At 39.7% G+C, this 72,089-nt stretch overlaps 2 protein-coding genes and 1 long non-coding RNA gene across 5 annotated transcripts; 1 reads left to right on the plus strand and 2 right to left on the minus strand.

Moving 5' to 3' along the window:
• Nucleotides 1-4,203: 4,203 nt before the first annotated feature.
• On the minus strand, nt 4,204-37,340 carry LOC104605194 (Calcineurin-like metallo-phosphoesterase superfamily protein). Of its 3 annotated transcripts, none has more exons than XM_010269841.3 (5): nt 36,885-37,340; nt 21,006-21,247; nt 5,161-6,744; nt 4,899-5,040; nt 4,204-4,570 (listed from the first exon to the last, which is right to left on the minus strand). In XM_010269841.3, the coding sequence occupies exons 1-4, from the start codon at nt 37,177-37,179 to the stop codon at nt 4,924-4,926; spliced, it is 2,238 nt and encodes a 745-aa protein (XP_010268143.1). In that variant the 5' UTR covers nt 37,180-37,340; the 3' UTR covers nt 4,204-4,570; nt 4,899-4,923. The 3 variants fall into 3 exon arrangements, with proteins under 3 accessions (XP_010268143.1, XP_010268141.1, XP_010268142.1); XM_010269839.3 differs by having other exon boundaries at nt 4,204-4,646; XM_010269840.3 differs by having other exon boundaries at nt 4,204-4,654.
• Nucleotides 37,341-47,376: 10,036 nt separating this feature from the next.
• On the plus strand, nt 47,377-52,429 carry LOC104605193 (uncharacterized). Its single transcript, XR_016077247.1, has 7 exons — nt 47,377-48,333; nt 48,422-48,504; nt 48,632-48,668; nt 50,513-50,760; nt 51,624-51,693; nt 51,808-52,003; nt 52,086-52,429. It is a non-coding gene; the product is annotated as an uncharacterized LOC104605193 (long non-coding RNA).
• Nucleotides 52,430-55,528: 3,099 nt separating this feature from the next.
• On the minus strand, nt 55,529-56,489 carry LOC104605192 (Calcium-binding EF-hand family protein). Its single transcript, XM_010269838.3, has one exon. It carries the CDS (start codon nt 56,152-56,154, stop codon nt 55,702-55,704), a length of 453 nt encoding a protein of 150 aa, XP_010268140.2. The 5' UTR covers nt 56,155-56,489; the 3' UTR covers nt 55,529-55,701.
• Nucleotides 56,490-72,089: the final 15,600 nt, after the last annotated feature.

A 72,089-nucleotide genomic window follows, 5' to 3' on the forward strand; every position in this document is an offset into this window, starting at 1 on the left:
AATCACCTTGCTTCTATCTATGCTTTCTTTTGCCCTCATTCCAAAAAGGGCAAAATAGACTATTCAACTTTTCATTTTCTTCTACTAGATCTCATCAAATGGTAATCAAAGTTAAAATTGTCGAAGTGAACTTCCATTAAAAAGAAAGAGAAGTAAGTGAACCTAATGTAAACTATAAGGGATGATGTCTTAGTAATACACGAACTATATGGGGTGTTTTAGTTAATATAGAATAGTATAGGGGATGTCTCAACAAATGATCCTTTTACTTGTTACAGGATTTTTCATGGAAGCGTAAAATGACATTTTTTTACCCTAATGTCTTTTCATCCAAATTAATCAAAAAGAAAAGAAAGAACCAAAATGTCATTTTTTCTCATTATAAATCACCAAATTTAAAAATAAATTACAATTTATCAGAAACACTCATTGGTACGACTCTTCTTTGAGATGTGTTGGGCTGAAATGCTTTATATGTTCAACAACATCATTCAGGGCGAATGGTTGATGGACGAAGAAAACAAATTACTTGAGGGCCAAAATGCTCTTTTTGGTTTGCATTATCTAAAAAGTTTAGGGTTTCATCGCCAATTTCCCTTTTAGGGATTGTGTAATGAATCTATTAAGGATTTTGATTGTTCTAGCAATTCATTCCTGGATTTGAACTTTGGGCTTTTTGGAAATTTAATGGGTAATTTGGTTTAAGGAATGGAATTGACTTAATATCAAACATTGTAGAATTTCTAGCTCAAATCAAAGCTTTTATGGTTTATATTTAAGCTTTGTATTTATGAACTTTGAGGATTTTATTGGAATTCTTGAGGATCCATCTATTAGTATATACTAAATCAAAGATGACCATGTCTAGATGGTCTCTCCTTTCTCCCCTTAGCCCTTATCCAACTTACGCTTCTCCAGTTCTCCTTGGTTCCCCCTCCATCTCTCCCCCCAGCATGTTTTATTTACTTATATATTATGGAATAATTTCTTAATTAATAAATTAAAGAAATACATTTCAGTTTAAAAATATATAAAGTCCATTACAATATCTAATATACATATAATATGTAATTCATAAATTTCAATTAGTCACTAAATATTGTCATAATTATTTTAATTTTTATTATCTTATTTATATAAGTTACCAAAATTAAGAAAATAAAATCAATTTTGACATTATTTGTTGTTGGATTAATGGATTTGACATTTGCAAATCATTAACAGAAATAATGTAAGGCATATAAAGCATCTGTTTGGTATCGATGTCGTTGCTTTAGAAAATAGTGATACATTAGCATCATGCCGGAAAAAAAATGGTACTCTAGGAAATGCCTGTTTATTTAGAATTGTTTGTTCATAAAAAATGGTGCTCCAAGCCACACCATGGAAATCGAGAAGGCGTGGTTTGGAGCAACGCATAATTTGGTGTTTTCTCAAATTGCAACTTGTTACTGTCAATGAGGACATGATGTGGCAATGACGTGAACTTCCTATAATGGGTATCAGTGCTGAAAACAGACATGGAACACTGGTGCCAAACAGAAAGTATTGTTGTTGTTCTAGGAAACGCCCTATCTAGCAGCAACGTTTCCAAACAGAAGAAAAGACACCGTTTTTTCAGAAAACGGTGCTTCCAACCCACACATCAGCAGCACAGTTTTGTTTTTGACAGTGAGAAAACGGTGTTGTATCTGCAGCATTGATGCCAAACATATACAAAATAAATTGTTTCTATATTTTTCAGATTTTCCTTTTTTTGGGGGAAAATGGACAAATCTAATAAGTATCACAAAACTAACCACAATTTTACATATTTTTGCAATTGGAACCCAATAATACATGTATCAATTGAACATGAACGACAACGATTTTCTACCAAAAAATTGAACATGAATAATTAAATAAAAAAGCATCTCCTTTGATTCTTCTATGTTTATTTTTCCTGAGTTTTAAACAATCCCAACCGTGCTTAAGCTAGACAACATAATAATGATAAAGTTTTGAAAAAGTTGAAAAGTTGATCAATATATCCAAAAAGCAGGTTCACCAACTGGTGTAAACGTATGTTTCGTATCCATCTGTATCCACTGATATAATGAGATACATCACGGCACGGGAGTATCTAAAAGTATATCAAATTCATCAATGCCATGTGCTCATGTCTTTGGATACTTATGCAATACACCATGTATTGTGTAGAGATGAGCATAGGTCAATTCAGTTCTATGGCATAACCTGGAACCTCCTACCTTGTAGGAGTTGGTTCCAAGCTTTTGGAATTAGAACTTACTTTGTGAAGGTTGGTTCTAGGGTTGGTTTTGGCCTTAGTGGTTCCAAGGTCAACCCATGGAACATGCTCTTTCTTTACTCTCCCCCTTTAAAAAAAGAAACGCATTCTTTAAAAACTTGATTTTCAATAAATATACTTTACAGTTTAAAACTTACATTATTTTATGATTAAATTGAATAATTTAATATGTAAATCATCATAATATATTAATATATGGTTCAGAACTTATCATTATAATTTAAATTTTATAAATATTACCTTTATATTACTTGTTATACACATCCAAATATTAAAATGAAAACAAAATATTAAATCACTTAAGTAAACTCAATGGTCAAATGAGAACATGGCCTTTGTAACCATGAGTACTAGGGCTCAAATCTTTACATCCACAAAAGTATTTTGGGGTTTATTTCAATGCAAATTTGGTTCCAAAGTCAATTCCACCAAGGCCAACCAAGGCTGGTTTATCATGTAAGTTCAAGTAGGGTAAAGCCCTAAACCTTGGAACTGGCCTAGGTGGGGGTCAGTTCCAATAATTTGGAACCAAACCACACCCTATAAGAGATTGGATAGGGAAGTTCAGGCCGACTCAAGGTCGATTCCATTCGTTTCCAGGTAGAGCCTACCCATTTGCTCACCCCTAGTATTGTACATATCATATCGATGTTTTGAAACTTGGCCAGATGAAGGCATTGGCAAACCACGGCCTACCTAGACCAAAAAAAAGTTTGCATTTTGAAGACTAAGTGAATATGGCTTATGCATTTAAAGCCCAAAAGTACAAAGGTCCACTTCAGTTCCACATTCCAATGCTCAAAGGTAAAATCTATCCAAATTAAAATTAAAACCCTAAAACATCACCATTCTATTGGGAAGATAGGAACTCACGCATATATTCTGATAATGAGAGGAGCAAAGAGAACATCATTGACGCATTCAGCATTAGGGCGGTGCATTGACTGAAATGTCTGGAGTTATTTGAGGGTGTCACTACAGATATGTTGTTGAGGAGTTGGAAGGAAGTGGCTAACTCAACCCTATTTCAAATTAACATTAGCCCATTGTGGTCTTTGCCAGCTTCTGGTTTTATTAAGTGAACTTTGATGGAAAAAGTGATTGTAATCCGGCACCCTCAGGCATCGGAGGAATGTTTAGAGATGAGGAAGGTTATTGCTATATTTTTAAGTCCAATTGGTATAGGGGATTCACTTAGAGCTGAGGTTATGGTGGTAATGGAAGGGTTAAAGAAGGCTAAAGAATTGAATCTCGGAAAGTTAATTGTAGAAGGAGACTCAAAAGTGGTGATAGCCTTATAGGTTGGTTGAGATCCCCCCCTTTGAACTACTGTTATGCATCTTTATTCTTCTTAATATAAAAGATTTTTATTAAAAATAAAGAAAAAATGAGATCCCCCCTTCCTTTTCATCCTCCTCATAACCCCCCTCCTCTTAAGGAGGCTTACGCCTCTTGCGTTCTGATTTACGCCTCACGCCTCTAGGTAGTGGAACGCCTCGCATCACGCCTCTGCGTTTTAAAACACTGATCTCAAAATATTGAGATTCGGCTGCAATGAGTCAAGAGAAGTGCTAACTCCTTTGCAGATGGATGCTCCTGCTAAACAAGGGGTGTAAAGTTTATCAAAAAAAAAACAAGGGGGTGGAAAAGGATCAAATGTTCTGGCCTTTAGGCTGTATTATAATTCTGTTTGTTATTTTTCTAGGGGAGGGTTAAGAGATCCTACCCCTCCCCTTGCTTCTTCTGTACCTTTATATTGATTCTTTAATAACAGTTGCTGTTATTGATTAAAAAAAACATTACCGTTCTATTGTCCATATAACCATATTAATCCAAATTAATCAACCACCAGTGTCAGTGTCCTTGTTTTTGGGCAAAACAAAATGCACGGTGATAAACTAAAAAAGATTTTGTTTTTTATGTTTGTTTTGCAAACCTTCAAAAAAATACATAACATCCTTTTCTTTCAATGATGAAGCAATACATAATAATAACATTTCAATATAAAAATGTGTTGAAAGCTGAGTCAAATTGGCATACAGCATGAACAGTGTAACGAATTTAAGGGATGTTAACAGAGTTATTGTATGTCAATACCAAGAAAGAAAAGTCACATGCCTGAGTGGCACATGAGATGTGATTCCGGCTTCCCTTTTCTGCTACACTGACAACTCTTTGAAGATAAGGTTCCTCCACCAGTTACCAAAATTCTTCTATATCAGTTAGGACCTTAGTTGAAGACCTCAATATTCAGCTTGTAAGCTGAATGAAACACAGTAGTCTGCATCAGATCCTATCTGACCAAGCATGTGCCGGTTAACATACCACATAAAAGAACCTGAAAAACTGATGACCAATCAACCAGTACCATCCAGTTGGTAATTGAAAGTGGTATTCATTCAAACTGACATGGACTTTTTTATTGGTTAAAATTTTCCAGGTATCATATATTTCTGGTTTCATAGGAATTGCCCACACAAAAAAGTTCCTTTTATTCCTCTGTTCCATTAGTTCTTTTAATATTTTATCTGAGCTTCAAGACTACTTTGGAAGAACTGTATGTGAACTTGTGAACTGAGTTCGAACTTACCTCATAAGGAAATCAGCTACCATATCTAACTTTCCATGGTCTTGTAAATAGCATAACCCAATAAGAATGGAATTGAAAAGCAATATACTGGGAAATGAAGGAAAGGGTTCATTTCATAAGCCTTCATCAAAGCCTCACAATGCTGTTAACAAAAGCAAATAAATAAGAATCAGAATAAAGAAGAATTCAACCTTGTGAACCTCATCAGGGAAGGGGAGAAAAGGAGTAAAAAATAAAACCCAAGAAAATTCAAGAGAGTTACCCTCCAATGTTTCCAATAAATAATCAAGCACACCACCAAGAGAAGTTTTCTTATCCAACGCCCACCAAGGAACAACTTCAATCTTTTATTTTCCTTGTGAACATACATTGATGATTTCTTGTTCTTCTGATCATAGTCATCTTCTTTCTTCCCTGAAAGCAACAGATAGTGAACCCTGAAAGCCCCTCTTTCAGCAGCCAATACTCCTATAACCAATATAGCAGGCAAGACCACAAAAACGAGGTGGGGTAGGACAACCACCATTACATCTGGATACCCAACATAAACGCGTTTGTCACTCTCATTAGAGATATTCACCACCCAACCCTTGTAGGTCATGTATTCTCTAACCTGACCTTCAGTGAAAACTTTTCCGAAGCACCAAGGAAAGAATATCAGGTAGAACAAGTAAGCTAGCATGCCAAAACATACCTGTAAGACTTTATGTGACTCTGTTAAAAACAATAACATACAAGTTAAGAAGCCCTTGTTAAGACTCAAATTCTTATTTGTGTACTGATTCTTTGAACAGAAGAAAAGAACTGTCAGAATAAGTAGCATGGAGAAAATAAATAAGAAGGCAGACCAGAGAATTGGGTAATACAAGGCAGCCCATTGACAACCCATCACTAGAAATTCCTTCCACTTCCAATTGAGTTTTGCACTGAGACCATTAACTGAAAATGGTCTTAACTCACTTAAAGTTGATCTACCTGTGGCATCAGTTGCTTCTATTTGTAGCCAAAACCGATCAGGAGATAGGTCCTCAAATGCTCTCCAATTCCATGGGATGATATAAAGATCTCCCCTGGTGGAGTTCTCCTCATTCTTTCTCATAGATGCCTCCATGATCATTTGGAGATATCCAGGCTTTGAGTCATATATCCTTGCCACAACTGACACAATTGGAAGAACTGAGAACACCAGAGCTCTAATGGTTTCATAAGATGAGGGATCCATAGAGTGACAACCATATTCTTGATGATATGAAGCTGTGAGCATGAAGCGAGAATCTAGCGGAAATGTGGGCAGTATAATAGTTTTTTTAGCTCCTAACTTGAAGTCAATATCGATAAATGAAACATGACCTGCATCAATGGCCAACACTCTCATGGCCCTACTCTTTCTCCAATCACCCATCTCCCACTCCCAGAATTCTTCCACTGGTGGGGCTCCAATAGAACAATTCAGATGGTTCACATTAGTTCCTCTAGGTGTCTGGTGGATATTTAGCTGGAAATACTTCTCTGATGATAAGAAATGATCATCTGGCAAATGATGCCGCTTCAAATTCTTACCAAACCTTGTATGAAGATGCCCACATAGGTAGGCTGATAGAGAGTGCTTGAAAAAAACATCTTTCAGACTCTTGCTGGAATCTGTGGATGCTGAGAATGAAAGTGGAAAGTGCCCAAAGGATATCTTTGTTAACTGTTTTGTTAATTCAGAATTCCATTGTGAAAGCTCAATATCTATATCAGCAAGTAGTTGATCAGTAGGATGCCCAAAAAGGTTAGTTGGGCCCCTTAAACCAATGGACATTGTGTTATCAAACCCAACAAATAGATGCTTCCATTGACCATTCTGGTAGTTTCAGATCACCATATAAAAAATGAGGTTAATAACCAGTTTACAAGAAATAATATCTTTTTCTCATGGAAACTGCTGCAGAACTAAGGATTTAACTACAAGTAAATACATTTTCCAGAACTAAACATTTAAATGAGGTTTTTAAGAACTTAAAATTCAATGCCACAACTGGGTAAGTTCCATTAACATTTAAAAAGAAGATGGGAGTGCTTATTGGAGTTTCCACAACTGGTTAAATTCTTCAGGAATTGTAGAACAACCAAGTTCCATCCTTTTTTTTTTTTGATAAATGAGAGTAATTTTATTAAATCAAATAACAAAAATACAATCAGCCTAGGAGGAGGCACGAGATGTTACCCCCCTAGGACTGAACCATATACACCAAAACTGCCCAAGCCTGAGACACAATTACAAAGTAGCCCAAAACAGATCTCCCCTTGACACCCCCTGCTTGGCCAGAGAATCAGCCATTGCATTTGCTGCTCTTCTAACCCACTGAAACCTGACAGTCATATTCCTTGTCATGCATTTAACTTTCTTTAACAGATCCCTGTAGCCCCAACAAGCTGTTTCTGGCCTAATTAGCCAAACTACAACCACCTTGGAATCCCCTTCTACTAGCAGATTTGTCACACCACTTTGACTAGCCATCTGTATACCTTGTACCGCTGCTAGTAGCTCTGCCCTTATCGAATCACCTTCACCCACTGGTCCTGAAAATAGAGATAACATATTGCTGTCTGTCTCTCAGAATCTCACCAATTCCCAATGGCCCTGGATTGCCTTGGCAGCTTCCATCAAAATTCAATTTTACCACACCATCCAGTGGGGGAATCCATTCAGCTTGTGATTTGATCTTGGTAGAAACTGTAGCAGCCACTGCAGCCCAATTTCTCCTTAAGTCATCGAAGGAGTAATCTGCCAACAAGTGTGAAGATTTTAACCATGAAATAGTCCTTGTCAATATGCATTCCTTGATTTCAGCGAGACTTCTTTCATGTTCTTGAAATATTTAGCATCTCTCCTCCCATACAGTCCACAATGTAGAAGCTCTGATACATTTCCACATTAGCTTCCCTCTTTTTGTCAATCTCCCAAAAGCAGCCGGAGTGAACAGCAACTTTACTTCAAAGGGCAAATTCCACCTGCACCCAAATAATGAAACAACCCAGTTCCAAATATTGGTAGCAAAGGAGCATGATATCAGCAAATGGTTACAGTCCTCACCCTTCACTTTACACAGAGGGCACCAATTAGGGGACAAACACATAAAAGGTTTCTTCTTTTGCAAGTTTTCTGCAGTATTGATCTTACCATAATTGGCTTCCCAACAGACCACTGCAATTTTGGGGGGAATAGGTCTTGACCATACCTCTTTAACGGGGAAGACTTGAGAGGAGGGATTGGAGCAAAGGGCTTTAAAGAAAGAGGCGCAAGTGAATGAGCCAACCGGGGTTAGGGACCAGACTCTTGTGTCCGGGTTAGAGGGGTCCAAACACACCGAATCTAGAAGCAACAACAGCTCTGAAACGCAAAGGAATTCTTCATCCCTTAACCCTCTTCAAAACCCGAGATCCCAATTTAAGGCCAAAGGGCAAACCAGGGGGGGGGAAGGAACTAAGAAATGGGTTTCTTTTTAAAAAGGGAGATGGAATAGAGAGAAGGGAAACGGTCTTTTAGGGGTTGAGAGCTCACCCAAGTATCTTCCCAAAAAAGAATGGAGTTCCCAGAGCCAACATCATACCTTACAAAACTGAGGAACTTAGGGAGAATGCTAGAGATAGCCTTCCAAGGTGTTGTGAGCAAAGCCCTTCGGGATACTCCCACATCCCAACCTGATTCGGAACAGCCATGGATGCTTTTCACTACTTCATGTCACAACCTCTCCCTCTCCAGGGGCCACCTCCAAAGCCACTTACCTAAAAGAGCCTCATTCTTGCTCACCACGTTTCCTAATCCTAGGCCTCCTTCCTTACTCCGACACACCACCTCCCACCTAATCAAGTGATCTTTTTTCTCTTCACCAGGTTCCCATAAGAAATCCCTCATTAGTTTTTCCAACCTCGTTGCCTCTCTCTTAGGAATTCTAAAGACTGACAGGAAGTATAAAGGCAAGTTGGCTAAAGTTGCTTTAATCAAAGTAACTCTACCCCCCTTGGAAATAAGTTTCTCTTCCAAGCTACTAATCTTTTTTCAAATTTTTCCACCACCGGTTTCCAGAACCTATTTTCCTTTGGATTTGCACCTAATGGAAGTCCTAAGTAAGATAGAGGCCACTGAGAGCAAGTGCATTCTAGCAAGGCTGCTATCCTTGGCTCAAGAGAAAAGATAAATAAGCTCAATTTCTTAATGAAGAAGCATAACATACAGAATTTTTTTAGAATTTATCTGATTTGATGAAGGCCAACTCAGAGTTGTTCTTAAAAAATAACAATTGAGGAAAATCAGATATTGAGTACTAGACAACATTTAAAAAGAAGTAAATCAATAACACAGTGGAAAGAATGATAAACAATAAGGATGAAATATTTTCAGGATGTTAGGGTGTGATAAAGTCTTAATCAATCATCATCATAGAAGCTTTATCCCAACTAAATGGAGTTGGCCACATGAATTGATGTAGGACCAGCTCAGTTCTAGTCCTTGGAGAATGTTGAATGGTCTTGATCAGAGTTTTATGGCTGTTGATAGCTGTAATGGCTTCTTGAAGGAATAAGAGAGCAAATAGGGAGAGAAATAAAAGAGAAAATACTTGGAATCATTCACAGAGTGCCTAGCATCATTCTAGGGCATGGGAATCACTCACCATAGCTAGCATAAGCTGAAGAAAACTTAATAAACTTCATTGCTTTTGTGTAAAACGTCCATACATATTTATAGACTCTAAACTCATAAAAATCCTAGGAGTCAAACTGTTAGACTCAATAATCCTAGTAGGACTCAAACTAAGCTGTTATATCCTATTTCAATTCAAAGAAGACTCAATAATTCTAATCCTACTTAAGCAATGACTCTGAAATTTTAAATATAAACAAATAATAGCTAGACAATCAAACCCTATTATTGGACCCTACATAAAATTATAAAATGGAAAAAATACCCTTGGCGTTTAATTCAGTCCAAATCCCAAGTACCATCACTATGCCATATCAGGACCTGTTGTAAGGCCTTCTTCTTTCTAGAACAAGTCTTCAAGGGTGCTCATCAATTCCTATCATCTCTCCCCAACTCGAAAGAACTCGATCCCAATACCTTTCATAAAGATCTAGGTTAAGACGACGAAAGTCCTCAGCAGTGATCCAAGAACTCTCAGACATAGGCCTGCCTTTCCATTTGACAAGGAATTTCTGATACCCTCTTGTAGCAGTAGATATTATTTCCTCACCTAAAACATCTCCTGGAATGTCATTTGGAGCTGCAATAGTTGGCAATTTAGATATAGGAGTCTAAAAAGAACCCACATGTCCATGGTAAGGAGTCAAATCCTCAACAATGAAGATAGGACTAATTCCCATGTCATCTGGCAACTCTAGATCATAGGCATTAGAACTTATCTTCTTGATGATTTTGTAAGGACTAGCACTCTTTGAGTGGAGCATCTTGTACACACCTTTAGGAAGATGCTCTGGTGTATACGTACCATAACCATGTCTCCCTCTTGATAATTTGCCAATCATCGATGAATATCAGCTCTAGTCTTATATAAATCATTACTCAATGCAATTTTTCTCCTAAAATCATCATGTACCTCTCTTATGTGCCTATAAAATGTTTTTGCCCCAATGCTAGCATGTGTATCTAGTGGTAAAGTAACTAAGTCAATTGGCCACTTAGGCTGAATACCAATCACCACTTCAAATGGACTTCTTCCTGTGGATCTATTTACTGAGCTGCTATAAGCAAACTCAGCTATTGGAAGCACTAGATCCCATCTAGAAGTATAATCACCAACTAGAGACCGTAAAAGATCACCAACTAGCTGCTATAAGCAAACTCAGCTACCTCAGTCTAACCATTTGTTTGGGGGTGAAACGATGTAGAGAATTTCAGCTGAGTATTGAGTAGTTTCCAAAGTGTCTTCCAAAAATAACTCATAATCTGAAACAATAGTAGAAGGTATTCCATGAAGTCGAACAACTTCTTTGAAAAATATAGTAGCAATATGTGTTTTGTTGCAAGGTAAGAAATGAGCCATCTTGGAGAAACGATCCACCACAACATAGATTGTATCATGACCCCTAGCAATCTTGGGTAATCCAAGGACAAAATCCATGGATAGATCTTGCCATGGTTCATGAGGAATAGGTAGGGGTGTATATAGCCCAGTATTATGCTTTCGTCCTTTGGCAAGTTGGCATGTCCTACATTGCTTTATTATACGAGCAACATCATTCTTCAAATTAGGCCAATAAAACCTATCTTCCACCATAGCAATGGTCTTATCTCTACCAAAATGACTTGCTACACCTCTAGCATGTAACTCCCAAATAACAGTCCCGTAAAGAGGTATTTGGTAGACATAAGCGGGTTTCATAAAACAAATAACCATTATGTAGTGAAAAGGAAGGATACTCATCCTGCTTCCCAGCTTGTAAGGTATTTGGTAGACATAAGCGGGTTTCATAAAACAAATAACCATTATGTAGTGAAAAGGAAGGATACTCATCCTGCTTCCCAGCTTGTAAATCAGTATAGATGATGTTGAAATCCTTACAATCAGCATAGTCTTGCTTTGACTTGGACATTCATGGAATGAAGTATATAAGCCATTCGACTTAGCGCATCTGCCACTATATTCTCATTTCCAGCTTGGTGCTTAAGAACGAAGGTGTATTCTTGTAGGAATGGAACCCACTTCCCGTGCCTATAGTTTAGTTTCTTTTGGGAATTCAAGTGCTTTAAAGCTTCATGATCTGAATAGAGAACAAGCTCCTTGGATATTAAGTAGTGTTGCCAATGTCGTAGAACTTGCACTACTGCATATAACTCCTTGTTGTAAGTTGAATATTTCTGCTTGGCTTCATTTAGTTTCTCACTATGAAATGCAATGGGATGGCCTTCTTGCATGAGAACCCGTCCAATTCCTACACCGAATGCATCACATGCCACTTCAAAGACTTTAGAGAAGTTTGGAAGTTGTAAAATAGGTGCCTTTGACATTTTCTTCTTGATAGTCTCAAATGCATTTGTTGCTGCCTTAGTCCAATTAAATTCACCTCCTTTCATTGAATCAGTAATTGGAGCCATGATAGTGCTGAACCCCTTAATAAATCTTCTATAAAATGTTGCTAGGCCGTGGAAGTTTCTACTCTCTTAAAGATTGGTGGGGAGGGGCCATTCTAAGATAGACTTTACTTTCTCAGGATCAACACTAATGCCTTCAGCAGAAACAACAAACCCCAAAAATATAACTTTGGGTGACATGAAAGAATATTTCTTTAAGTTGATGTAGAGTTTCTCTTGGCGTAAAACTATCATCACTTGATGTAGATGATCAATATGCTCTTCTGGACTATGGCTATATATAAGGATATCATCAAAATAAACAACTAGGAAACAATCAATGAAGGATCGAAGTACTTGGGTCATCATCCTCATGAAAGTACTAGGGGCATTGGTTAGTCCAAATGACATAACTAACCACTCATATAAGCCATCTTTTGTCTTAAATGTTGTCTTCCACTCATCACCAAGCCTAATCCGTATTTGATGATAGCCACTCATATTGATCTTAGAAAAAATGGTCGCTCCAGTCATCATATCAAGCATGTCATCAAGCCTAGGAATTGGGAACCTATACTTGATAGTAATCTTGTTGATTGCTCTACTATCAATGCACATATGCCAAAAACCATCTTCCTTTGGAGCGAGAAGAGTTGGAACAGCACATGGACTAAGGCTTTCTCTAATAAAACCTTTCTTTAGGAGGTCATCAATTTGTTGTTTAAGTTCAGCCTGCTCTATAGGATTCATATGATAAGTTGGTAAGTTGGACAATTGTGACCCTGGCTGCAAGTCAATAGCATGTTGAATGTCTCTCATGGGAGGTAACTCATTAGGTAGATCTTCTGGTGCCAAATCTGAAAACTCATCCAACACTTGGACCACTTATTTAGGCATTTCAGTAGGTGGAACAACACCTGGTTGCTTTACCCCCTTGGATATTAAAATTACAACATATACAACTCTTGTCTCCTTGCTTTCTACTTCAAACTCTTTTTTTGGAGAGCAAATGCAACGGTTTTTCTGAGATTCAGCAATGGGCCCTTGGGTTGTAGTCTCCTTTTGAGGTGGCTTGGCATGCCTTTTAATAACTTCTGGTGACATTGGCTTCATGATAACTTGCTTCCCATTAAACAGGAAGTGATAGGTGTTCTCCCTTTCCACAATGGTAAATACCCCCATCATACAATTAAGGCTTTCCAAGCAATATTTGTGTAACATTCATAGCAATAATGTCACACCAAATAGAATCAGAAGAACTATCATAAGAAATAGTAACAAGGGCTCATTTAGTTATCAGAATTGTTGTTTTAACAACCCAAGCAATCTTATACGATTGTAGATGTGGTGTCAACTTTAGCCAATCCACAGTGCCTTCAAAAATCACATTCATACTACTGCCACCATCTATGATAAGCTTACAATACTTGTCTCCACTCTTTACCATGATTTGAAATATTGCTGTACAAAGCCAATCTTCCTTGATTTCTTCCTTTGGGGATGCAAAAATACACCAAACTACACCAATATAGTTGTTGTCTTCATCTAAAGAATCATCATCAGTGAAGGAATAATCCTCTTCTTCAGCTAAGTCATCACCTAAGTCACCTACTGCTTCAACGCCTTCTTCATAAATGATATTAAGGCTTTTGGTAGGGCATTGGTAAGCCATATAGCCCTTTCCTTCACATCTAAAGCAACTAGTATCAGGCTGTTTTTTCTGAGTTAACACCACTAGAAACTGATTTACTCTTATAGTCAGCCCCTTGATAAGGTCTAGACCCACTAGGCTTATTAGAGCTGGCATTAGAATATGCCGGCCTAGAAGTCTTTCCCCCATCAGCTTGCTTATGAGTTGCATACTCCCCTGCTTATGATACCAATTACCTTGTATTTGTTTGCTTTAAACTCTTCTCAATTCTGACAGCAACTTGGTAGGCATTCTCTAAATCAAAGACTCAAGCAGTTACCATCTCTTTTTTTATTTCAGACTTTAGTCCATTCTTGAATCGAGCTAACTTTTGCCTCTTACTTTCAGTAGCATTACATCTAATAGATAATTCATCAAATTTATGCTTGTATTCAACTACAGATAACGTACTTTGCTTGAGGTTAGTCAATTCCTCATATAACTCATCTTGGAAATCCATTGGGAGGTACTCATCCCTCAAATGTTTCTTCAATTCTAACCATGTAGAAATAGGACCATCACCTCTATTCTCCAGTTATCGCTCCATGCTTCTCCACCATACTTTAGCATGACCACCAAGCTTCATACGTGCAAATCTGATCCTCCGATCATCAGTCATGTCATACCAGTCAAAATATTCCTCTAGTGCAACCAGCCAATCTGAAAAAGATTGAAGATCTAAATCTCCATTGAAATCAGAAGCATCCACCTTTACCTTCTTGGTTATACCATCTACATAACCACCATGTTCAGTTTGTTCCATCATCTCATCAAATAGATTTGTGAGCGATGCTTCTTGATCAATCTCTTGATGGGTATTTCGGGCTCGATTAGCTTGTGTAGGTGGTACCCTTTTGCAGTTTGCAGCTCCTTGTCGTCCTCTAAGATTAACAAATCCTTCATCTTCACCATTATCATCTTCATGGACAGCTCCGTTGTTTCGTCCTCCATCCCTTTCATTGATTAGGGGTGCTTCTTGTTGGATTTGTTCTTCTTTAGCTTCTTGAAGTTCTTTGTGTATCAGTCAGACGACCCTTGTACTACTTGCCACTACGTGTAGCCATGATGATAACAGCCTATAACCTTGGCTCTGATATCAACTGATGTAGGACCAGCTCAGTTCTAGTCCTTAGAGAATGTTGAATGGTCTTCTTGATCAGAGTTTTATGGCTGTTGATATCTGTAATGGCTTCTTGAAAGAATAAGAGAGAAAATTGGAGAGAAAGAAAAGAGAAAATACCTAGAATCACTCACAGGGTGCCTAGAATCACTCTAGAGGATGGGAATCATTCACCATAGCTAGCATAAGCTGAAGAAAACTAAATAAACTTCATTGCCTTTGTGTAAAGCATCCATACATATTTATATACTCTAAACTCATAATAATCCTAGGAGTCAAACTGTTAAACTCATAATAGTCTTAGGAGTCAAACTGTTAGACTCAATAATCCTAGTAGGACTCAAACTAAGCTGTCATATCCTATTTCAATTCAAAGAAGACTCAATAACTGTAATCCTACTTATGCAATGACTGAAATTTTAAATATAAACAAACTATAGCTAGACAATCAAACCCTATTATTGGACCCTACAGAAAAATTATAAAATGGCAAAAATACCCTGGTGTTTAATTCAGTCCAAATCCCACGTACCATCACTATGCCATATCAGGACCTGTTGTAAGGCCTTCTTCTTTCTAGAATAAGTCTTCAAGGGTGTTGATCAATTCCTATCATGAATCCTGCTTTACCATTCCATTTTTTCAGTATGATATCCATTGTTAAATTATGAGTGCTTAAATAATTCGTTACTACTTTTCAATCCATGTCCTTTTTGGTCTGCCCCTAGTCCTTTTATCCCCTTCAACTTGCAACAGATCACTTCTCTCATTTATCACCTATTGGAGATACTCCTAGGTTCCTTCGAAAGATTTCATTTCTGACCCTATCCTTTTCTAATTTTCCACTCATCCTTCTCAGCATACACATTTCTGCCATGGTTATTTTTTAGACATGTCATTTATTGATTGCCCAACACTTTGCTTCAGACAGAATTTCTGGTCTTACAACCATTTTATAGAATTTTCCTTTTAACCTGAGTGGTACTCACCATCAAATAAGATTCCAGACGCACCTTCATTTTTCCCATCCTACTCTAACTCTATGAGTGACATCCTCCTCAATCTCCTAAGTGTATTATTATTATTCTCTTTTGGTCCTACTTATTTTAAAACCTCTTGTTCCTAAGATATTTGTATATAAACTTAATTTTGCATTTTATTTTTTTTATCGGCACATTTTGCATTTAATCCTTCATTAGTTTCATCAATTAATACTGTCATCAGCAAACAACAAGTACCATGGGACTTTCTGATGAATATGTTTAGTCAATTCAAATATGATTAGTACAAATAAATAGGAACCAAGTGTTGAGCCTTGGTAAAGACCCATCATAACTCATAACCATAAAATCTAATGTCTCTCTAATAGGTGTTTTGATATTGGTTATTGCCCCTTCATGCATATCTTTGATTAGGTTCACATACCTATTTGGAACTCCTTTCTTTTCCAAAACCCACCATAGTATCTCTTTAGGGATTCTATCATATGCTTTCTTTAGATCAATGAACACCATATGAAGATCTCTCTTCTCTCTAAGTTTTTCTATCAATCATCTGAAAAGAAAGATTGCTTCCATGGTTGACCTCCTTAGAATAAACCCAAATTGGTTCTCTGATATATTTTTTTCATGTCATAAGTTCATAACTTTTGCTCGATTATTCTCTCCCAGAGTTTCATAGTGTAGCTCATGAGTTTAATCCCATGACAATAATTACAACTTTGCATATTGCTTTTGTTTTTAGATATAGGCACCATAGTTCTCTTTCTCCATTCATTAAGAGTCTTCTCTTCTGTTATCTTATTAAATAGTTTAGTTAACCATAACAATCCTACCTCCCCCATACTTCTATTGAGATACCATCATGTCCTAATAATTTCCCCCTTTTCATATTATTTAGTGCTTTCTTCATGTTTGCATTCAGATTCTTGAAGAAAAGAGAAAACATAGAAAGGAGGAGGAGGAGGAGGAGGAGGAGGAGAGTTGAAAAAAATAGGGCGGCACTCTCTAACCAGCCCATTAAAATGATACTTATAGTAGGGCAATAATAATTACATGAGATGACAACTTTACCCCCATTAGTGAGTAGAGACGTAAAAAAAAGAAGGCCCAAGCTGATTAACACTTAATAACAGTACAGCCCAACAGAATAGAGAATGTTATAACATAAATGGGTTGAAGCCCATACTGTTAAGTCCCACAACGCTCCCCCTCAAGCTGAGCATAGATGTCCATCAATTTTCTTGTCATTCCTTTCTTTGTCTTTGGTGTTGTCCCACTCAAGGGATAAATGATGATCAAGCTCTTCCCATAAGCCTTCTAGTGTAGCAAAATAAGTTGCAACATTCTTGTCCCCTTGAGTCAAACTAGAGATGTCTTGATTTAGCCTATAAATCCTTGTTATATTCTTCTTTTGACCATAAGTGTTGTACAGCTTTTCCCAAATCTTATGGGTTGTTGTATAGTGCTGAATAATCTTTGCAATTTTGGGAGTCATAAAGTTAGCAACCATGACACCACAGTTGCATTTACCCTACACCAAATCCTATAACCTGGATCATCTTCCTTGGACTCCTTAATTTTCCCATCAATATAGCCTTGTAATCCATGACTTACTATGGACCATCTTGCTAAAATGACCCATTCCCTATAATTGTATTCATCTAGTTTCACATTAGTAATATGTACAATAGGATTTCCAAGATGAATAACATTATCCACAATCCTAGAACCTCCAGATGAGACTTCACTTATGCTAGAAGGCATCTTGAATTCACCCAAACTGTTATTTAATTAGTGGAATAGGTCAAACGGTACCTCCCTTTGCTTGAACTCCAAATATAACCTGGGCTAGAGCACACACAAATCTCCTGGACTGATACTACTTGTAGTCCAGCGGTTAGGCCTGTTAACTAGGTCTCTCTAGTAATCCATATGACTACTCTACAGCTCCGTGCCCTACCTAGGCATAGCAGCAACTATTTCGGGCCTCCTTTGAGATTTTTCCAAGGAAAGAACCCTAGAAACAGATTCAGCTGACCAAGACCAGCAGTAGAGTTCTTTCTTGTTGCTCCAACAATAAAAGAAAAAGGAAAAAAAATATGAAGAGAAAGGAGGTGAATAAAAGAGTAGGTGAGCAGAACAAGAGTAGGTTATTGCTCTTCAAGAATCTGAAGGCGGCACTCTCTAACCAGCCCATTAAAATGATATTTATATAAGGCAACAATAATTACATGAGATGCCAACTTTACCCCCATTAGTAAATAGAGATGTAACTAAGAAGGCCCAGGCCCATTAACACTTAATAACAATATAAACCAACAGAATAGAGAATATTATAACATAAATGGGCCAAAGCCCATACTGTTAAGTCCCACAACACTTCATACGTGTTATTTTTAATACTATTAGAGTTATTAGTCTCTCCTTCATGAGCACCCTCTAAATGTTCTTCATTTAATAAATTTTCAAAATAATTTTCCCATCTTTCCTTGATTTTCTTATCTTTTACCAAGACTCTTTATTCTTCCTCTTTGATACAGCTAAGATGGTTTAAATCTCTACCTTCTCTTTCCATGATCTTTGCTGGTTTACAAACTCCATTTTCTTCTTCTTTAGTGCCTAATTTATGAAAGAGTTCATCATATGCCTTAATCAAGGTTTAAAATGTCAGTGCCAGTGGAAATGTTGGTCGTCCAAATATAAGAAACATGTCAGAAATGTCGTATGGAAATATTTTAAAAATCATAGACATGGTGGAAAGTGGAAACATTGTAAAACATGCAAAATATAGAATGATATTTTATGAAATAAATGTTAAAAGAGTCATATGCACACACCTTTTTAAATTATTATCTTGTTCCAAATCACTAAACAAAGCAAAGAAACTAAGGTTATAGACTAAAGAATACGTTCTGAAGTTGTCTTATAAACCTTAAGATTCAAAGCTTCATGATAGAATGAGTAAAAACAAAATTTAAACTCATAGAAGATGTAAATGGTTGTAATATTTCAACCAAATAATCTATCACAAACAAAAACTAATATTTAACTTCATGCTTGAAGTGAATATTGGGCTAACTCAAAGTTGTAACCATTTAAGTTAGGCATGCAATAACATTGTTACTCCACATATCTACAATATTGTCACCAACTTATGTTACAATACTATCTCTTACCCTTCACATAGTGCTGGTAGTGTTCATTGGGGAATATGTATGTCATGGAAACTCTCTCTTGTACTTCACATAGTGTCGGTAGCGTTCATTGGGGAATATGTCGATTCCAGTAAATTTTCATGTTGCTACCCACGGAAATGGAAATATGCCATGGAAATATTAGGGAAATAAGGGACATTTTAAACCAGGGCTTTAAACATAATATATAATACATTTTCAAGCACTCAACAATGCAAGCATGTTAAACTTTAAATCTCTTTATTTCTTTCCAATTGCATTACTCTAGTCCTACAAGCTGCTTTGTATAGAGTGAGGCAAGCCAAAACAAGCCCATGTTAGGGACTAGCCTAACATAGTTTTATTTAAGACCCTAACATGGATTTACTCTGCTGATCCTAGAATAGGTTCAAGAGAGAAGAAAGGAAGAATTGCTCTGGTACAAATAAGTATAAAACGACAAAGATTTATTGACTTAATCAAGAAATAGGTTTTTGGGAGAAGAGAATTGAATAGTCTCCCAGTCCCCAGAATTGAACAGTCTACTTTCTCTCATTTCATCACCTATTGGAGATACTTTGCAGAAAAAGAAGGGTTTAAATCTTAGCTTTGGGGGGAGAGGATAGGGAGGGAGAGAATAACCAGAATTGCATAAAGAATTCTCCTGGCTATAAGACATGGGAGTCACCAAGTCAAAGGATCTCATTTTCTGTTCTAGCTCCTAAACTCACATTTTGCCTGTTCTATTTTATTGGTCAAACCTTAATCTGTATTATTACATATTTTAAGGATGCCTCCATTCAGTTGTCGTATTAAGGACTACAATTCCAATTGCACCATGGGTTACTCCTTCCTCTGCATCTTTACCTCCAAGGTCCAAAACTTATAATGATATTGATACCAATAAACAATTTCCAACTCTCCAAATATTGGAAGAAGATTCTCCATGGTGGTAGTTCGACTGATCAAGTACCAACTGCAGATTTCTTTTAAGGTAAAAGATTTTTTTATCAGAAAATTTTTTTTGTATTAATGGATTAAAAAGGTAATTCATACAGCACGATCATAGGAAATTTATTCCTTAAGCAGTTATGCTCAAAAACCCCATTACAAACCAGCCCAAAACAGCGGCTGTCTTTTTACACCCTGTTTAGCCAGTGAGTCAGCAAACCCATTTGCACGCCTTCTGACCCACTTAAACTCAGCCCCTATGTCTTTCACAATCTCAGCCACTTCCCTCATCACATGTCTCAAACAAGGTTCAAAGTATTGATACGATACACATATCGGCAGTACCGTTTCGGTACTTAGAAATGCCCAAAACTCTTTTTTTTTTCAAATTTTGGTTTTGGGAAGCTAAAAACAGGTTTTTTTATTAAAAAAAGTTAGGGTTCCGAAACACCTGCAAACAGGCGTTTCGGAGAGTATCTTTTTCAAAAGATACGATACGGGGCATATCGTAACAATACTTTAAACCATGGATCCAAGGGATATGTCTTCTGGTGTTTGCCCATGAAATGGTTACTTTTGAATCCCCTTCAGCCTCAATTAACCTTTAGACCAGTTGTTTGGCTTCAGCCTTCCACTGATCTTTAAGGTACAAGATAACAAATGCATAGTGTTTCCTTTCCTTTTCTAGCACTTTAAAGGACTCTAGGTATTATTCTAGATTTCCTTCTCTTTCTTTAATATTTATGATATTGTTTCTCTTTTTTTTTCAATACTTTGAGACTGTGTTATTGAAGTGAACTTTAGAAAAACAAGTAATCAGAACAATATTGATTTTTCATCTAAGCCTTATCAAGGCCATGTCTAGTACTCCAGAAAAGTCTTCAGAATTTTCGCAAACCATGCAACTACAACATTCACTTGATAGGATTAAGTTACAAATCTTTCATCTTCCATTATCCTATTGGGTTGTTAAACTTTGTTTGAAGCTTATTAATAAAGATCATCAAAGAGTAAAAGAAGATAATAAAAAAACCTGATATTAGGATATGCAAATATAAAGTAATATCTAATTAAAACTATTAGAGAGGACCACTCACCTTTATAGTCACACTATGCACATTTCCATATCTTCTTAATCTTCCATTGATGCTATACTTAGAAAAGAAATCAAATGAACCACCGACCTTCGGTACACCGAAATTATCATGGTTTCCTCTAAGATCATAGAATATATTCTTGTCAAGTCCACTCCTTCCAATAACATCTTCCATTACTTTTTGATATTCAATCCACTCATTTTCATCTTGTTTCATTATTAACAAATCTTTGCTCTTCCCATCTGGCCAGAGAAACATCAAAAAGAGGAAAGAACACATGCACATTAACATTAGATTATAAGTTCAGAGAGGTACATGTGCACAGATAGAGATGTGTACAAATAATAACATGTGAGTGTGAGCACACACCAATACATACTCACAAGAACAAGGAGTCATAAAGGTCTTTCAAGATTTAAAGTACCTACAGGGCCAAAAGATAGTCCATGCCATACCTTAATAAGGCCCTCAAGTTTTGCAAACTATAGGCCTTCCTTTATTCCCCATATCATTTAGAAAGCTATGGGTTCTTAGTTCTATTCGCCCTCCTAATATAGGTTCAAAATGTTTTTCTAGCTCTTTTCTATTAGAATTTGAGATGTAGATCAATCCAAAGTAAGGGTGCAACTTAGGCTGGTTGGGTTGGGTTCAAGGCTAACCTAGGCCTCACCTTAAGATCAAGACCTCGGACTAAGGCCTGCCATGACCTGAAGTCAATGCCTGAGTTTACCAATCCAGGCCCAACGCAAGCTAAACCTGACATATAACTCAGGTTGGACTTGGGCTCAAGCAGGTTTGGTGAGACCTGGGAAGACTGGTCAAGTTTGAAAGCTATCCTACTCATGTTTTGCATTTCTACATTTTCATTTGGACTTCATTTGGATTTTACAGTCCAATATTGAAAATATACTCTAGAAAAAGTATATTATACATAGCAAAGATAATATATTATTCTACATGCTTGTGCATGTGTAGGCCCAGGTTAAACATAATAGTAAAAACATTCAAGTATACAAAATAGTTTTATGTATAACATTATACATAATATACATGTATACATAGTCTAGAATAGAAAGAAGAAAGAGAAGAGAATAAGAGAGCAGAGAAGAGAGAAGGGATTGCCAAAAAGTAATGGGGGTGGTGCCCCACTTGACTTATATATTAGGGTGTTCAAATAAAAAAGGGATATTACAAGAATACCCCTGATTACAACTTAACATAGGAAACTCATAAAATGGGCCCACTAACAGCCTACTAACGGCCCAGTAACAGTCCTAATAACATTCCTAACAACACTCCCCCTCAAGTTGGGCTGTATATATCTATCATTCCCAACTTGGAATAGATATCCATATGTCAGGTACCTGAAACACCTTTGGTGAAAATGTCACCCAACTGATCCATAGAATTTACACAAGGAATGCAGACTTCCCTAGATTCAAGTTTCTCACAAAAGAAATGTTTGTCAACTTCGATATGTTTTGTTCTTTCATGCATTACAGGATTGTGGGCAATATTGATTGCTGTCTTGTTGTCAAAATACAATGATATTGGGCTGTGAACTTGAACTCCCAACTCCTTTAACATATTCGTTAACCACAAAATTTTTACAACTCCATGTGCCATGACCCTATATTCTACTTCTGCACTAGACCGAGCAACCACCTTGTTTCTTGCTTTTCCAGGTTACCAAATTTCCTCCAATAAAGGTGCAGTAACCTGTAGTAGATCTCCTATCATCAACTGAGCCAGCCCAATCTGCATCTGTGAAGACTTCTACCTTCAAGTGGCTACGCTTGGAAAAGAGGACACCTTTACCAAGAAACCTTTTTAAGTATTTCAAAACATGCTCTACAGCAGCAAGATGAGTAGTCCCAAGGGCATGCATATACTAGCTCAACACCCCAACAGCATAAGCAATGTCAATTCTAGTCATGGATAAGTACAACAATCTCCCGATAAGCCTCTAGAACTGCCTTGCATCGGAGAGAGGCTCCCCGCCTTCTTCACCAAGCTTATGATTTCTATCAATTGGTGTATTTGCAAACTTGACTCCAAACTTACTAGTATCCTGTAGAAGATCTACAATATATTTCCTCTGAGAAATAAAGATGCCTTTGTCTGATCTCACAACTTCAATTCCAAGGAAGTACTTTAAAGGGCCTAGATCTTTGATATCAAACTAAGATCCTAAGAAACTTTTGTATCTCTGACTCCCAATTCCCCGTAATGACAATGTCATCCACATAAACTATAAGAATGGCCACCCAATTCCCTTCTTAACAAAGAGAGTATGATCACTTTGACACTATCTAAAACCAACCTGCTTGACTGCATTATTAAATCTGCCAAACCAAGCCCTTGGAGATTGCTTCAGATCATACAACAACTTCTTGAGGCGGCAAAACTTGCATTTTCTTTCCTTTAAAGCAACACTTGGAGGTTGAACCATATAAACCTCCTCCTCAAGGTCACCATACAGGAATGCATTTTTGACATCTAACTGGTGCAATCCCCAATCAAACATTGTATCAAGGGAAATGAGGACACAAATGGAGTTCATTTTGGCAACCAAAGCAAACGTTTCTATTATAGTCAACCCCATATGTCTGAGAAAAAACCCTTGCCACCAACCTTGTCTAATACCTTTCTATGGAGCCATCAACATGATGTTTCACAGTAAACACCCACTTACATCCCACGGGTTTTTTACCCTTAAGAAGGTCTACCAAATCCCATTTGCAATTCTTATGAAGAGCATCAAGTTCCTCCAGCATTGCATTTTTCCACTCAGGAGAATTCAGGGCCTCTACAACAGACTTAGGAGCAGATACATTAGAGATGGCAAATAGAAAAGAACGATAAGAAGGGAATAAGTTGCTACAAGTGGTAAAATGACTAATGGGATGCTTAGTAGTGCATCAATGGGCACCTTTTCGAACAGCTATAGGGTGATCAAGATCACAAGTAGGATCACAAGAAGAAACATTACCAAGTTCAAAAGGAAATGCACTACCTTTCAGGTTTGCCTCCTGAGAATCCTCTGATACAAGGAGAGTAGTCTTAAGTTCCTCTTATCTGTTGACGTATGCTGACCCAAAGGATGAGAATGAGATCTAGAGCGGGAATAAACACAATAATCAGGAGCATGAATAAGCGAACAAGAATGATATGAAGCAACGAGGGGAACCGAAGGCTCAGGTGTGGAAGTGGGGAACCAGAATTCGCTTTTCCTCCAAAGTACTATTCTCCCCCTAAGGAGAAGCAGGGAAGATGGAAAGAAGGATCATAACACTTATATACCTTTTGAGAGGTGGGGTACCCAAAAAAATACAAGTAATAGAACGTGGATCAAGCTTACCACAAGATGGAGACAGATCTTGGACAAAACACCAACATCCAAAGGTACAGACAAGGATAGAAAATAATGGGGACTTAGGAAACAAGAGTTGGTGTGGGGCTTGAACTTGAGTACACGAGTAGGCATATGATTGATAAGAAATGCAGCTGTCAACACATTATCGGCCCAGAACCTCTTAGGAACATGCATATGCAACATCAAACTTTGGGCCACTTCAAGGAGATGCCCATTCTTTCTTTCAGTAATACCATTTTGTTGTAGGGTCCTGGGACAAGTACTCAAATGAATAGTACCATACCAGGAAAAAACCTTATTCTGGTTATCTTTGAAGTATTTTCGAGCATTATCTGAATGAAACTTTTGCACTTCCACATGAAACCAAGTGAATACCGTTTTCTGAAAATCTTGAATTACTTTTAGAACTTCATCTCATGAACGAAGTAAATAAATCCAAGTGTATCTTGAGAAGTCATCAATGAAACTAATGAAGTATCTATAACCTCCTTCAGCAACAAAAGTAGTTGGGGCCCACACATTAGAGTGAACAATTTGAAAAGGAAATTCAACAATTTTATTTCTTGGAGGAAAACTTGTTCTACAATGTTTGCTTAAAGGACAAGTTGGACACTAAAGTGAAGACTCAGACATTGACTTAAATAAAGTTGGAAACAAGACTCTTAGAGACGGAAAAGACAAATGATCCAAATGGTAATGCCACAGCAAAATTTGGGCATCATTACAAGGACTCTCAGACAGACTCACAAAACTTGTTATATTACTCGACTCTAGAGCTGCAACATCATCTAGAATGTAGACACCATCAACCAGACAACCCTTACCAATCGTTCTCCCAAAAGTCAAATCCTAGAAAACACAAAAAAAAAAAAAAGTTACATTGCAATTCAAGGATTTGGTAATGCAACTAATAGACAAAAGATTGGTAGGAAATTTGGGAACATGATAAACTGAATGAAGAAGAACCCCATTTTGTAAGGGCATTGCACCTTGGCCAGCAATGGTGGTGTGTAAACCATCAGCTAGCCCAACTTTGTCTCTACCAGAAAGTAAACAATATGATAAAGACAAATTAGGTTTACCAATCATATGGTTGGTTGCCCCAAAATCAATGATCCAAGGGTTGGAGGATGAAGTAGACACATGAAATGTAAAGGCCTGGTTACCTGAAGTGGACACATATGAGGTAGAAAGAGTGATTAAGTCTCCTCAAGTTGACAGAGAGTCCTATCATATTCTTCCAGCTGATCACGTAAGGTATCCAGTGATCCCTCCTTAGAGTTAGGACCCGTAGAGACACCCTCTTGAGATGAACAACTAGAAACAACATTAGCCAAGCTAGAATTCTTTTGAGAATATTGTAGTTGCTTCTTCTGGAAGGACTGAAAATTCTCTAGCTTCCTAACAAGATCCCAACATGTCTCTTTAGTGTGTCTGGGTCTACCACAGTAAGTACATCTTAATTTTTTTATCAACTTCCTCAGTCTTCTTCATCCTTGTACCACGTTTCTTATCCACATTACCTCCCTTGGCAAAGAGAGCTACTTGTTGCACCCCCTGTAGAGGATTCATGGATATCCTCCTACTCTCCTCAGATTGAACGAGTACACTTGTTGAAGTGATGGGAGTTCCTTGTTCCCTAAAATCTGAACAGTTGAACCCGAATGGACTCATAACTAGGATTAAGACCTGCTGAGAAGGCAAAAACTCGCTGCTGATTCACAAGCCTTTTGTACTCTTGCATCTGATTCATTCTTCCAGTCAACACTTTGATAACGACCAAGTTTCCCCAACATGGAGGTAAAAGATGAATAGTAACTTGACAGACTTTTCCCCCCTTGTTTACAATTGGAGGACTCAACCCATAGTTGATAAATACAACCATTGTGCCTCTACTCGGAGAAAGTAGCCTTAGCCTGGTCCCAAATCTCCTTCGTGGTTTCAGCCCACATAAAGTTCTTTCTCAGAATTGATGAGTAGAAGTAACAAGCCAAGACATGATCAAATAATTCTCTTGAACCCACTTATCATGGGCTGCACCAGCCTCTTTGGGTTGAGGAATGTCACCGGACAAATATCCAAGCTTTCGTATAGACACAACATACAACTTAACACTTTTAGACCACTCCAAATGATTCAGTCCATCAAGGAGTGTAATAACAACAGAGAAACCCCAGTTTTTGGCCCCTAGGCTGACCATATTCTGACCTCCAGTGACTTCAGACATGGCCAAATCATCAATTGACATTGTTCAAGTGCAGCAAACAACAATTCCACAAATACTTTGAACCAAACAAATAAATAACAGCACCAACAAGAGAGTGACCAGGTCTTTTTTTTTTTCTTTTTTCTTTCTCAGATTAACAGTTCACTTCAAGCAATCAAAAATTCTACACTGAGCACCTTCCACAAGAAATGAATAGTAGTGTAGGAAACCTCCAAGCACTACCAAATCAAAACAAACAGTGAAGAAGAACCCTACAGCCTAACTTCACAGAAAAAACTGCAACAGTTTAGAATCTTGCACGAAAAAGGAGGCACTTCCACCACAAACAAACCAGCACAATAAACAACATAGGCCTAGACACTAGAGATCCAAAACACAAGGCTTATACCACAGCTGACTGGATCACAGAGCACAACCATACAGAACACTAAGAGAAACCTCTCTAAACACTCAGCAATCCATCACAGGACACAAGTGAAACTCCCAAACAATCACCCTCTTGGTCGCGACCAAAAAAGGAAAAAATAGAATAGAAAACCCTTACCAAATCAGGTCCTTCTCAGATTTGAGTAGCCAGTCTTTTCTAGAGCAACCCAAGAGAGAAAGGACAGAAAAGAAGATGTACTTGAGCTCCTCTTACAGTCAGACCTGCTTTGATACAATGTAGAATAGAAAAGAAGAAAGAAAAGAGAAGAAGAGAGCAGAGAAGAGAGAAGGGATTGCCAAAAAGTAATGGGGGCGGCACCCCACTTGACCTATATATTAGGGTGTTCAAATAAAAAGGGGATCTTACAAGAATACCCCTGCTTACAACTTAACAGAGAAAACACATAAAACAGGCCCACTAACGGCCCAGTAACAGTCCTAATAACATTCCTAACAGCACATGGGATAAATATATAATAAAAGGTCAAGAAAATTTATGTTGGGTTGAACTTTACTCAGGTTAGGCTTGGGCTGCTCGAGGCCTCAACCTAAGCCTAGTTGAGTTAAGGTCGGGCCCAAAGTTTCAAACCCATCCAATCCAAATCCCAAAAATCCAAGTCCAGTCTGTGCAAAAGCTTGTATTGGATTGAGTCAAGTTCCGGGTATCATGGGGACAGACAATATATACCTGGTCCAACCTCCAAGATAATCCCATCTACTCTAAATTGGACAAATTCCTGGTAACATTAGATTGGTAACATTAGCATTGGAATAGATTGTCAGGAAGGTCCCTTCCTAGCTTACTTCAAATCACTGGCCCATTTGTGTTTTCCAAGATGGTAAGGTGGGGATCCCAGGTCTCTTTCCATTTAAATTTGAGAATATGTGGCTTACTCATCCAAGGTTCTTGCAAAAAGGTAAAGAAATGGTGGGGTGAGGAGTGGGTTCAGGTAAAATGAGGAGTGAGATTTTATAAAAAATTACAAAGATTTGAAGAAAAAATTAAGGAATGGAATATTACTCATTTTGAAAGATTCAAGGGAAAATAGGAGAATTTGAGTAATCAAATTGAAGAAATTGATAAGTTGGACAAGCAAGGTCAATTAAATGAGAGTCCCAAGGGGGGAGAAGTGGAGATTTAAAAAAGAATTGGAAGTGATTTAGGAAGGAAATGAGCTGGAGGCAGAAATAAAGATTTAAATGGATTAAGGAGGGGGATGGGAATACCAGATTTTTCCATAGTGTTGCAAATGGTCAAAGGAGAAAGAATTATATTTCCTCCCTAGAAGTGGATAGTAGGACTATCATTGAGCAAGAGGATATTGCAAGCACCTTTGTGAACCATTTCAAATCTATCTACAAAAGGCCCTTGGCTGGAAGGTGGAATTTGGAGGGTATTATTTTTGTTTGTGCTAAATGGGTTCAAGTGATTTATTGGAGAAGAGGCTTGAGTTGGAGGAGATCAAAGAGGCAGTTCTATGGATAGGTCAAAAGAAAGCCCCTAGTCCTAATGGTTTTACAATGGCCTTCAATCAAGATTGTTGGGAGATTTTGAAGCTTGATTTATTGAGGGTTTTTTTATCAACTTGATATATTGAGGGTTTTCAATGAGTTTTATAATTGGAGGATCATAAATCCAAGAATGAATTAAACATTCATAACTTCAGTGCCTAAGAAATCAAGGAGGTTTAAAATGTCGATGTCAGTGGAAATGTCGGCCATCCAAATATAAGAAACATGTTGGAAATATTGTAAAAATTATAGACATGGTGGAAACATTTTAGAATATGCAAAATATTGAAAGATATTTTATGAAATGATAAAAGAAGCACAAGCACACCTTTTTTAAAATTATTATCTTGTTGCAAATCATTAAATAAAGCTAAGAAACTAAGGTTATAGACAAAAGAATACATTTTGAAGTTGCCTTGTAAACTTTAAGATTCAGAGGTTCGTGATAAAATGAGTTAAAGAAAAATTTTAACACAGAAAATGTAAATAGTAGAAATAACTGATTGCAGATTTAGTCGAATTTCTTGTGAAGGGAAAGAGGAGGAAGATGAAGATTTCAGCAGGAGATAAGAAAAGAGAAGGAGAAAAGAGTAGGAAGTCAACCAGGATTCTTACATTAACCCTAGCCGCCAACCCCTCATTATATTTATACTTAACTTAAAGGATGAGATATTACAAGGATGCCCTTAGTAGGGTGGCTACTAATGTAGCTGAACAGCCACAACTTAAAAACATAAACTAATGGGCCTAAAGCCCAACAACTTCCTAACTAAATAACTTAAAATAAGAGTAAAACAACTAGGCCCAGCTCAACACTCCCCCTCAAGTTGGGAGTAAATGTCACACATTCCCAACTTGCGTAGATCATGCTCCAGCTTGTTCTTTGCAACACCTTTTGTGAGAACATCAGCGAGCTGCAGATCAGAAGCAATGTATGGAAGACAAACTTCTCCAGAAGTCACTCTTCTCTAATAAAATGTCTATCCACTTCAATGTGCTTAGTTCGGTTATGCTGGACTGGGTTATGGGCGATGTTAATTGCTGCCTGGTTATCACAGTACAACATCATAGGTTCTTCTGCTTGTACACCAATTTCTTCTAATAGGGAACGGATCTAGAGAAGTTCTGAAACTCCATGTGCCATGGCCCTGTATTCAGCTTCAACACTTGATCTTGCCACCACTATTTGTTTCTAACTCTTCCACAAGACAAGGTTACCCCCGACAAGGGTGCATACTCCTGAAGTTGATCTCATGTCATCAAGGCATCCTGCCCAATCTGCATCTGTATAAGCCTCTAGTTTCAACTGTCCATGATCAATAAACAATATGCTTCTGTTCGGGTGTCCCTTCAGATAAAAAAAGAATCCTGTCAACTGCCTCCCAATGCTGGACTTGTGGAGCGTGCATGTATTGACTTACCACACTTACTGCATAGGAAATGTCTGGTCTTGTCATACACAAGTATAGCAGCCGACCCACAAGTCTCTGATATCTCCTAATGTCCTTTACTGGCTCACCTTCTGATGCATTGATTCTATGGTTCTGATCAATAAGGGTATTGATTGCCTTCGTTCCAAGCTTCCCTGTCTCTTGAAAAAGATCCAAGACATACTTCTTTTGAGAGATAAAAATTCCATGTTTTGATCTTGCAAATTCAATGCCTAAGAAGTATCTCAGTTCTCCAAGATCCTTAATTTCAAATTCTTTATGTAGATTCCTTTTCAGACAATCAATCTCACTTAGGTCATTCCCCGTGACAACAATATCATCCACATAAACAATAAGGACTGACACCAAAGATCCCCTTCGCTTCACAAACAAGGTATGATCGGATTGAGACTAAGTGTAGCCAAAAGCAATCAAGGCCTTTCTGAATCTGTCAAACCATGCTTTGAGAGATTGTTTCAAGCCATAAAGTGACTTCTTAAGCCTGCATACATTTCCCTTTTCAACATCACTGTAAAAACCAGCAGGAAGATCCATATACACTTCCTCTTGCAGATCCCCATTTAGGAAAACATTCTTCACATCAAGTTGAAACAAGGGCCAAGAGTATGAGGCAGCAAGAGAAAGAAGTATCCGAACAGAGGTCATCTTTGCAACTAGTGCAAAGGTCTCTAAGTAATCAATGCCATAGGTCTTTGTGTACCCTTTTGCAACAAGTCTTGCCTTGCACCTTTCTATGCTTCCATCTGCCTTATATTTTACTGTGTAAACCATCTGCATCCAACTGTCTCATTGCCTTCTAGTAGATCCACAATGTCCCATGTCTGATTCTTAATCAAAGTTGCCATCTCTTCCTGCATAACTGTCTTCCACTCAAGTTTGGAGAGAGCCTCACTAACACCCTTAGGTATAGACACTGAGTCAAGAGAGGAAAGAAAAACACAGTAGGAAGGAGAAAGTCCACTATAGGATGAGTACACAGAACCAAAGAAAGAAAAAAAAAGGTTTTTCTGGTTCTTTGAGTTTTGTGAAGAAAAAAAAAAAAAACTGGCTCTTGTTCCATTCAAGATCAAGTTCGGAGGTGCCTTTCAAGCCTGTTCTTGATGATATTAAGTGCTAAAGTTAACAATCCCACTCCAGTTCAGATTTGGTGATTCTTCTTCCTTTTCTCTACTTCTCGGTTCAGATTTACAGCAACTTGGTGAGATCTAAACTTATGTTTGTGTTGTATCCACCTTGCATTTGGTGATGTTAATGCTGTTCTTGTGAGCCAATGATTATTTCATTGATGTTTGTAAGCCTCTAGTTGCAACTAGAGAAGACTATTATACCCATTAATTTCTGAATTAGTGGAAGACTTTTACGGACCATAGGTCCCGTGGTTTTTCCCCGATTTTGGGGTTTTCCATGTAAAAAATTCTGGTGTGCTATTGTGTGGTGATTGTTATCTGTTTTTCTGTTACTTGGCTGAATTGTTTACTTGTTATTATTGTTATTGGCAAACCCATTTTGACACACAAATTTGGGTGAAATGTTCTTGCTGTCCTGGGATTGGTTTTACATTCATTTCTGCAACTATAGTATAACTTGCCCAACAGTGGTATCAGAGCCAGGTTGGCTGAAATTAATTGTTTGTGTTGATACAAATGGAGGAATCCCCGGGTGTTATGATAAAATTGACTTCATCGAATTATGCCATTTGGAAACCCAGAATGGAGGGCATTCTTTATTGCAAAGATTTGTACCTACCCATAAGAGGTGATGAAGTAAAGGAAAACTGTAGGCCAAATCCGACAGTGGATCGACCACAGTATTTTTCACCATGTTGCACAAGAAACTAGGGCTGATGTTTTATGGAAAAAATTAGAGTCTATGTATGAAAGGAAAACATGTTTAAACAAGGCTGTCTTGATTAGAAAACTAGCACACTTGAGATATAAAGATGAGACTAATATGTCTGAACATTTGAGTGATTTTCAAGATTTGATAAATCAATTGACTACTATGAAATTGAATTTGGATGATGAAGTGCAGGTCTTGCTGTTACTTAGTTCCTTGCCTGACAGTTGGGAAACCTCGGTGGTTTTAGTCAGTAATTCAACTCCTAATGGTATAGTAACCATTGACACAGTCAAAGATGCTTTGTTGAATGAAGAGTCCAGGAGGAAAAAACAAGGAACTTACTCAGAATCTCAAGCTCTTGTAACAGAAAAGAAAGAAAGACAGGGAAGAAGTAAGAGCAGAGGTCCCCGTAACAAATATGATAAATCCTAAGGAAGGTCCAGGTCCAAGAAAAATATCATTTGTCATCACTGTAATAAACTAGGACATTACAAAAATGAATGTAGAGTCTAGAAAAGAGAACAAGCCAAAGGGAAAGGTGAAGGCAAGAAAGAAGAAAAAGATACTATAGCTGTTGCAGCCGAGGGTGATGTTATTGTTTGTGATGATAATTATGTCAACTTTGCATGCCCAGACAGTGATTGGGTCATAGATTTGAGTGCTTCTTTTCATGTTACTCCCCATGGTGAATTTTTTACAACTTACACTACAGGTGATTGTGGACATGTTTGTATGGGGAATGCTGGTACATCCAAGATTGTTGGCATGGGAGACATTTGTCTAGATAGCAATACTGGTTGCAAATTAATTTTGAAGAATGTTAGACATGTTCCTGATATCCGCCTAAATCTGATTTCCACTGGCAGGTTAGATGATGAAGGTTATGCAAATACCTTCAGTGATGGAAAATGGAAGCTCAGTCGGGGCTCACTCATTGTGGCAAAGGGAAAGAAGCACAATACCCTTTATGTGATGCAAGCAAGGTTGAGCAAAGGAGAGGTGAATGCAGTTCATGATTCATCCATTGAGCTTTGGCACCGGAGGCTTGGACATTTGAGTGAAAAAGGGATTCAGATACTTTCCAGATAAAATCTTCTTCCTGATGTGAAAGGTATGCCTCTTGAAACATGTGTACATTGCTTAGCTGGCAAACAGAGTAGAGTTGAATTTCATAAATTTCCTGCATCTAGAAAGCCTCATGTTTTAGATTTAGTTCACACTGATGTTTGTTACATGAAAGATAGATCTTTTGGTGGTGCATTATATTTTGTAACATTTATTGACGACCACTCCAGAAAAGTGTGGGCATTTGCCTTGAAATCTAAGGGTTAGGTGTTGGATATTTTCAAGTATTTTCATGCCAAGGTTAAGAGAGAAACAGGGAATAAGTTGAAATGCATCCGAGCTGATAATGGTGGTGAATATAGAGGTCCTTTTGAAGAATATTATAGGATCCATAGTATCAGACTTGAGAAAAGTATTCCTAAGACTCCTCAACACAATGGAGTAGCAGAGAGAATGAACAGAACAATTATTGACAGAATCAGATGCATGCTCTCTCATGCTAAGTTACCCAAATCCTTTTGGGGTGATGCTATGAGAATTGCAATTGACCTCATCAACCTTTCTCCTTCAGTTCCGTTGAATGGAGATACTCCTGAAAGAGTTTGGATAGGGAAAGCCATATCATACAGTCATTTGAAAGTGTTTGGTTGCAGGGCATTTGTTCATATTCCTAGAAATGAAAGATCCAAGCTTGATGACAAAGCTAAACAATGCATCTTCTTAGACTATGGGCACGAAGAGTTTGGGTACAGGTTATGGGATCCAGTGGACAAGAAAGTGATCAGAAGTAGAGATGTTGTATTTCTTGAGGATTAAACAATTGAAGATATAGAGAAAATTGAGAAGCCAAAATTCTCTGTTGATGTTCTAATTAACTTGGATCCAGTTTTCCCACCTACAGTTGATGGTGATCACGGGGGAGCTGTACCAAATGAACAGGATGATACAGTTAGTAATGAAACTCCTATAAATGAAAATACAGAGGAAGTACAGAATGAACATGTATCTCCAGTTCCTTCACCACAGGTTCAGCTTCGAAGATCAACTAGAGAGAGAAGACCTTCCACTAGGTATCCTCCACATGAATATGTGATGCTGACAGATGGGGGAGAGACAGAGACTTATCAAGAGGCTATGTCACATGACAAGAAAGATGAGTGGCTGAAAGCAATGCAAGAGGAATTAAAATCCTTGCATGAGAATCACACCTATGATTTGGTGAAATTACCAAAGGAGAAAAGGGCACTCAAAAACAAATGGGTTTATAAATTGAAATCTGATGAGAGTGGCTCACAACTAAAATACAAGGCAAGGTTGGTTGTGAAGGGTTTCAGTCATAAAAGGGTATCGACTTTGAAGAAATATTCTCTCCTGTGGTGAAAATGTCTTCTATTCGAATTGTGCTTGGACTAGTTGCAAGTTTAAATTTGGAAGTTGAACAGCTTGATGTGAAGACTGCCTTCCTTCATGGTGATTTGGAAGAAGATATCTATATGGAGCAACCAGAGGGATTCAAAGAAAAAGGAAAAGAACATTTGGTGTGCAGATTAAAGAAAAGCTTGTATGGGTTGAAACAAGCACCAAGACAGTGGTACAACAAATTTGACTCCTTCATGGTTAATCATGAGTACACTAGGACCACTTCAGATCATTGTGTATTTGTAAAGAAATTTTCTGATGGTGATTTCATTATTCTCTTGCTTTATGTTGATAGTTGGACATGATTCTAACAGTATTGACAGGTTGAAAAATGAGCTTAGCAAGTCTTTTGCAATGAAGGACTTCAGACCAGCTAGACAGATTCTTGGTATGAAGATCTCTCGAGATAGACAGAATGGGAAGTTATGGTTATCTCAAGAAAAATATATTGAGAAGTTTCTTGAGAGGTTCAACATGAGCAATGCAAAACCAGTGACTACTCCACTTGCAAGTCATTTCAAGCTCAACACTAAACAATGTCCTACAAGTGAGAAAGACGAAGTTGAAATGAAGAAAGTGTCTTATGCTTCGGCAGTTGGCAGTTTAATGTATGCTATGGTGTGCACGAGGCCAAATATTCCTCATGTTGTTGGTATAGTTAGTCGATTTCTCTCTAACCCTGGCAAAGAACATTGGACAGCAGTAAAATGGATATTCAAGTATCTCAGAGGTACTTCTCAGATATGCTTATGCCTCGGGAATGGTAAAGTCATATTGGATGGGTATATTGATGTAGACATGGCTGGTGATGTTGATTCCCGAAAGTCCACTTCGGGATATTTAATGACTTTTGCAGGGGGAGCAATTTCATGGCAATCCAAACTTCAAAAGTGTGTTGCATTGTCTACTACAAAGGCTGAATACATTGCAGCTACAGAAGCCTGTAAGGAGATCCTATGGTTGAAGAAGTTCTTACAAAAATTGGGCATGAAGCAAGAAATATATGCTCTCTATTGTGACAGTCAAAGTGTTATCCATCTCTCTAAAAATCCAACTTTCCACTCAAGATCCAAACATATTGATGTAAAGTACCACTGGATTCGAGATGTGTTGGATATGAAGTTGTTGAACATTGAGAAGATTCATACTGATGAGAATGGTGCAGACATGTTAACAAAGTCCTTGCCTAAGGACAAATTTAAATTCTGCAAAGAAGTTGCGGGCTTGGTGAAACCCCCCATATGAGCTGGAGGGGGAGAATTGTTGGGTGTGGGTCCAGCCGATATGGAGGGGCCCACCCCACCTTTATTTGCTCCCTAAAAAAAGGGAGCCGAATAGTGGTAAAAAGGTTACCACATTTCGGTTTTGTTTTTAAGTGGCGTCAAATTCGTAACCACTGAACAGAGAAGAACAAAGAAGAAGAAAAAAAAAGCACAGAACCAAAGAAAGAAAAAAAAAAGGTTTTTTTGGTTCTTTGAGTTTTGTGAAGAAAAAGAAAAAAAAAAAACTGGCTCTTGTTTCATTCAAGATCAAGTTCGGAGGTGCCTTTCAAGCCCGTTCTTGATGATATTAAGTGTTGGAGTTAAGAATCCCACTCTAGTTCGGATTTGGTGATTCTCCTTCCTTTTCTCTACTTCTCAGTTCAGATTTATAGCAACTTGGTGAGATCTAAACTTATATTTGTGTTGTATCCACCTTGCATTTGGTGATGTTAATGTTGTTCTTGTGAGCCAATGATTATTTCATTGATGTTTGTAAGCCTCTAGTTGCAACTAGAGAAGACTATTGTACCCATTAATTTCTGAATTAGTGGAAGTCTTTTACGGACCATAGGTCTCGTGGTTTTTCCACGATTTTGGGGTTTTCCACGTAAAAATTCTGATGTGCTATTGTGTGGTGATTGTTATCTGTTTTTCTGTTACTTGGCTGAATTGTTTACTTGTTATTATTGTTGTTAGCAAACCCATTTTGACACACAAATTTGGGTGAAAGATTCTTTCTGTCCTGAGATTGGTTTAAAATTCATTTCTGCAACTTGCCCAACAGTCAGTAAGCCAAAAATAAAATATCTAGAAAACCTTAGAGAATTTATCTGCATCAATTGACCGGATGTGGAAGGATTGATTCAGCTTGAACATTGCAATCAATCTGGTGAAAGTAAAATATGACTACCCAAGATGGTATTTCCAAGCAAAAAGATTAAGAATGTCACATTGCAAGAGTATTAACAAACTTAAAATTTAACGAATTTCCAGTTTTTATTGGTATTCGATATGATTTCATTTTATATTTTGAAATTATTCGTATTCTACATGACTTCCAAACATAAATAGCTGAGTTAGTTCTTTGAAATTGTGAACCAACAACAATTTTCCTACTGAAACCACTTCTGCGTTGGTTATATCTTAGCCAGACATGAGTCAATAAATTCTTTGCAAGGAAAAAAAGAAACAGAGAATCCATGGCTTTTCGACATTGAAATAAAACAAACAATCCTAAATAAAAAAGGGATGTGAAATCTAGAAAGACAAAAAGGGAAATGAGAAGAAAGACAAAAGGAATACCTGTTAGATCACCAGTGATCAGAACCAGAGCTGGGTTTATCATAGCAAGAGCTGGAGCAACAAGCCTCTTAAAATCAAGAGCTCTATCCGGATGAAAAACACTGAAATGAAGATCAGAGAGCTGAACCACCCAGATTACAGAATCAGGGCCACCTTTCAAATTTACGACAGCCCTCGAATTGGGTTTTCTTTCTTCAATCCTTTCATGGATTTGGAGGGGGTCAGAGTTCGTCTCGGAGAGAATTGATATGCAAAAAAGTACGAAAATGAAGAAAACCGATCTGCAACTTGCCATTGTTCTTCGTGAAGCGAAAACAAAGTCCGGCTTATTTATCGAACATATTTGAAAGTAAAGAGAGATACTGGTTAGAAGCAGGTGCCTTAACCTTTCGAATCTTTTCTCCCTTCTTTGTCTGGTGCGATTATGTGAATTAGGATCTCCTACCAACAAGAACCGTCCCAACTCGGTTTCAACGTATGAATTCGGATTTGATCCTAACATAACCGTGCTCACACCGTCCTCTCCTCACACACTCTATTGTAGCTGTGCAATGAGAATATCTGCGTACTTATGGTTTTATTAACGCTTCATTGGCTTTTTGATAAATTACTTATTCGGGTAAATGCAATTACCCTTAATATTATTAAAATGAGCATTTTTGTCACATTCAAGTATTGACAACCTTCCCCTTAGGTGGGAAAGTTATTTATCCACCTACAAGATGGGTACCCAAGAAAATAAACTTTCCTTAATCCCCACATAAATATAAAAAAAAAAACACGAGATTCTTAATCCCCCTCTCAAAATCCAAAAAAGAATGCCCCTTAATGGAGATATATTACCAATGAACAGCTGCTATAAGCCTTGAGGATCAAATCTAATCTCCAACGTATCATATATGGTGGATCCTAGTTTGGCAGCGAGTATCATATATGCATCCGCACATCTCATGACATGGTGTCCCATGGCCGGATTTAGTCCTCACAAGTCACAACACTTATAACCATGCATTTGAAAAGACCGGATCTGCTCCTCACACATGGGCACCTCATAGGCACATCCGTCGTGCATTGGAAACATCTCTCATGAATAATAACTTATAAGTACGGAAGATGTTCCCAATGCATGGTAGGATGTGTGAATGAGATCGATCTGAGGCGCCCATGTGTAAGGAAAAGATCCGGTCTCGCATTGAGACCAGACTCATATGTGTGACAGCGATGTTATATGGGTAGACATGGGCAAAAGATCCGAACTCAAATGTTTCACAATGCAGTGCTGCAAGTATTGTTTGTATGGTGTGAGGACACATTTTGGTGTAGAAATTGTGTTTTTGTTTCCATTTTTCAGCCATGAAATTCTTGATTCTTGAGCTCAATACATCTCTTTTTTTTGGAGAAATTTATTTTGCTATTTTTGTAGTGCAACCTCTTTCTTATTTAGGATAGCGTTTTGCAAATCTCTCTCTCTCTCTGAATTTCCTCCAAATTTCTTAAAATATTTTTTTTCATAAAAATATTACCAAATTCATTTTGGTTCCTATGTTTTATTTTTTCTGCTACCAATTTTGTTTTTCTAAAAAAAATCGGTGGCCTCTTGATCTTGGAACTTTGGATGTCCATATTTCCTCCATTATTTTATCTAAATTTGGTTATTCTAGTCGCATTTGCTCAAACCTAAAAGGTTTATAGCCCCGATTTACTTTAATTTTTGTATCTAGGAGCATGAGAGAGTGGTCTCAAGTCTGAACTTAGGAATGGTAGACTAGTTAGTTGGGCATGAGAAAACAATGTTCTCCATTGGTCATTTGTGAACACCCAATCTAGTTTCTCTAGAATATTTCCTTTTCTCTAAGGTTGTGTTTGGTTTGAAGGAAAAAGTAGGAAAAGGTAGGGAAGCCTTTACAAACAGGGGCGGAGCCGGGGGGTGGCAGAGGGGAGCCATGGCCCCCCCTATGCCTTCAAAATTCTCATAAAACCATTTAAATTCCACTTATAATTTGACCCTTTACTCATGTTTTTTTAACTTTTGACCCCCCTATTCATATTTTCTAGGTTTTGGCCCCCCTCAAGAAAAAATTCTAACTCCACCCCTGTTTACAAACCTCGTATAGATTTCCTTACCTTTTCCTTCGAACCAAACATAGCTTTAGTGTATCTATTACCATTAGCTTCAAGCTCTATTAGGTTACTAGATTGTATCATAATTTCATTGAATCTACTTGCTTGACTCACGGCCGTTGTCCTTCCCCACTTGTCTTGTTGGGACCTAAAGGCATTATAATCACCAATTAAATACCAAGGATTTTGTGTTTGTTTACTAATATCTTTAATCCATTGCCAAACAGTTGCTTGTTCTACTCTGTTGGGAGGAGCATACAAGAAGGTTATATCATAATGAGTACTCGAGACTTGCTCAAAAATTTTAGCATGGATTAACCTATCATTTGAAGTTAAAATATTTAGATCTATATAATCTTTCCAAAATATCCATAGGCCATCGCATACCCAATTGGGTTTACAACAAATTACTTAAAAAACTTAAATCTGATAATTTTTCACCCTTATCGGGGTTTATACGAGCTTCCATAAAAAACAAAATATCTGGTTGATGGAACTTTAGTAGACACAAAATTTGCCAGCTATGAATTTGGCTCCTTATTCCCTTAACGTTCCATGCCAACATCCTTACCATTGCTTTATGATCTATTTTGGTTCACACGACCTGGATGTCAAATATTCATATTTTTTCATGTCTGTTTTGAGAGACATGATGCGATACGCTGAGATTAGTATTCTCAAAATAAGGGACACGAGGTCTCACTAAATAGGTGTAACCTCGGTAAGAAATAAAAGTTGTGCGATGAGTGTGATAAAATTGTATCGAGGTTGGACTGTTTTCATCTCCCACCTCTGCAACAGTCCAAACTCCAACCACCTTATCTTTCATCTTTGAAGATGTTTACGGCCTCCGGTAAGTACTCACATCCCCTTTCATGCTATTTTGTGTTTTATTCCACTGAAAAATACCTTACTCTTCCTCCCTCAACTTCAATCTCAAATCTCAGACGGCAAGGATCCAGGAGATTGTCTTTGTCTTCTCCGGCGTGGGTAATCTTGTATTTGTCTTCTCAAGCATCAAGGAGACAAGATTCCACTTCATACATCATTCACATTTTTCTTTTTTTCTTTTTTTTGCATTTTTATCAAAAATGTTTTTCCTTCCATGTGTTTTAGGTGCTTAGCGGACAAGGAGCATGGGTTCGTCTCTAAAATTTTCATCCACATCTTCTACGAAGGTCAGTTTTTATCATCATCTTCTTCCCATATTTCCTCCATTTGCTGACCCTTTTCTATTGGCTTGCCAGATCTAAACCCCTTTGCTATTGGAGAAAGCATAGATTTGTTCAAGTAGGATAAAATCAAACATCCTGCAAAATTTTCTCATCAGCCAAATGCTAGAAGCAGATTCTGTAACATAATGGGTCTTAGCAGAAAAACACAATGACCACAAATGAGAAAATAGATTTTTCCTTTCTCATCCCACTATTTCTCGACAACCAAATAAACCTTATATAGAGAATGAGAATGCCCCTCTTGTCGGATGTTGATTTAACTCCAAACCACACCCCTTGACGATTGATCCAAGCATGGTGCACCCTTAACGCCTCCAAAGGGATTGAACGGTTCCTGACACCGAAGCCACCGGTCGATAAGGCCAAGATCGCCAAGATATTCAATGATGTTGTTGCCATAGTTGTAGATGAGATGTTTTCGGAAGCTTAAGTCGATAGTGTCCGAAAGCGATAGAAACAAGAGACGCACGTAAGCTGTAGGGGTAGTTCAATTCTTGGTGTCAATAGTTAAGAATGACATCTCTACATCAGTGGAGGATGGACTCGAGTTCACAACAACCAGTGATGATGCACCCAACCTCCTTTACCATCTTCAAATCTCGCAGTCCGGCCTCAAGAGTCTCGTGAACAGAGAGGGTGAATTTGTATAATGCTTGACTTGTGTCTTGCAATGTCGGAACTACCAATCTCAAGCATACGCCTCACACCTACAATGTTTGAGGTGGCTGATCCAAACTAGTTGATCAGCTTGAGACCTGAACTCTTTGTCGAGATTGTGAACCTCTTGCGCGACAAAATCTCACAACAAGCTTCTGCCATCTGGAATAGATGCTATTATCGTTACAAGCAGTAGAAGAAGAAGAGCAGGTCAGTGACGGTCTTTCCTCACCGGAGATGGAGTTGGTCCACAGCGGTATTACCTTGTTGGAGATGGGGTTGGTGACGACGGTAACTAATATAGAGGTCGAAGGAATTGAGGGTGTGTTTGGTTTGCAGGAATTCTGATTCCAAATGTTTGGTTTGATGGAACTGGAATCCCATTTCCATTCTAGGCAGAATGGGAATCCCCCGTATGGGGAATGGCCATTCCCAACCCCTCCTTAGGTAATGTGATTCCCATTCCGGATATGAATATCATTTTTTATTCTTTTGACAAAAATGCCCTCCTCATTTTCAATCCAATTGAAGAGATTGGGAGAGCCGAACAGAGAGAACTCCATCACTCAACAGGGAGAACTCCATTGCCATCTTCCATCGCCGAACAGATAGTCGAACCAACCTCCGGCGAGGTAAGACAACAGCTAAACCATTATCCTCCTCCTCCTTCTTCTTCTTCTTCTTCATTGAAATCAACGGCGAGCCGAACCAAACTCCATCGCCATCTTCTTCTTCCTCTCCTCCTCTTCCTCATTCTTCCATCTTTTTTTTCCACTAATTGATTGGTTTTATCTTTTGCAAATCTACTCCTACTCTTTTTTGGGATCGATCTACTTCTTCACTATTACCATTAGTGGTTTTTCTGATGCAACTCAGGGTAGAAACTATCGAGAGCCATAGTCTGCTTCACAGGTATGGCTATGGAAGAAAGCCACACGAGTAACCTGCAGAGATCAAGGAAAATAACAGAGAAATATATAGAGAGAGTAATGAAAGAATTGTGATCGTGTCTAGCGCCTTCCGTCTGTGCACAGTCCTTTTATATAGACTCCTATACATCATTAACAGACTAACCGCTTGTAACTTCCAAGAACAAGTATTGACAAAATAACAGAAATAACAATGTAACAGAATTAACGAACTCCAACTAACTCCCTAACACTGACAACTCAACAAACTCAGTGACTGCACTGCATCAAATCTCCCCTCCCCAAGAACCTTTGTCTTTAAAGGTCAAAATTGGGATACTTCTGACAAAGGTCATAATAAAATTCCCAAGTAGCCTCCTCGGGTAGCCAATTGCGCCATTTAACGAGCACCTTTATAGCAGCAACATTCCCACGTTTAATAAGTTGTCTTTCCAAAATAGCTTCAGGTATCTTTGGAATAGTAGGATCCACCATAAAAGGAGGCACATCAGAAGCAACAGGAGAAGAAACACAACAAATTTTCAACTGAGAAACATGGAAGATGTTGTGTATTTGAGCACCCACAGGAAGTTTACGTTTATAAGCAACAACCCCAATTTTGTCAAGAATTTTGTAGGGACCATAGTACTTAGGCCGAAGCTTGTGATAAGGCTGCCCTGCAACTATCGTTTGCCTATATGGCTGCAACTTTAAAAACACTAAATCTCCAATTTGAAACTCCCTTTCACTGTGATTTTTATTTGCCAACTGAAGCATTCGATTTTGGGCCCTCTGCAATTGAAATTTAAGAGTCTTCAGTGTAGCCTCTCGTTGTTGCAAACTACGATCAACCTCAGCATTCTTCAATTCACTGGGCAAATATGGCAAGTGGAGTGGTGGACGCTGCCCATAAACAATTTCGTAGGGAGTAGCTTGAGCAGAGGAATGGAATGTGGTATTATACCACCATTCCGCAAGCGGTAACCAGTTGCTCCATGTAGCCGGATATTCATGACACATGCACCTTAAGTATGTTTCCAGACAACAGTTAACAAATTCAGTTTGCCCATCCGTTTGTAGATAATAAGCAGAAGAACGCAGCAAATCAACACCTTGTAACTTGAAAAGCTCATTCCAGAAATCAGAGAGGAAAACTGGATCACGGTCAGATACAATAGAGTCAGGAAGACCATGAAGCTTGAATAATTCATTGAGGTAGACTTGAGCTACCTGCAAATAGACATGTTCATGGGCCGGGTGGCCTGACGGGCCGACCCGACGGGCCGGCCTGGCCCGGCCCGACCCCCGGATGGGCTTGAATGTGGTTATAGGCCCGCGGGCTTAAATTCGGGCCAAAAAGCCCGGCCCGCAATAAATTCGAGTCGGGCTCGGGTTTTGTCAAAATAGCCCGGCCCGACCCGACCTAATATTATACTTAAAGTGATTAATGTGATTATGTCCATTTGAATAATTTTTTTGATTTAAGAATGTAAAACTGTGTTTTAAAATATAAAAGAAATGGGAAAAAAACCATCTTGTAGGCCCATTGTTCATTTAAATAGGAAAAAAAAACTATTTGAATTTTTAATTCTAATTTGAATAGGGAAAGTTATAGGCTCGGGCTCAGGCCCAAGTTATAGGCTCGGGCTCAGGCCCAAGTTATAGGCTCATTGGTCGGGCCGGGTTCGGGCTCGGGCCTAGCATATTTCCCTTAATGACAAGTGAAAGCCCGGCCCGAGCCCGGCCCATGAACAGGTCTACCTGCAAGGCAGTATAAGGATGTCGAAGGGCCATAAAATGTGCTACTTTACTGAGGCGATCTACTACAACTAATATAACATCCTTCCCAAAAGAAGAAGGCAATCCTTCAATGAAATCCATTGAAATGGAGGACCAGACAATCGCAGGTATGGGAAGTGGCTGCAAGAAACCAAGAGAAGCTAAAGCATCATATTTGCAGGTTTGACAATTTTGGCAAGCTCTTATGTACTGCTGCACATCTCTATTCATTCCTTTCCAGTAGAAAAGTGATTTAATCCTTTTCAATGTAGCATCTCTCCCTGAATGTCCCCCAAGTGGTGAGTTATGCATCCACTGCAAAAGGAGTTGTTTAAGTGCAGGGAAATCCCCAACAACCAGCTTGCCATTTCTGCGCAGCTGCTCATTACACCATGTATAACCAGGGTGGCTATTGGGCTGCTGCTGAATATCATCAATTTGAAAGAATGGTAGGATCCATCGTATGGACGCCAAAAAGGTTGCGGAATGGGTGGGCGAATTTCAAAAATTTCCTACCTTCTTCCAACTGGGAATCATATTCCCTAAATTTAGAATGCAATATTCAAGGATCCTACTTGAACCATAATCGAACCAGATCTAAACCAAAAGACAAGGGAGGAATTATACATGATCCAGAGAAGCAGTATCTCCCAAAGTTGGTGTTCACGCCCAAAGAGGACACCAAGATCCGCTCCTGCTCCATCGCCATCTTCAATCCAATTGAAGAGATTGGGAGAGCCGAACAGAGAGAACTCCATTGCCATCTTCCATCGCCGAACAGATAGTCGAAGCAACCTCCGGCGAGGTAAGACAACAGCTAAACCATTATCCTCCTCCTCCTTCTTCTTCTTCTTCTTCATTGAAATCAACGGCGAGCCGAACCAAACTCCATCGCCATCTTCTTCTTCCTCTCCTCCTCTTCCTCATTCTTCCATCTTTTTTTTCCACTAATTGATTGGTTTTATCTTTTGCAAATCTACTCCTACTCTTTTTTGGGATCGATCTACTTCTTCACTGTTACCATTAGTGGTTTTTCTGATGCAACTCAGGGTAGAAACTATCGAGAGCCATAGTCTGCTTCACAGGTATGGCTATGGAAGAAAGCCACACGAGTAACCTGCAGAGATCAAGGAAAATAATAGAGAAATATATAGAGAGAGTAATGAAAGAATTGTGATCGTGTCTAGCGCCTTCCGTCTGTGCACAGTCCTTTTATATAGACTCCTATACATCATTAACAGACTAACCGCTTGTAACTTCCAAGAACAAGTATTGACAAAATAACAGAAATAACAATGTAACAGAATTAACGAACTCCAACTAACTCCCTAACACTGACAACTCAGCAAGCTCGGTGATTGCACTGCAACATTTTCACACCAGATCCAGGTAATCGGTGAATATAGTTGGGATCTGCTCCTTTTTTTTTTCTGCGATTCATTCATTGGAACCCTTGTTCAATATGATTAGTTCAATATGCTAAAGCAGATTCTCTTTCTTTGGAACCCTTGTTCCCTTCTCATCCCTTTCCCCCTTTTTTTAATCATCAGTGAGTCGCCTTAGCTACTCCATACATTTTATTTGTTTCATGAAATATTAATTTAATCGATCGTTCAGTTTAAGTAATACACTAATACTCATTATCAGTTTGATCCCACCAACAGGGAATATTACCTTTGAGTTGTTCTAAAATTTATCCACAAACAACACTACTATAACAACCAATTTTGGATCATCATTGAACATATAAGAGTGATCGGTACTCTTCTGTTGTTTTATCTTTGATCTTGTATCTCAATTGTTTTTTGTTGCCCAAGGATAAATTCAAGATCTAAAATCAATGGGTAAATGGTGAAAATAAAAGGAAAGTATAAAATAAATCAACTCAGTATTATACCTAGAGATTTATGTGATTTGACTTATAGCATACATCCACTAGCGACAGAGGAGAAGAAATCCATAATAGATAAAAAGTAGCTTTCTGTGTATACAGCTTCCATCAAACCTTGGCTCCTAATTACACCCAAACATATGCTCACAAAAATAAATAAATAAATAAAATAATAATAATAATAATAATACACCCAAACACCCTCTCTCAATCTGGTGTAATAACAACAGATGCCATTATCTCTCTCCTCCGATTCGTTAGTAGACTTGTTGGGATTGTTTTGGCCAATTCATGGGGTTGAGTAATGATCAAACCAGCTACAACTACTAATTATGTTTTGGTTTCATGGGGTAGAAGACATGCTTGGGTGTAATCTTTAGTGATAGTAGTTAGCTGACTGCAATATCATGGGGTATACACCCAATCACCACTTGAACTGTAATATCAACAGAGTTTTCTGTTTTCCATTTATCACTATTTTTTTAATTTATAAAATTCGAAAAACCTTGTCAGTGTGTGACGTCCACTTGGCACATGCAGGGGTGGGGACCCATCTAAATCTCCATGGTAGGCCAAAAACCAATAGCTGTTACAATGATCCTAACATTCTACTCATATATCTTTATATACCTGTCAACACAGAAAAATAAAATAAGCCAAATTGTAAGCATCATCAGATGATTCAGATCCCTAAACCATATCCTACCAAGCATTCATCAAATGGTTGAAATTTTTTTCCTATTATTTTTATAAAGATCTCCCAAGTATTATATAATTTAGCTGTAGGGATTGAGGGCTGAAGTTCTGCATGTATTTGAGAGATGTTTTAGTTAGTTTCTCAATGTGCCTTCAACAGCCAAGTGAGATGATCCTCTGCAGACCGGATCTGCTCCTCACCTAGGGTGCCTTACACGCACATCCTACTATGCATTGAGAACATCTTCCGTACTTACAAGTAATTATTCATAATGCACGGTGGATGTGCATGTGAGGCGCCCAAGTGTGAGGAGCAGATCCCGTTCCCTTCCCTAGATACTTGCACAAGGAGAATTCTTCACTTTAGCACGTAAAGTCAGAATAATTTATATTTTTTAATTGCCCTCCCACACTCAGCCCATTATCCAACCCTCATGTTTCATTAATTAATTTAATAATAATAATAATAATATCACTATTTAGAATCTCTTTATATTATATATAAAATAATGCAAATTTCATGAATTCAACTAAGATTCCTACACAGTTGCATCCATCCTATAGCAGTTTTATAGAAAAATATATACATAATGGTCCCATTATGTATACATAATGAGGGGAGAGTTGATGAATTTTTAAATCTTTCGGGTAGAGACTTGCAGGGGTGCATTGCTCATTGGGTTGGAGCTTGTATTCGGTCAATTGGGTTGTTAGGGTAGTTATTGCTCTGGAGTGGCTTATTGGTCTGTAGTGTGGTTGTTGTTGCTTAGGGGGAAGAGTGCAGCGATTTTTGTTGGGAATTTATTAGTGGTGTTGTTTCAGTTAATGTGTTGTGGGGATGAGGTAGAAGGGTTTTTTCTTACTTCAATTTTCTAAGTGATTGCTTATCACCAGAGTATGTTCTTTTTTTTTTCTTTTAGTAAAATTTTTTATTATCAAAAATTTGGTTAAAGTCAAAGACAAGTTGACTAGTGGACCACCTGGCTGTTTGTTCCATCCACAGTAATAGATTCTTTATGTCAAGTTTGCCCATGTCGGTTTAGTCATTAACACTGTCAAGGCAATGCCTAAGTAACAAGGTGCTCATGGAGGGTCGCTTCACTGTTTTCTATTGGAGTTTGAATCTAAATAAGAAGTGTGGTTTCATTTCTTACTTAGTCTATAGATACAGGTTGACAGTCTTGTAAAGCACTCTGTAATTATTATCATTGCAGAATGTCATTAAAGGAGTTTCATATCTATTTTCTGCCATAGCTTTTTTTAGCAAAGGTAACTTTTATTAAATTAAAACAGGAACAAGTACATGAGAAAATGTATTACAAGCTAAAGCAGCTGAGGCAGGATTATAGAGGTAAGCAGAAGTCACTATACAAACTTTCCTTAGAAACCCCTGATTTTGCAATGATGTCTGCAACAGTGGTTTGCTCCCTAAGAATCCAGACCAGATTTACATTCAATGACTCTAAGATATCTTGAGCTTCAACTAGCAGATGAGCAAATCTCCAAGGCCCTCCTTCCTTCTCCCTTAGCCAGGCTATCGTATTTGCAGAGTCCCCTTTTATAGTTAAGGAGCAAAAGCCCAACTGTTTAGCAAGCCAAATTCCTGCAAGTGCTGACAAGACCTCTGCTTTTATAGCATCAACTCTCCCAATCAGACCACTATAAGCCCAGCTGATCCCCCACAGAAGACACCACCATTTCCTGCTTGGCTGGTAGATCCTTGGGCACTACCATCAAAGTGTAGGATCATCCCACCTTCTTCCATAATAAGGCTTCTCATGGTTGATTCAGCTCTAGGAGAGGACTGTAGGATGGCTGGAAGGTTACTTTGGAGGTCATTTAGAGACAGACCTTTGAAAGCTTCAGAATTAACCACCCAAAGGTTACAGAGGAAAGTTATGTAAGAGATTGGGTCTTCCACATTTCTGAATTTGTTTTCTAAGGCTCTGCTGTTCCATTCTTCCCAAATACCCCAAAGGATTGCATGTGTCACTGTACTCCAATATACCGTTCCTTTTTTTCCTAGACCTTTGCCTTTCCACTGCCACAGGTGGTCCACTACCTTCTCAGGGAAAACCTAGCCATAACCAAGTTTAGGAAGAAACACCAAACCTTCCTAGTGACAGGGCAGTGGAGAAGAATGTGGTTATCTGTTTACTGAGGTAAATATTGTGAACTAAAGCTTACTTTTGTCATGTTTTGATAATTGTGTTGATTGGTTCTAACTGTGGTTAATGGATGGATATGCAGAGAAAAGAGCGGGGAACCTGGCTTGAGAAACTTACTTTCGGAGTGTTTGGTCTCGGTAACAGGCAATATGAGCATTTCAATAGGTAGGAAAGGAAAATCGACTATGAAACTTCTATCATTGTTTTGGTCTTCGTTCGATTATTAAATTTCTCATATTGTTGTTTTACCTCACTTTTAAATTCTGATCTTTATGTTTTATGGGGAAAATAGGTGGCAAAGGATGTGGATGAGCTCCTTGCTGAACAGGGTATGTTTGTTTGACCTCTTTGCTATGAATTTAACAGGGTTCTTGGTTTTGAGAAGCACTGCTCTTTGGATTTGCTTTTAGAATCATCTTCTCCCTTTTGCCTATCCTCCCTGATTTGTTCATCAAAATTTCAACTGGCCATTGCTGTTAGCATGAATAAGTACAATAACACCTTTTATACGTTTAGGATCTTGGAAGACACTCTTTATATGGGTTTGGTAACTGGCGTGAACCACATCTTTAGTGTCGCACATAGATGTTTCCTCTTTCTTTTATACCATTGGAGATTCATTCTAATGGTTGATATCACATTGGCACTTATATATGTGCTTTTATAACTATTTTCCTATTTGCCCATGATCAGATGGTATGGATGATCATGCTTTCCTTGTTAATTCTAATCAGTGATAAATTGATGATAATATCAATTATAACTATAATGACTCAACTGTTAGATAGTGTATGCCCTTAGCTCCAATCAGAATGATGTACATTATGACATTTAATGTAAATGAATAAAGTATCTATTTGATTCATGTTATTATGGTGTGTTTCTGTGTAATACCCTTAAACTGGACACATATGAGACTCGTGTTAGTTTAGAATCTTCAGTCATTGGATAGATTTGGGGATATTTATCCTGCCAAGGCTGACACTGATGTGCCGCTAAGTTGGTTGGGGTGGCTTGTCTCAGCTACCAGGGTGAGACCTGAGGTACATGCAGTGTGGGTTTTCTTGAAACCCTGAACCAGACCAGATTTCCAGTATTGCCCTAGACCTTAGAGATATATGTGCAAAACTGGAATGTTACACCTGACCCCTAGACTCGATTATGATACTGCACTAGGTGTCGGATTGGGCTATCTTTGATATGCCAATCAGTGAGATCCTTAGAGGGGGTCAAAACCTAGGTATGTTGAGACAGTCCGAGAATTCATCTGAGTAGGTGATCATAGTGACAGGATCAACCCCTTTGTCGGACAAAGAGAATGATCAGGGATGCACTCTCTCTGATGGAAACCAAAGCTGTTGGCAGCCGATTTCAACTGTTGAAATTAGTTTTGCAATAATATATATATATATATATATATATATATATATATATATATATATATATATATATGGGCTGAGAGGTTAAGTGTAAGACCATTGAGGATAATACCTGATGTACTAATCTTGCATTTGCCCACAGTCCTTGGGTTTTTATAAGGTGGCTTGACCTAGGGACCATTTAGTGTAAATGTTGGGCCTATTAAGAGCCCATGGTGATAGACTCAGGGGTTCACTGTTTCATACAGTGAATTCGGCCAGGCCTTGTAATAGAGGTTGGGCTGAACCCATGTGGCTGATGTGTAGATCAATGTTTGGGTCCCATGCCATACAAGGATACCCAACTAAGCAGCAGTTTGGAAGATAAGAGAGCACATGGACTTAATGGGCCTAAAGCCCAATTCAAACTGGTTTAATATGATTAATTAAAGAATGGGCAATTCTGGGATTTAGATCAACAGATGGGATAAGGAGTTATCCCTATCCATTCAAAGAGTCCAGATCCAAATAAAGATTTGGATTAGGAAATTCCTAATAAGATTAGGAGGGTTGATCTTTATCTGCATATAAGATAACGGATTATACTTATCTCTTAAAGAGAGTCTAGATACAAATACAAGATTTGGATTAGGAAACTTCTAATGGGATTAGGAGAACCTCTCTTTAAAGCTATAAATAGAGGAGAAGGGCGAACCCCAGTTCACCAATCAGATTACTGATACAAGAGAGAAGACACCATATAGTTAGACTGATGCCATTTTCTGCTCTTGCCTTTCCTACTGTTGCCACCATAGCCAGTTCGATCTCCACCTATAGGAGCGATCAAGAAAGGTTCTTGATATCAGTTTTTGGAGAAAAACTGATCTGAAGTCGTGCTCACTCGCCCTCCATCAAATTCTTGGTGAAGAATCAGGTTCTTGCTTAAGGACCACCCTGTTGATTCTGCTACAATCTACACTGTGTCATCTTCAGTGGGAGCAGTCTTTGGAGATCTCCTTGAGCGTGAACACCTTCATTGGGAGTTACTACTACTCTGTATCAGGTATATCCCTCTCCTACTCTTTTGGTTTTAGATCTGGTCTGGTTTATGGTTCAAAATTGATAATTGAAAATGCAGTTTTCTAAAATAAGGAATGTGATTCCCATATGGAAGAGAGATAAATTTATGAAATTTCGCCCAACCTACCTGCAGGGCTTGACTATTCATATGATGGATCTCTCAATCCTTTATCAACTACCAATGTGTAATGGAGTGTTAACTCTTTTTTTCATTAATTATTTTATATTAGCATATGCAACCAAATTTCGTAATCTAATAATTTGAGGATCAGCAACAGTAGTACCTAGTATTTTTTCTATTGTTATTGCTGTTGGGTGGTTGGTTAGGTATTCAATCAAATAAATTCAGTACTTTGTTAACTACAAGCAGCCAATTAATCAGATTTTGGTTTAACAATTTGTTTTCAAGATTAGATGTTTGGCTTTGTCATTGCTTTTTCCTACACTGCCATGCCGATGAATGCTTGTGGTAAGCTCATGAGGCATAGCCACTTAATTTAAAGCACAAATACTTAACACAACTTCTGAATTGTGAACAGATCGAGTTAATGTAACTACTTGTTATCAATATGCCTCATTATTCTTTAGTAGAATTTTGACTAGTTAAGCATACTCATTTGTTTGTTAAGTTATCTAAATTTGATCCACCACAAGATGTGTGTGAAGAATATTTTTTACAAATGAATTAATACATACATCATTATATTGGTATGTATTTGTCAAGCTAACCAAAATGCATAAATCACATTAGAAAGTATATACAATATATGAAATTTTGTATTATTATACCCAGTCAAATCTATAGCTCTTATCTTGAATTCTTATAAAGCTTTCTTGCTTTAATAGGTGGGAAACGACTTGTCCCTGTGGGTCTTGGATATGATGATCAGTGTATTGAAGATGACTTTGCAACATGGTACTACGAATTTTTCTTGCTTTTTTGAATTGATATATTTTTCTGCTTCATCCTTACTTTCTTCATTATGTTGTATTAAAATGTTTGGCATGGCTTCAACTATTGTTGTTATAGGCGAGAATTGGTATGGCCTGAGTTGGATCAGCTGCTGAGGGATGAGGATGATACATCTGTTTCCACTCCTTACACTGCTGCTGTTCCAGAGTACCGGGTCATATTTTATGATCCTGCAGATGTGCCAGTAAAAGGCAATAACTGGAGTAATGCAAATAAATGGTCATGCTGTATATGATATTCAACATCCATGCAGGTACTAGTGGAAGTTAAGAATTCTGGATTTTAAGTTCAGTATAGTACTTTTCAAATCTGAATCATGTCCTATTTGAATGAAGGTCTAATGTGGTTGTGCGGAGAGAACTTCACACCCCAGAATCTGATCGTTCTTGCATTCATGTTGAATTTGACATTTCAGGCACTCGTTCAAGTGGCATGGCAATTTTGTTTTCGTGAGTTTTGTTCTTGTTTGGTGCAATATTTAGGTACTGTGAACTACCATGAATTTGTTCATGTTTTATTAGATATAATTCATAAATCATAATTGTTAGTGAGAATGATTTGATTTTAAAGATGTCATCAGATGGAAGTTCTTATGACAGAACCGGTTTAATTACATGAATTCTCAATGCGTGTATATGTTGAAAATATATAATTAGTGGATGTTTTTGAGGTTCTTTTAACAGAGGCAGAATTGAAAACTTTGGCTGATTTTGATTTCAGCTTCTAGTTGAACCAAACAGCTCCGACTCCGGCTGCGAATCAAACGGACCCTGATTATAGTCTTCAAATTTTAGAACAAAGGGTTGGAATTGAAAAGGGGTTTTATGTTAAAAATAAATAAAATAAATGTATGGGAATGGGAATTACATTCTCTAGAAAGGAGTCAGGAATGGTCATTTCCCATTCCACCTAGAATGGGAATGAGATTCTCATTCCGACCAATCAAATGGCAAGAATCGGAATGGGCCATTCTAATTCCGATTTCAGACTTGTATTCCCTCGAACCAAACACATCTATTTAGCATTTACTAACCATGGTCCATTTTCTATGACATGCTTTGTGGGGAGACGCAAAGGATAGCAAGAAGTATCCATTTCCTAGCGGTTTTATGCATACCAGTTATTTTCCACGATACGTTAACTCTGTGCGCGATGGCACTACCAAACCATGTTTGAGTTGTCAATTAATATAGTGAGATTCAGCTGTTGTGCTATTCATGGTTTTTAAAACCGATCCGTTGATCGAATCAGTCAGGGGTCTGGTTACCGGGTCAAACAGTCTGACCATTTGAATCAAATGCTTGGCCCATTCTAATAAAAAAGTAAAAAAATTCAAAAAAATAAAAATATGGTTAAAATCTTTTGAACGGTTTAAATGATTAACTGCCCAGTTCAGCGGTTTGTGGATCAAAATCAATAATTTTGGGGGAAAGTCTGGTTTTTGAGGAAAATGAAACCGGTCCCGATTTTTTTTTTATCCGGTCCAGTTTTAAAAACCATGATACTATCTTTTTCCTTCTGGGAGAGATTAATACGCTGACTCTACTCGGTTCTCCCTTCTCCATCGCCATCCTCTTATGAGATTTGGGTTTTGAATTATTTGAGTGTTCATGCACATAGTCAAAGCCTTGATGTCTATATACTCCCTTGCATTTTCTTTTATTTTTCTTTCTTTGGGGTGGTTGAGGTCAAAAACTCTTCAGTTAAAAGTCTGAACCACCTTCGTCTTTTGAAGGGAAGCCTTGATGTCTATATACTCCCTTGCATTTTCTTTTATTTTTCTTTCTTTGGGGTGGTTGAGATCAAAAACTCTTCATTTAAAAGTCTGAACCACCTTCGTCTTTTTGAAGGGAAGGATGTTTTGCTTGCTGTCTCAAGGTATATCCCTATGATGTTTGCTAACAGTGTACTTTGAGTTATTATTCTTAAAAACATTAGTGTAGTTTGTTGGTTCTATGCTATTTGAGTCCCCCCTTGATGGTTCTGACCAATGTTTTCGAACCCTCGTTGATTCGGACGGTTAGACCGTTCGGACTGGAAACCGTTTAGGTGATTGGTTCTATTTTACCCCAAACAGAGTATTTGGTCAAAACCGTTGAATTAGTCAACGAACCGTTGACCCAAACAATTTGACTGGTAAATCGTTCGACCTAGAGAACGGTTTGTTGCTCAAATCTCATATCCGAGAAATCTCTGAGATTGAGAAATCAGAAATCTCTGAGATTGAGAAATCTCAAATCTGAGAAACCTCTGAGATTGAGAAATCTCATATTTGAGACTGAGAAATCTCATATTTGAGACTGAGAAATCTCGTGTGAGAAGGTGTGAGAGAGAGTGAGATTTGAGATTGAGAAAGCCGTTGTAGTTCGTCGTCACCGCTGCAAGCCTGCAAGTCCTCCTCTTCTTCTTCTAAACTCTTTCAGTTCAGCCGACAATTTTCTTTAAACAACCCTTATTTTCTCTTATATAATGTGCATCTTACCCTAATATTTCAATCTAAAGGGTAAGATGCTCAAACCGTTTGACTCTAACAGTCAAACCGTTGACCCAGAAACCGGTGGCCAGAACGGTTCCGTTTCTGGGTTAGATTTTAAAACCTTGGTTCTGACTCACTTACTGCTAAGGATAAGCGTAAGCAAGAAATACTGAAAAATCGAACTTAACCGATGGAATCGAACTGAAAAATCTGACTTACCTAACCGATCGGTTTGGTTTCAGTTAATGGTATACATATATTTATATTATATATATATATATATATATATATATATATATATATATATATATATATATTTATGTATATTATATATATTATAAATGAATATATGTATTATATTATAAATATATACATTTATAATATATAATATATTATTTATTATTTATAATATAATATTTTATATTTATTATATATAATACTATGAACACCAACGAACCAAACTAGAGATTAACCGAACCAATTGACTAGTTAATTGATCGACTTTAGTTCAGTTTCAGTTACTAGTTTTCCAAAAAACGGTACCACCGACTTGGTTTGAAAAAAAAGCCCATGGTTTGGTTAATCTATAAAATATTTTTGTAAAAATACCAAGGTTTTTAAAACCGAACCGGATAACGAAACTATTAGGGATTCGGTTCTCGGGTCGATCTGCCTGGCCATTTGAACCAAACGTATCGCCCCTTCTGACAAAAAAAATAAAAATAAATAAAAACGGCCAAAATTGTTGGACAGTTCGAATGGTTTGACCACCCGAGTTAGCGGTTTGTTGACCAAATCAACGGTTTTTGGTGAAATAACGGTTTTGGGGTAAAACATCCCAGTTTTTCCGGTCCGATCTAATTTTAAAAACCATGAAAAATACAAAGAATTATAAAATGTATGTATAAACATATCATTATATAGCATTTTTATTTTAGTAATTTTAGTTATGACATCATGGGTCAATCTATTTGACCCAGATGGTTGAACTGCATGGGTTGTCGGTTTAAGTTTTCGTCTTTTATCGTGTTGTTGGGGGAAGATCTATCTCTTGAAAGATTCCACCCCCAAAGATGCTAAAAGCTCAATTCAAACTTGTTTCGAAAAACTATAAATAAAACTTCTCGCCTTTTTTGTCTCGTGTTCATACAAAAATATGCACCTCCAACCAAACGTTGAACTACTATAAAATCTTTATGTAAAAACCCACAAAAGACTTACCAAATGGCACCTAATTAATCGGGTCTAAACCAGGTAACCAGAATCAAACATAACCGGTTGGTTTCAAGATCCGACCAAGATGAAAGTGAAGAAATATATAGATAAGCAACATCAAAACCATTACCAATTCACACAAATACAAAAAATCAATTAACCCACAGATTGAATGTGACGTATTAATTCTTGAATCTTGATGACAAAGGCCCCCGGAGTTTAATTCCGAAATTATATACATGAATCCCCTACAAATCCCATCAACTCAAAGCAGCAAACCCCCCTCCTCTCATCATCTGTTTGAACTCCTTGTAATTCACCATCCCATCTCCATCCACGTCCACCTTGTTTATCATCTTCTTGCAATCTTCCACGGTTCTCCCTTGCTTCAGCCCCAGCGACGACAGCACCGACCTCAACTCCTCAACCGTGATGAACCCATCTCCGTTCTGGTCAAACACATTGAATGCCTCCCTCATGTCCTCTTCCTCGTCCCGCTCGTCCATTATCGTCTTATACAATGTATTGAACTCCTCAACGTCCACGCACCCATCTCCGTTCACGTCGATCTTCTCGATCATATGGCCGAGGTCGCTGTCGGGGATGAAGATGCCCAGATTCTGCAGCGAGTCATTGAGCTCCTTCTTTGTGATCCGGCCATCCCCGTTCCTGTCGAACATCTGGAACACCCGCTTCAGCTCTGCCGTCTCCATTGTTTGCTGAATTAACGACCACGACGACGTAGGTAGGGATGATTGCTTGGGTGGTTCTTCTGTGCTACTAGTTTGGCGCTGGGAATTGGAGAACCGAGAGGGAGCGAGAAATGATCTAAGTTTCTTGGGGACAAAAAAGGAGGAGGATTGAATTAAGAAGAATGTAAAGATGGAAAATCGTTGACAGAGCGGTTGGCATGGAGAGAGAATTTGTGGTCGGAGTTGTTGTTGTTGAGAGAAAGAAGAGCGGAGAAAAAATAGGCGCTTAGAAGAGGCATTGGGGTCCTACAACAACGGCTGGATCGATCACTAATTTGATTTCTTCGTTGCTTTTCTTCTTTCTCTTTATTAAAAGCAATAAATAAAGCTGTCTTCGATTTCAACGCGTTTTTTAGTTTTTTTTTTTGTAAAACAAATACACCAAACGCGTTTTTTAGTTATTGCCTTGTTGGGACGCGCTTTGTTAGTGGTTTGGTACTTTGGTTTGCTTCATTTTTCTTCTTCCATTTTTGAATTTTAAAATGGGGAGAGGGGCAGAAAAAATGGCCGTTAATAACGGATATAAATAATACGAGAGACGTTGGAGTTAATATTGGAAGTACATGAGCACTGGCGCACTGTTACTGGGATGGGTCGGATTGATATCAATTCAAGTCGCTCGAATATAACCCGGTCCATGACACCTCCTCCCGCCAAACGCGGACGATGACAGTTGGAAAATTGCTGTGGTGCAATGGGAATTGGAAAAAGGAGTTGGCAGGAGGATGGGTTGGGAGTTGGTTGGCATTTTCCCCAAAATGTTGGGGACCATGTCGAGACGTGACAACTGTAAATGATGGAGCGGTAGCACCGAATTTCGGTTATAGTGTAGATTTTAGAAGTCAAGTCCAGAATCTCCAGATGGGTGGGTGGGTTCCACGACTCCGGATCTTCTGCCCATGCCTACCCATAATAGGCTATCCATGGTGAACTGGGTACATCTCCCCCTGCATAATACTATATAGAGGATGAGATGTTTTCCATTTATGGCTGCGATAAATGTGGGCAAGAGATCCCGATTCGGGTTCCACAATGTCTCTCTGCGAATAACTTAAGAGTTCTTACATTTGTTGTTAAATAGTGAATCACCTCGTACTAATTACGGGGAATCAATAATGTTAAATTTATATTATGTAATCAATAAGGTTAAATTTATATTTATAAATATTTTAAATAATTATTAAAATTTTAAAAAATAAATTTTCAATAATTATTAGTATATGTAAAGTTTTCTTTTGTTATGATACATAGAGAGTTAATAATTAACTGAGGTTGATAGAATGTAGGCAGAAGTGGTTGTGAATAACCACTTTTGCATTTTTTGCATTTTTTATGAATTCATTGAAAATGGTGGTAGTGGGTTGTGGGCTTTAGCATCAACATATCAGAAAACGCCACGTGTCTAGCTTTCTAGAAAAATGAGAAGGCCATGTGTCTGAATGGTGGAGGGTTGTAGTCTGGTAGTGGGTTGTGGGCTTTAGCAGGAATTTCTCAGAAATTGTCATGTGTCTGACTTTCTGGAAAATGAGAAAGCTACTTGTATAGTGGTAGTGGGTTGTGAGCTTTAAGAGCAACTTCTCAGGAAATGCCATGTGTCTAAATTTGAAAAAGCCACTTGAGCTTCGAAGAGGTCCCGACGAAGGCTTCAAAGAGATCCCGAGGTTGCGGCTCCAGAGGCACCCTCTATCGAGTTCCCAGGGGAGGAGGTCCGTCCCCAACCCCCGGTTGTTGACTAGGACAAGGATCAGGATGAGGGGACCCCGCCTTGCGAGCCTAAAGGTACTTCGATGCCTGAGCCTCAGCCCCCTTCAACAAAGGAGAGCATAATGACTCCGAGGCTCGGGCTCCTTAAGAGCAAGGATGTCGTGTTTCCTGAGGAGGTCACAGAGTGGGATGGCATGTCAACAAGTCAGCTCGGAGGAAGGGCAACCTACTACTGTATGGTGGTAAGTAACCTGCCCCTTCACTTACTTTCTTATTCTTCTGCCAATGACACTTACGCTTGCTTTCGATTTTTTAAGTGAACTCCGCTATTCACTTGCTCGTCTACCAATCAGAGATCTGCTTGAAGCGAGCTCGGGAGGTCGAGGAGAACGCTCGGAAGCTTTATCGCGAGTTGGACTTATCTCGGGGGGAAGTTCTTAGAGCCGAAAGGGGAGCTCAGAGCCAGGAGGAGCTGATCCTGGTGCTGACAGAGGAAAAGAAGAAGCTCAAGGGGGAGAAGAAAGCTCTCATCTGAGAGAATGAAAACCTTGAGGCGATGATCAAAGAGCGCACTGAGATCTTTGACACCGGCATTCAGGAGGCGAGGATTCAAGAAAGATATCGCGCCATCAAGGAGTTCAACGAGTCCCCTGAGTTTCACGACTTCCAGGTCGAGTATGGCTCTGGCTCGTATTGGTCGGGCTTCAAGCTCTACAAGTGGTTGAAGTTTCCTAAGCTCGACTTTGGACCGATCTCCATGTTCATCGTTACTCCTAAGATGGCGAAGGAAGCTGACGGGGAACCTGACTCCTCCGAGAGAGAAAGCGATGACGAACTTCTCAAGGCGAGACCTTCAGGGGAGGCAGGCCAAGATGTCGTAGAGGAGGACCACATGGAGACCGACCTACCTACTAGAGGGGATTCTGGCATATCTGATGCTTAAACATGCCTTTTTTCTTGGACCCCCCCCCCCATATAGTGTATGACCCGGGCCTCCGAGCCTGGTTATAGCAACCATGTATTCGGAACCTTTATGTTAATGAAATATAATGATTCAAAAAATCTTGTGCAAAAGATCTAAGTAAAAAATTTTCCTAAGTGTTGGTTATCCCAAAATGCTAGACTAGCGAGCTAGACTCCAGGTGGGACTAACCTTATGTTATTGTACGCCGAGGTGGATAGACACTTTAGGGTATATACCCGACCTGCCTATGCACGGGCTACTTAGAGGCGATTGGTTATTCCGAAGTGCCAGACTGGCGAGCTAGACTCCAGGTGGAACTAACCTTATGTTGTGGTACGCCAAGGTGGATAGACATTGTAGGGTATATACCCGACTTGTCTATGCATGGGCTACTTGGAGGCGATTGGTTATTCTGAAGTGCCAGACTGACAAGTTAGACTCCAAGTGGAATTAACCTTATGTTGTGGTATGCTGAGGTGGATAGACACTGTAGCATATATACCCGACCTATCTATGCGCGGGCTACTTAGAGGCGATTGGTTATTCTAAAGTGCCAAACTGGCAAGCTGGACTCCAGGTGGAATTAACCTTATGTCGTGGTACGCTAAGGTGGATAGACATTGTAGGGTATATACCCGACCTGTCTATGCATGGGCTACTAAGGGGAATTAGGGATCGTTGTGCCTATGCCGAGGAGGCGACTAGGACTTGTCTGCCCATACCGAAGAGGCGACTAGGACTTATATGTCCATGCCGAAGAGGTGACTAGGACCTATCATATTGCCGAGATCTTTTTGTCAGCTCGGCACCGTAGCCCTTAGGCTTCTAGGAGTGACTCACTGTCCTCTCTCTAGTCGGTCGTCTTTTTTGATCAGTTCGGTGGTCCCATAGACTTAGACAATTTTTTCCTTGGGGTCACGGGCTCATAAGTAGTACCTTCTTAGGTTATCGATATCCCATGCTCGCGGTACCTGCTTCCCTTCCAAAGTCTCGAGCTCGTATGTACCTTCCCCGAATACCTACTTTACACAGTATGGACCTTCCCAATTTGGTCCGAGCTTACCTACGCCGGGCTTAGGTACCCTAACTTTCCGAAGAAACAAGTTACCGACACGGAACTGTCGCTTTCTAACCCGGGCGTTATAATACCGAGCTACTCTCTGCTGGTAGGTTGCGGTCCGAATGTAAGCCAGGTCTCGCACCTCCTCTACCAGGTCCAGGTTGGTACGGAGCTCGTCGTCGTTTGTTTCCTCATCATAGGCCTCCAATCGTAGCGAGGGTACCTCGATCTCTGTCGGGATCACCGCCTCTATGTCATACGTGAGGTTGAAGGGGGTCTCACCCGTCGCAGTCTTGATAGCAATTCGGTAGACCCAAAGGACACTGGGCAGTTCGTCTACCCATAATCCCTTGGCTCGAGTTAGGTGAGCCTTTAGTCCACGAAGTATTGTCCTGTTAGTTACTTCTACTTGTCCATTTGCTTGGGGTGTGCCACCTAGGTAAAGTTTTGTTGAATTTTCATCTTGGTACATCAATTTTGAAACTTAACATTTTTGAACTGCTTCCCATTATCGGATATCAGCACTCGGGGTAGTGCGAAGTGGCATACTATGCTTTTCCAGAAGAAGTTCAGTATGTTACGAGTTGTGATCGTAACCAAGGGTTCGGCTTCCACCCACTTTGTAAAATAATCTACTACTACAACCAAGAACCTCTTCTACCCCGTTGCTGGTGGGAAAAGACCAAGGATGTCAATTCCCCACTGCGCAAAGGGCTACGGGTTGGTGAGGTATTTCAAATCAGCAATAGGTCGGTGGTGGATGTTGGCATGCCTCTGACACTTGTCACACTTTTTGACGAACTCGAGTGCATCCGCCTTCATTGTGAGCCAATAATAGCCTTGCCTTAACACTTTCTGTGCGAGGGCTCTGCCCCCCAAGTGTCCACCGCACAAGCCTTCATGGGTGTCGTGAAGTACTTGCTCAGCTTCTAGGGGTCGCAAGCAGCGGAAGTTAGGGAGTGTAAAGGATCTTCTATACAGTTGTCCGTCTATGAGGACGTACTTGGCTGACTAGCACTTTACCCTCCGAGCCTCATTGCATTCTGTAGGTAGGGTTTCGTGGAGCAGATAACTCGCAAGTGGATTGATCCAGCTCGGTTCTGCTTGTGACACGGGAGCGACCTCTTCTTCTCCCTAGAGAATGTTGGGCCGAGGTGAGTCCTCTATATACACAGCTCGCATAGTGTTGCTGCTCGTGCTAGCTAAATGTGACAAGGTATCGGCCTCAGCATTCTCAGACCTCAGAACTTTTATGACAAAGCAGGAGACGAAGCTGCATAGGACCTCTCTAGATTTGGCCAAGTAAGCTGTCATAGTGGGGTCACGGGCTTCATACTCACCAGTGACTTGGTTAACCACTAATTGTGAGTCGTTGTATACGATGAGGTGCTTTTCTTTCATTTCCCTTGCTAAGGTTAGCCCAGCGATCAGTGCTTCATATTATGCCTCGTTTGATGCATCGAATCTGAACCGGAGAGCATACTCCAACTTCACCTCGCTTGGGTCGTACAGTATTAGTCCTGCACCGCTTCCCTGCTAATTGGATAAGCTGTCGACGTGGAGGATCCAGGGCTCCTCTTCCCAGGTTGGTTCCATTCTGACTGGGGCTGGCGCCGCACTAATTGATGCTCCTGTTGTGTGGGCGAGCTCGGTTAACTCGAGGGTCACTGCGCCAAACGTGCACTCTGCTACAAAATCTGCCAACACCTGATCTTTGACTGTTGTTCAAGGCTCATACCGGATATCGTATTCGCTCAGATCAATGGATCACTTCATTAATCTTCTAGACACCTCGGGCTTGAGCAGAATCTGCCTCAAGGGTTTGTTGGTGAGAACAACGATAATATGGGCCTAGAAGTACGAGCAAAGTTTTTGGGTTGCTATGATCAGTGCATATGCTAGTTTCTCAATCTCCGGATATCTAGTTTCTGCATCCTGCAAAATTTTGCTAGCATAGTAGATGGGTCGTTGAACCCGATCTACTTCTTTGATCAATACCGAACTGACCACTTCATCGCTCGCAGAGAGGTATGGTTTTAACACGTTCCCTTCTTCGAGTCGAGTTAAAACTGAGGCGGTACCTAAGTACTTTTTGAGCTTGTCAAAAGTGAGCTAGCATTAAAAAAGGGTAGGCACCGGTCTGTCGATTTAGACATGAAGCGGCTCCAGGCAGCTATCTGGCCAGTTAGCCTCTGGACCTCTTTTATTTTCCGGGGTGGTCTCATATCTATAATCGCTTTTATTTTGTTTGGGTTGGCCTCGATGCCACATCGGGTGACGATATAGCCCACAAATTTACCCGAAGTGACTCCGAAGACACACTTATTTGATTTAACTTCATGTTATATCTTCGTAAAATTTGAAAAACATTTTTTCAATCATCCATGTCATCAACAAAACATTCTACTTTATTGCCGATTAATGACTCAAAAATCTTATTTACAAGGCATCGGAAATGTTGCCACAACATTTTTCAATCTGAAGGGCATGCCCTTGTTACAATATAACCTGAGCTCAGTTATGAAAGCGGTCTTGTCTTCGTCAGCGGGATCCATCCTAATCTGATTGTAACCGGAATAGGCGTTCACGAAGCTCAACAAGTCATGCCCTGAGGTCGCGTCCACCAGGCGGTCGATCTTGGGTAGCGGGAAGCAGTCTTTCAGGCAGGCTCTTTTCAGGTCGGTGTAATCGACACACATGCGCCATTTTCCATTGGCTTTTATCACCAGAATCGGGTTAGCCACCTAGCTCGGGTAATGGACTTTCCTGATGAAGTTTGCCGCAATGAGCTTCCCAACCTCTTCATCGACTACCCTCTAACGTTTTCTGGGCAAGGTTGCGTTTCTTTTGCCTTACTGGCCTGACTAAAGGGTCGGTATTAAGTTTGTGAGTTATAATTTTTGGATCAATCTCAGGCATCTCTTCCATGGGTACTATGATTTAACCAAGAGGTATGACGTCCTCGCCGCTGAACCCTGTCAAAGGCGTATCTACCTGTTTCAGGTCGCTCTGCTGTAATTGTAATTTGTCAAAGGTCTCCTTGAAGAGTATGTCTGCTGAGCTAAATGAGCCACCAATATGCGTTTTACCTCAAGTCGTTAATCCTTAGCTTCACCACTAAAGCTTCATCATGAGGGTATTGGATCTCATGCGCATCGTCCTTACTGAAGTAGATCGGTTCTTCAAGCCGATGTCGCTTTGGCGGGTTTTCACCTTCATTCTCTAATTCATAGATCAAGGTCCTCCTAGCTGCCAATGTACATCCGGCGATGATGGACCTGCCGGTGGTCATGTTAATCACCCCACGGACTAGTATTTCCTCTGGCAACTGTCGCGGTGGTTGCTCATTCTGCCTGCTGACCTCGGGGCCATTCCTCCTCTGGACCCCTGTCAATATGCCTATTAATCTGCTTGCCCCTTCTCTTCTCGCAATATGTAATTCTTTAGGTACCCACGGCGGATAAGTTCCTCTATCTCGTTGTGGAGATTTCTACAATTCTCCATGATCTCGGTGGAAATGGAAGTAGACATTCAGGTTTCTTGTTGTTGGGTCTCCCCTTAACCTAGGAGGCCATTTGACGAAGGAGGAATCCTTGATGGACATTAAGATCTCTAATCGCTTAGCACTCAAAGGCGTATAGCTCGTTCTCTCCACAAGTGGGGTCTTGTAGCGCTGACCTAGATTGTGGGTGTGCGAGGGGTAACGACTTCTTGACTTTCTTCTTCCCCTGCTTGGGGATTTGCTTTTCTTTCTTTTCTGCCCACCATTGCTCATTCCTTCAATCTCTCTCTTCCTTTTTTCCAGCGGTGGGTCGTCGAACTTTTGATTGATCTCCTCCTCGGTACCAATGAATTGATCTGCCAACTTGAGGAATTCGGTGATATCATTCGGTTTGTTAGCTACCACGTGCCACTTGAACTCTTTATGGGTGATTCATTTCTTTGTCGCAGTGAGTCGCACCGCTGGATCGAGGTCCGGTATCTGCAAACAAGTATCACTAAAGCGCTTTTATATAGCTTCTGATTGATTCTCCTTCCCTCTTAACCATGTTCAAAAGGATTTCTTGCGACTTCGAGCACTTCTTGCTAGTAATGAAGTGTGCAGTAAACAGATCGACAAATTGGGACCAACTTTTGGTGGAGCCCGACGTGAGGTTCCGATACCAAGTTCGGATTACCCCCCTAAACGTAGTGGAGAAGGCCACACACATGCAGGACTCGTCAGCCCCATCTCGGTGCATCTAAGACTGGAAGGAATCCACATGATCGTTGGGGTCAAACGATCCATCATACTTGTTTAATGGGGGCACCTTGAAATCTTTCGGCATCAGAGTTGCCAAGATGTAACAAGTGTTCTCTTTGTCGCGCCATCAAGTGCCATCCATCGTGCCTACAGTCGCCACTCTAGTGTCCAAGTGTGTGTCATGGGGGGCTAAGCATGTACTTTTGTATGGGGAATTTCCATTGCCATTATTGTAATATTGTAGTATAATTTTCCACCTTTTTAATGTTTCTTATTGTCACTCCCCCAAAAGCTTAACATACTCTTTGAGAGGAGGTAGGTAGTCGAGTGAACTCATAAGCGTGTAAAGGTTAAGCACGAGATCCCCTCGACACTGTACTGTGTGCTTGTGCTTACACTGATTAATGCAATACAAGTTGCCTTTTGTGTGTTGTTGCTTGCATTTGTAGGCTTTCTCGACCCCATCGAGCGCTGCACGGGGCCTCGTCGATTAGCCCCGTGACGGTTGGTAGCAGAGCGGGTTTCTCCTCAACGCTCATGACCCTTGCATAGCAACACTTGTGGTGGCGCAATGAAGCACAACAAGGAACTCACCGACGAGATTAGGCATGGCCTTGCCCATGCTAGAGAGACCGATGAGGCTCTAGGCGATGAAGCCGCTGCAGAGAAGGCCCCAAGGGGTCGCACATCCAAGACAAGCAAGCTTGACAAGTCAGTTGACACGCTTGCTTCCTTTGACACACGCATCCTTCGCTGTGAAGTGACTGTTGGGGAGATGCATGACCGAGTAGAAGAAATCCACCTGAATGTGGAAACAATTGAGAGCTCCATGGTGGAGATAGAAGCCCGTTTAAATGGCATTATGAACGAGTTCCAAGACGTCCTGAATAGAACCCTCAATGAAGTCCTTGGAACAACATCCCGACAAGAAAGGAGCTCATCTCGATCTGACATCCAAGACCAGGTGGATGAGATGAGAGCTGAATGGATGGCCATGAAAGTAGCCATGGCCTCTCCTTCTGACCTCCAAACTCAATTGGATGATCTAAGAGGAGACATGACGCTCCTCAAGAGATTAGTGGCCAGCACTCCAAGCCCCTCCACAACACTGGCCCCTACTCATGTGAAGATTCGGGAGTCCACACCTTATGCCGGCTCCCGAGATGCTAGAGAACTTGACAACCTCTTGTCGCAAATGGAACAATATTTCTGTGCCGCTGGCATTGATGATGACCAAACGCAAATTCGTATAGTGATCATGTATTTGGCTGACATTGCTATGTTATGGTGGCGCAGGCGATGCCAAGACATTGAACGGGGTACGTGCACCATTAAGACAAGGGTTGATTTCAAGCGAGAACTAAAGCGGCAATTCTACCCAAAGAACATGGAGTACCTGGCGCGGAAGAAGTTGAAAGCACTCCTGGACGGGGACTCACTCCACGATTATGTCAAAGAGTTTTCAGCCCTTACCTTAGAGATCATGGACATGCCCGACAAGGATCTACTGTTCAACTTCATGGACGGACTGAAGCCATGGGCCAAACTAGAGCCCCAACGCCGCAACATACAGGACCTCGCCACGGCAATGGCAGTGGCGGAGCAACTCAATGAGACCAGTTTGTTAGATGAAGAAGCCCTCAAGCTAGAAAGCTCGCATTGCCCTAATTTGAGTGGGGGAGCCAGTCGCTCACGCCCTCCGTACGACAACTCCAACAAGCCAGCAAGACAAGACTATGGGAAGAAGCCACAAAGAGAGCAAGGCCCTCAACACCATTATAATCCCAAAACCGTTGGGTCCCCAATTTCTTGCTTCCTTTGTGGGGAAAATCACTTGGTTCGCAACTGCCCAACCAAGAAGAAGATCAATGCCCTTGTCGCCAAGCTCAGTGATGACGAGCAAAGTGATGAGGAAAAGTCTGTACAGGCGCCAAAAGTGGGCGCCCTCCAGCTCATCAACGCCATGGTCAAGAAAGAGGCCACATCCAAGCGGCCCACCAAAGCCCACAAGGGGCTGAATTATGTAGACATCACCCTCGGCGGGAGGCCGACCCAAGCCTTGGTGGACACTGGGGCCACCCACAACTTCATTTCTTTTGCGGAGGCAAAGCAACTCAGCTTGACCACCACCAAACAGACAGGGTGGGTCAAGGCTGTCAACTCCGGGGCCAAAGCAGTAGAGGGCATGGCTCATGGAGTAGAACTCCAGGTGGGACCCTGGAAAGGACCCATCAATCTATCTATGGTACCCTTGGATGATTTTCAGGTTGTTCTTGGAGTGGAGTTCCTCATGCAGGCGGAAGCAACACTTATGCCACACATCAACAGCTTACTTATTTTGGACGAACACTCCCCTTACATGGTTCCTGTCTCATCAACCTTGCAGATACTTGGGAAGCAGCTTTCAGCCTTGCAGTTGAACCAAGAAACTAGCAACCAAGAAGACAGCGCCGCGTCAACAAGGAAGAAACCCTGTCAAGCATCTCACATCGACGCTGGAACAAGTTGGGAAGTCGTCACCAGAAAGAAGTCTCCCCCAAAGCAGTTCCATTTCCAGTGCCAACTCCAATGCCAGCGTCCAAGTCAGCACCAACATCGGCATCAGCATCAGCTTCAACACCAACCACATCGGCAGAAGTCGACTTCGCAGCAAAAGCCGCAAGTGCCTGCAATTGACGAGCCCAACAGAAGACCTAAGGCCGTGTCAAACCTTGCCCACATCTACTACCACAACCATCGAGGAGAGCGAGTGCCACCCAAGCCATTTAGGGACCACCTTCACATCATCCCTCAGGCTGGATCCAGTAGTATCCTTGTGAGTCACCCTTGGGAAAAAATGCATGGGAACCAACACCCTAACAATCCAAAATATCATTTTGACCTAGCCCTGGCCACAAATCTTCCTAACACCAAGTTAGAGCAACCAAAATCCTACCTTGAAGCAGCCAGACAAAGACTTACCGTAGGGACTAGCCATAGGTTTTCCCACCATCCAGAAATGCCTTGAAGACTTCCACCCATCATCATGCCCGGGCCTTGGAAGAGATAAAATTCGTGGAGCAGTTGAAGAACCTTCCTTCATCAACAGCAGATCAGAGCCTCAAGCAAAAACTAGTCTTCGAGGACGAAGACTGAATTGAATGGGGGAGACTGTAACAAGTGTTCTCTTTGCCGCGCCATCAAGTGTCATCCATCGTGCCTACGGCCGCCACTCTAGTGTCCAAGTGTGTGTCATGGGGGGGCTATGCATGTACTTTTGTATGGGGGATTGCCAATGGCATTATTATAATACTGTAGTATGATTTTCCACCTTTTTAATGTTTCTTATTGTCACTCCCCCAAAAGATTAACATACTCTTTGAGGGGAGGTAGGTAGTCGAGTGAGCTCATAAGCGTGTAAAGGTTAAGCATGAGATCCTTTCGACACTATACTGTGTGCTTGTGCTTACCACTGATTAATGCAGTACAAATTGCCTTTTGTCTAGCTTTTGTGCCTTCTTATTGCCTTTTGTGTGTTGTTGCTTGCATTTGTAAATTTTCTCGACCCCATCGAGCACCGCACGGGGTCTCGTCGATTAGCCCCTTGACAAAGAGCTCGGGAGACAGAGGAGGTGACCGGCAAAGTAATGGAGGCGCAGTCTTCGTTGCCACCGAGTTCACTTCTTCATTTTCTTTGGCTTGCTCTGATTGCTGTCCTGGCTTCGTTGGTGGACTATTTTTGGCCGAGGAGCGGTGTGTCTTGCGACATCGCCGCACTGCTTCTTCACCGGCTTGGCGTTGGTACTGCTGATTTCGGTCTAGTATGGTATTTTGGCATCACCACAGACATTATCGCGAGGTGGATCCTGGTTCCTTCTTGCTAGGTTCTCTTGGTGGTGTGGTTCACACTAGCTATCACAAGGGACGAAGGGGCCGCACCTTGAGTTCACACCTCAAACTCCGGGCTAGTTATTATCTCCTCGCAAGCCATCATTTTCCTGCTGTGAGTGTCAAGGCGGATTGGCCCTATTGAGCTGACTATCCCGAGACCCGTTTCTAAAATTTCCTTACGAGACTGGAGGAGTGTGTTAACCATCTTTCCCCCTACGGGGCGAAACCTGACCCCTGGGAGGAATCGATACTTGCAAGATCCCCGCACCCCGATGGGGGGATTGGTTGACATTCTGGCTGGTTCCATGCTGATTCCGGTTCTGGCCTTGACGCAACCCTGGGTGTCGGGGTGGAATCGACTGCTGGTTTGGCTGCAGTGGCGAGAACTACTGGTATGGATAGTGCTGTTGATATTGTTGGAATTGTTGGACCTGTTGTATTGACTCTAGGGTAGCTTCTGCGTTCTGGTGTCATATAAACCAATTTATTGGTAGTTTCTGCGTCCTGGTGTATTGACTCTGGAGCTTCAACTCATGCGTGTAACTCATTGTAGGGTTTAAGGTAAGCAGAAGGCTGAGTGAAGGATAAGTCACGCTCTACTTGGGAACTACTGCAACTATTGCAGCCACGACCATAGGAACCGTGGAGTTACTTTTTAGAGAATGAACAATTGTATTGAAAGATTGACTTCAAGCCGCGGCCATAGGATCCATTCATGAACTTAAGCAAGTTTCTAAGAGTTGGAACATTCGTTTTGACTCTGCTGTCAAATCGTTTGACTTCAAGTAGAATCCAGATGAACCCTATGTGTACAGAAAGTACAGTGGAGATAAGGTTACCTTTTTGGTTTTATATGTAGATGACATTCTACTCATCGGGAATGATGTAGGAATGTTGACTACGGTGAAAGTATAGCTTTCACAGCAATTCTCCATGAAAGATCTTGGAGAAGTCTCATATATACTAGGTCTTCGACTCTATAGAGATAGATCGAAGCGGATAATAGGATTGTCCCAATCTGCTTACATTGACAAAATAGTCAAGAGATACAGCATGGAAAACTCCAAGAAAGGAAATGTTCCTTTCAGGCACGGAGTCACTCTCTCCAAGAAGATGTCTCCCAAGACTTCTGAGGAGATTGATGGCATGAAAGACGTTCCCTATGCCTCTGCCGTAGGGAGCATCATGTATGCCATGCTTGAGAAAGTGTTTGAGAAACACGTGGAAAGCATGGGACTCCGGCTTATACCTGATTGGATCTAAGTGCAAGTGGGAGTTGTTAGACAGTTTTGTATGCCCTTAGTTTCAACCAGAATTATGTATTTTATGAGTTTATTGTAAATGAATAAAAGTGCATATTTGATTCATGTTCCCTTGGTATGTTTCTGTGTAATACCCTTAAATTGGACACTTAATGGGACTCGTGTTAGTTTATAATGTTCACAGCCAGTGGGTCGGTCTAGGGAGACTTATCCTGATAAGGCTGACACTGTGGTGCCACCAAGTCGGTTGGGGTGGTTTGTTTCAACTGCCAGGGTGAGACCCTAGGCACATACAGTGTAGGATTAATTGAATATTTGAACTGGACCAGATTTCTAGTATTACCCTGGACCTTGGAGATTAATGGGCAAAACTGGAAAGTTACACCCGACCCCTAGACTTGATTATGATACTGCACTAGGTGTCAGATTGGACTGTTTTTGATGTACCAATCAGTGAGATCCTTAGCGGGGGTCAAAACCTGGGTATGTTGGGACAGTCTGAGAATTCATCTGAGTGGGTGATCATAGTGACAGGATCAACCCCTTTGTCGGACAAAGGTAATGATTGGGGATGCACTCTCACTGATGGAAACCAAGACTGCCGGTAGCCGATTTCAACCGTTGAGATTTGTTTTGCAAAGTATATTTTATATGAGATATAAAAGTATATATATTATGGTTTCTAAAATGTTTGCAAAAAGGTTTTAATTCCCGGGATCCATATAAGTGGAGAGTGCAACACTGTCCTTGCAGCCGAGGGAGAGGTCCTCTTTTGTCGGGCAGTGTATGATCATTATGGGCTGAGAGGTTAAGTGTAAGACCATTGAGGATAATACCTGATGGATTAATCTTGCATCTGCCCACAGTCCCTGGGTGTTACAAGGTGGCTTGGCCCAGGGACCACTTAGGGTAAGTGTTGGGCCCATAGAGCCCATTCGATGGGTTTCAGGGGGTGCACTGTCTTTAACAGTGTATTCGGCCAGACCTTGTAATAAAGGCTGGGCTGAACCCATGTGGCTGATGTGTAGATCAATGCTTGGGTCCCACGCCATACAAGGAAGCCCAACTGGGCAGCAGTTGGGAAGGTTAAGTGAGCACATAAGCTTAATGGGCCTAAAGCCCATTTCGAATTGGGCTATTTAATTAGTTAAATATGGGGCGAATTCTGAGATGGATTAGCAGATTGGATAGGGTCTTAGCCCTATCCAGATCTGAATCACATTCAGATCTAGAAACCTCCTAATGAGATTAGGAGAAAGCTAATCTAATCTGCAGATAAAATAGGGGTTAATTCTTATCACCTAAAGAGATGTTTTGATCCAAATAAGATTTGGATCAGCAACTCCTAATTGGATTAGGAGCTGATCTTTTGGGGTTAAAACAAATATGGAAGGGGGCGGCAGTTTTTAGAGGAGACATACTCACATTCTCTTGAGTGCTGAAAAACACAGAATTCTTTCTTGCCGCTTTCTTGTTCTTGCCGCCCAGTTTGCCAGTTCGATCTCTAGTTGTGGGAGAAGTCAAGATTCGATCTTGACATCAATTCTTTGAGAATGAATAGATAGGAAGCTATGCTCACGTGCCATTTTCAATGAGAGTAGTCTTTGGATCCTTCATTGGGCGTGAACACTTTCGTTGGGGGATATTATTTCTCCGTATCAGGTATAATCTTCTCCTACTACTTTTGGTTCAGATGTAGTTCAGTTTATGGTTCAAGATTGATATTTGAAAATGTGATTTTCTAAATAGGGAATGTGATTCCCAGTTGAAAGGGAGAGAAAAATTTTTGAAATCCGCCCCTTTATTCCGCAAGTTTTGGGCGTCCATACGATGGATCTCTCGTCCCTTCACCTTTTTGAAATCCGCCCCTTTATTCCAAGTTTTGGGCGTACAAACGCACTCAGGGATCTCCGGGCTGTGCGGATAAGATCTGTTTCGTTTTTGAAGGGGAGCAATGTGTTGATAAGATTTATCGTCTACCTCCAATTCAGGCGGAGTTAGGATGAGTCTCGTTGTGATCCAATAAATTCGGGGTCCGTTGGGGAGGCCTTTCGAGTAGATTACGTGGCGTTTCGGCTCTTTAGCTCTGAATTGGTACTTCGGTTCTTTAGTCCCAAACTGGATTGGGTTTGTGGTGGTTTTTGGGCCGAGGTGGCTGAACATCCGAGCTCATAATATTGCGGGTCGGGTTCGTTTGGCTGAGTTGTCACCCCTCGAGCAAATCGCGTCTACGTGTCCCCTTCTTACTAGGTCGTGCCAAATTACCTTCATCACTTATTTTTTATTTTTATAGTTTTTATTTGTATTAATTATTAATTCTTTTATTTTTTTATTAATTATTAAATATTTTAATAGTTTTAAGATATTAATTTGCTAATTATTAAATATTTTTCATTGCTTCATAGACTTTATTACTATTTTCATTATTATTTTAACTTTTAATTATTTATTTTTAATTTATAAATTTATATGTATTTTCAATTTTATTCTTATTTTAATATTTTAATTTTTTTTTTATAATTTATTCGTGTTTTTTAATATTATTTTTGAATTTAATAATTTATTTTTTTATGAAATAGTGCAAATTGAACTCAAAATTATCAAATAGTTTGTTTTAGGGGTAAAATAATAAAATTAGGGAATTTCAAATGTCAATGGTTTGATCCAACACAAACAACCTTGTCTATTGAGAGCCTCTACAAAGTAGAAAAGCATCAATACCTCTTTTCAGATTTCAAACACTTTTAGTATCTTTTGAACTTTACAAATTTATCAAATACCACCTAAATGACT

The sequence above is a fragment of the Nelumbo nucifera genome, chromosome 1 (genome assembly GCF_055504915.1).
Source record: "Nelumbo nucifera cultivar China Antique chromosome 1, China Antique-T2T, whole genome shotgun sequence".
NCBI classification, from domain to species: Eukaryota; Viridiplantae; Streptophyta; class Magnoliopsida; order Proteales; family Nelumbonaceae; genus Nelumbo; species Nelumbo nucifera.

What these genes read in the sequence shown, in the direction of transcription:
- LOC104605194 (XM_010269841.3), bottom strand. Translation starts at nt 37,179, where the DNA reads ATGGCAAGTTGCAGATCGGTTTTCTTCATTTTCGTACTTTTTTGCATA. An exon ending in GATCACTGGTGATCTAACAG is followed by an intron (nt 21,248 to 36,884) that starts GTATTCCTTTTG and finishes TTCTCTGGCCAG; the next exon opens with ATGGGAAGAGCAAAGATTTG. An exon ending in TGCATAGTGTGACTATAAAG is followed by an intron (nt 6,745 to 21,005) that starts GTGAGTGGTCCT and finishes TGAAACTACCAG; the next exon opens with AATGGTCAATGGAAGCATCT.
- LOC104605192 (XM_010269838.3), bottom strand. Translation starts at nt 56,154, where the DNA reads ATGGAGACGGCAGAGCTGAAGCGGGTGTTCCAGATGTTCGACAGGAAC.